This window comes from Panicum virgatum, chromosome 6K (genome assembly GCF_016808335.1).
Source record: "Panicum virgatum strain AP13 chromosome 6K, P.virgatum_v5, whole genome shotgun sequence".
NCBI lineage: Eukaryota > Viridiplantae > Streptophyta > Magnoliopsida > Poales > Poaceae > Panicum > Panicum virgatum.
In genome coordinates this window covers 45,874,601-45,941,448 of record NC_053141.1, presented here as the reverse complement: position 1 = coordinate 45,941,448, position 66,848 = coordinate 45,874,601, and the positions used below count along the sequence as shown (strand labels likewise).

At 47.9% G+C, this 66,848-nt stretch overlaps 9 protein-coding genes and 2 non-coding genes across 18 annotated transcripts in view; 4 read left to right on the top strand and 7 right to left on the bottom strand.

Moving 5' to 3' along the window:
• Window positions 1-1,877, top strand: part of LOC120639269 — a 3,457-nt gene extending 1,580 nt beyond the window's left edge. The window contains exon 1 of the mRNA XM_039915243.1: window positions 1-1,877. This exon is cut by the window's left edge and continues 1,580 nt beyond it. Within this exon, the coding sequence (XP_039771177.1) occupies window positions 1-1,538 (1,538 nt within the window). The 3' untranslated portion in view covers window positions 1,539-1,877.
• Window positions 1,878-11,928: 10,051 nt separating this feature from the next.
• On the top strand, window positions 11,929-18,365 carry LOC120713029 (DNA polymerase zeta processivity subunit-like). 3 transcript variants are annotated; one of them, XM_039998993.1, is made up of 6 exons: window positions 11,949-12,280; window positions 15,849-15,973; window positions 16,055-16,135; window positions 16,225-16,337; window positions 16,930-17,119; window positions 17,231-18,365. In XM_039998993.1, exons 2-6 carry the CDS (start codon window positions 15,946-15,948, stop codon window positions 17,434-17,436), a joined length of 618 nt encoding a protein of 205 aa, XP_039854927.1. In that variant the 5' UTR covers window positions 11,949-12,280; window positions 15,849-15,945; the 3' UTR covers window positions 17,437-18,365. The 3 variants fall into 3 exon arrangements, with proteins under 3 accessions (XP_039854925.1, XP_039854927.1, XP_039854926.1); XM_039998992.1 differs by having other exon boundaries at window positions 11,956-12,280; window positions 15,800-15,973; XM_039998991.1 differs by lacking the exons at window positions 15,849-15,973; window positions 16,055-16,135; window positions 16,225-16,337; window positions 16,930-17,119; window positions 17,231-18,365 and adding an exon at window positions 12,930-14,945 and having other exon boundaries at window positions 11,929-12,280.
• Window positions 18,366-18,841: 476 nt separating this feature from the next.
• LOC120713028 (retinoblastoma-related protein 3) lies at window positions 18,842-25,338 on the top strand. Of its 6 annotated transcripts, none has more exons than XM_039998986.1 (19): window positions 18,860-19,139; window positions 19,250-19,327; window positions 19,858-19,962; window positions 20,084-20,211; window positions 20,300-20,396; window positions 20,485-20,531; window positions 21,295-21,490; window positions 21,620-21,686; window positions 21,793-21,972; window positions 22,062-22,252; window positions 22,356-23,238; window positions 23,386-23,521; window positions 23,610-23,682; window positions 23,763-23,939; window positions 24,029-24,148; window positions 24,247-24,382; window positions 24,468-24,583; window positions 24,690-24,805; window positions 24,900-25,338. In XM_039998986.1, exons 1-19 carry the CDS (start codon window positions 19,020-19,022, stop codon window positions 25,048-25,050), a joined length of 3,117 nt encoding a protein of 1,038 aa, XP_039854920.1. In that variant the 5' UTR covers window positions 18,860-19,019; the 3' UTR covers window positions 25,051-25,338. The 6 variants fall into 6 exon arrangements, with proteins under 6 accessions (XP_039854923.1, XP_039854922.1, XP_039854920.1 ...); XM_039998987.1 differs by having other exon boundaries at window positions 22,059-22,252; window positions 24,471-24,583; XM_039998985.1 differs by having other exon boundaries at window positions 18,862-19,139; window positions 22,059-22,252.
• Window positions 25,339-26,372: 1,034 nt separating this feature from the next.
• Window positions 26,373-30,104, bottom strand: LOC120713030. Its single transcript, XM_039998994.1, has 5 exons — window positions 29,893-30,104; window positions 27,878-28,731; window positions 27,593-27,751; window positions 26,897-27,188; window positions 26,373-26,765 (listed from the first exon to the last, which is right to left on the bottom strand). Exons 2-5 carry the CDS (start codon window positions 28,706-28,708, stop codon window positions 26,731-26,733), a joined length of 1,317 nt encoding a protein of 438 aa, XP_039854928.1. The 5' UTR covers window positions 28,709-28,731; window positions 29,893-30,104; the 3' UTR covers window positions 26,373-26,730.
• Window positions 30,105-30,361: 257 nt separating this feature from the next.
• TRNAL-AAG lies at window positions 30,362-30,442 on the bottom strand. The gene has a single exon. It is a non-coding gene; the product is annotated as a tRNA-Leu (tRNA).
• A 6,837-nt stretch (window positions 30,443-37,279) lies between these two features.
• Window positions 37,280-37,359, bottom strand: TRNAL-AAG. The gene has a single exon. It is a non-coding gene; the product is annotated as a tRNA-Leu (tRNA).
• A 2,006-nt stretch (window positions 37,360-39,365) lies between these two features.
• LOC120713027 lies at window positions 39,366-41,526 on the bottom strand. The gene is made up of 4 exons (XM_039998984.1): window positions 40,362-41,526; window positions 40,105-40,263; window positions 39,705-40,014; window positions 39,366-39,623 (listed from the first exon to the last, which is right to left on the bottom strand). Exons 1-4 carry the CDS (start codon window positions 41,136-41,138, stop codon window positions 39,565-39,567), a joined length of 1,305 nt encoding a protein of 434 aa, XP_039854918.1. The 5' UTR covers window positions 41,139-41,526; the 3' UTR covers window positions 39,366-39,564.
• A 7,885-nt stretch (window positions 41,527-49,411) lies between these two features.
• On the top strand, window positions 49,412-51,573 carry LOC120639268. Its single transcript, XM_039915242.1, has 4 exons — window positions 49,412-50,444; window positions 50,546-50,704; window positions 50,882-51,170; window positions 51,298-51,573. Exons 1-4 carry the CDS (start codon window positions 49,488-49,490, stop codon window positions 51,333-51,335), a joined length of 1,443 nt encoding a protein of 480 aa, XP_039771176.1. The 5' UTR covers window positions 49,412-49,487; the 3' UTR covers window positions 51,336-51,573.
• A 972-nt stretch (window positions 51,574-52,545) lies between these two features.
• On the bottom strand, window positions 52,546-57,934 carry LOC120713026 (chitin elicitor receptor kinase 1-like). The gene is made up of 11 exons (XM_039998983.1): window positions 57,181-57,934; window positions 56,489-56,525; window positions 56,099-56,250; window positions 55,265-55,464; window positions 55,000-55,089; window positions 54,298-54,391; window positions 54,060-54,211; window positions 53,892-53,986; window positions 53,666-53,804; window positions 53,133-53,231; window positions 52,546-53,016 (listed from the first exon to the last, which is right to left on the bottom strand). The coding sequence occupies exons 1-11, from the start codon at window positions 57,806-57,808 to the stop codon at window positions 52,852-52,854; spliced, it is 1,851 nt and encodes a 616-aa protein (XP_039854917.1). The 5' UTR covers window positions 57,809-57,934; the 3' UTR covers window positions 52,546-52,851.
• A 1,437-nt stretch (window positions 57,935-59,371) lies between these two features.
• LOC120639267 (UPF0481 protein At3g47200-like) lies at window positions 59,372-61,550 on the bottom strand. The gene is made up of 2 exons (XM_039915241.1): window positions 61,020-61,550; window positions 59,372-60,832 (listed from the first exon to the last, which is right to left on the bottom strand). The coding sequence occupies exons 1-2, from the start codon at window positions 61,445-61,447 to the stop codon at window positions 59,662-59,664; spliced, it is 1,599 nt and encodes a 532-aa protein (XP_039771175.1). The 5' UTR covers window positions 61,448-61,550; the 3' UTR covers window positions 59,372-59,661.
• Window positions 61,551-62,103: 553 nt separating this feature from the next.
• LOC120713025 (glycine--tRNA ligase, mitochondrial 1-like) lies at window positions 62,104-66,296 on the bottom strand. The gene is made up of 9 exons (XM_039998982.1): window positions 65,899-66,296; window positions 64,982-65,364; window positions 64,783-64,900; window positions 64,214-64,408; window positions 63,871-64,095; window positions 63,612-63,671; window positions 63,324-63,404; window positions 62,817-63,222; window positions 62,104-62,704 (listed from the first exon to the last, which is right to left on the bottom strand). Exons 1-9 carry the CDS (start codon window positions 66,271-66,273, stop codon window positions 62,469-62,471), a joined length of 2,079 nt encoding a protein of 692 aa, XP_039854916.1. The 5' UTR covers window positions 66,274-66,296; the 3' UTR covers window positions 62,104-62,468.
• Between the last annotated feature and the right edge of the window lie 552 nt (window positions 66,297-66,848).

Below are 66,848 nucleotides of genomic sequence, written 5' to 3'. Positions count from 1 at the left end.
GTGGCGTCTGGCAGGACGACGGCAACGGCCACCTCGCCGGCGACCCCATACTCCTGACCACCAGGGCCCGGCGGTACAAGGCCTTCAACTACTGCAACTCCACCGCCTTCGTGGCCTCCCTGGCCGCCGTCGTGCTGGTCCAGCGGCAGTTCGCGCTCCGGCACCACACGCTGGAGGTCGCCATGATCCTCGACCTCTTCTGCCTCATCGGCGCGTACGCCGCCGGGAGCTGCCAGAACGTTAGCAACGCCATCTTCGTCGTGGCGCTGGGCGCCGGCATCGTGATCTACGTGGTCATCCACGTGGCCTTCTTCACGCTCGAACACAAGGACGACACGAAAGTTGACCGTGTTCGCCAGCTGGATAAGAGGCGCAAGCGGCTGCTCATGTTCGCCATCCTGGCCGCGACCATCAGCTACCAGGCCGGGCTGACCCCGCCGGGCGGCTTCTGGCCCGCCGACGACGCGCGGCTCGGCCACCGCGCCGGCAAGCCGGTGCTGCTCTCCAACTACCCGCGCCGCTACAGCGCCTTCTTCTACAGCAACTCGCTGAGCTTCATGTCGGCCGTCGCGCACATCGTCCTCCTCGTCAACCCCAACCTGTACCGGCCGGCGATACGGAGCGGCGCGCTGTCGGTAAGCACGGCGGCGGGTATGCTGGGCCTCATGGCCGCCTACGCCGCCGGGAGCACGCAGCACCTGAGGACGTCCATCTACGTGTTCGTGCTGGCGTGCATAGTCTTCGTGTGTCTAGCTGTGCTGCTCGTCCTAGGGAAGAACAAGGCCACGCCCAGTGTCAAAGAAGAGAAGAAGGAGGAGGAGGAGGAGGAGGAGGAAAAGAAGAAGGAGAAGGAGGAGGAGGAGGAGGAGAAGGAGAAGGAGAAGCACGGCAAGTCCAAGTACCTGATGCTGCTGGGCATCCTGATGGCGAGCGTCACCTACGCGGCGGGGCTGGACCCGCCGGGTGGCGTGTGGCAGGCCGACGGCGACGGGCACACCGCGGGCGACCCGGTGCTGCGCACCAACCGGAGGCTCCGGTACATCTTCTTCTTCCTCTGCAACTCCACCTCCTTCGTGGCGTCCGTCGTCGCCGTCGTGCTGCTGCTGTCGGAGCGGCTGGTAAACCCGAAAAGCCAACACCCCATCCAGGTGTGCCACATGCTGCCCGCCTGTCCCGCATGCACCGAGAAGGAGGAAGAGAGGAAGAGGAAACAGAAGGGAGAGAGAGGCTGGTTCCTCACGGCGACCAACATCGCCATCGTGGTGAACCTCCTAGGCCTCCTGGGAGCGCAAGCCGCCGGCTCCGGCAGGGGCGGCTGGAGGACGTCGGGGTACGTCGTCGTGCTCGCCGCGCTGGGCTTCGTCGCCGTCCACGCGCTCATGTCGTGCTACGACACCGCCAGTAAACTGCTGACGACGCACAGCAGCAATCACGAGGGGCCAGTTGCAGGCGCCAACAGCAATGAGCAGCGCCCAGCTGTACTCCCTCCATCCCAAAATAAACGCGCATCTCACTTCTCAAGGAGCCAAACATTTTGAAGCTTTTTCAATTGTTTACACAAGTTGATTGTATTTGTTTTGTTGATTGAACCTTGGTCTTGTTATTCATCTCTACTCAGTCTTTTTTTAACGGACGACAAAAGCTTTGCCGAAATTTTATTAGGCGGAATAAAAAAAGAAAAAAAGAACAAAGGACAATTACAAGGCGGTAAGTGCATCTAGGCCCATAATAGATTTTGGTGAATTGAATAATAACATAATTAAAGGACTAACGCTTTAATTGAGATATCATGAGCAAGAATTTATTTGCATATCAATTTGTGTATCGACTCATGTATCAAGGAATCAAATAAAAGAGAGCCTATTAGACAAAATCAAGCGTGCTGTGATAAGAAATAAAGAAGAGACAAGTATTCATGCAATAACAACAAATGATTTCTATTCATAGCTTGGCATATTCAAAGCATATTGAGAAATAAGTTGTTGAAAAGATTATTGCAAGGCTTCATGGAGTAATACAAATAAGATGACATACACTTATGTGCTAAATATTGGTCTTATCTTTGAAAGCTTGCAATGCTTGTGCAGGTTCTGCGTTTGACCGGTCTGACCGGTCACCCCAACCGGTCTGACCGATTGGTTGTATTATTCACTGTTCTAAGTCTTAGACCGGTCTGACCGGTCTGCCTGACCGATCAGACCGGTCAGTGTGCTAACAGTTTGGTTTAAATATTTTAATTCGCTGAATTTATTGAAACACCTATTCGCTCTCTCTAGACGACATCCGAGGTTCTTTTAAAGGCCCAACCAACTCGATCACCACACTAAGCTATACAACTAAGCTATACAATAACAAAAGGGTAAAAAAGTCAGGGTGGCCCCGGAGAACAACAAACACACTGAAAAAACAAGCAAATAAACCGACTAGCTATCCGTCGTCGTGAAGGCGGAACCAAGATGTGCTGTAGCGAACTGAAGGATGCCATCTTTGATTAGGTAGGCTGCATCAATCACTTGTTTAAAATCGTTGTTGAAAGTTGGTCGGTTGCATTCTTTCCAAATATTCCACCAGAAGTAAATAAGAACTCCGTCCAAGGTTCGACAAAACTCCTTTTGGACTCTAGCTCTGCATTTCGTCCACCATCCATAAATTGTTGTTGCAGAGTCGATCGGAGGTAAGTGACTCAGGTTGAGCCAACTGGACAACTGGGTCCACACCACAAGGTGCAATTTTTGCATAAGTGTGTGGGAGTTTCCGGCGAGATGTTGCACAGCTTCCATCATGTGGCCAGCCTCGCTTGGTCAGGTTGTTTGCAGTAAGTATTTTTCGGTGAAGGAGTATCCATGCGAGAGAAAAAAAAACAGCATTTTGGCTCTGCCTTCGCCTTCCAAATTGGGCTGATGTTTTGCCTATTGATACGTCCTGTGAACTGGATGCGGTACGCACTCGATCTTTGCGGAATATTCTCCATTCATTGTCCATCTCCAAGTTATTTCATCATCAGCATCGATGTATCAAGTGGATCGCTTCCCAAAGTTCAGCATACTCTCGAACCTCTTGGCTACTCCTTCCGTTCCAAAATAAAGAATAAATATGTGCAATCCAGGTGTTGTTTTGGAGGGCCTTTAGGACTGAGATATTCTTCCGTATTGCCTTTTGCAAACAAACTGGGGGCTATGTTCTTTGGAGAGTTTCCGTTAATCCAACTGGAGTGCCAAAAACTTGCTTTGTCACCTTTTCCTACCTTTACAATTTTTGACGCATTAAATAGGTCAAGATCATTTTTGTCGCACGGGATGTCTAGGCCTGTCCATGGTCTATCAGCTTGTTTCCATCTGAACCAATACCATCTAAGATGAAGAGCTCTTGCAAAGCATTCAATCTCAAGAATTCCCAAAACTCCGAGATCTTTAGACCTTGTTAAGTCCCTGTCACATCAAAAGCAATTTTACTATTTTTGGAGTATCAAATAAAATTTGTTTATAATTTTTTTACAGCTAAGTGTTAATTCGCGAGACGAATCTAATGAGTCTAATTAATCTATAATTTGCTACATTGGTGCTACATTAACCATCCGGTAATCATAGATTAATATACATCATTAGATTTGTCTCACAGTTTAGCTCTAAGATTTTGCAGTTAGTTTTATAATTAATCTTTATTTAATACTTTTAAATACTAAAATTATTTTTAATGTGATATGAACTAAAATTTAACCTCTAAAATCAAACAACTCCTTAGGCGAGCACACCGTCGCCCAGTTGACCAAGCAATGCCCCCCGCATACTTTTTTTTTTTGGAAGTCATAATTCCATTGCCACAGATGCCGCACGGGGCGGGAATGACACGGTGCAAACACCGGGAAGTTGCGCGGCCGCTGGGGCCAAGTTTTTACAGTAGGTGATAGAGAAAGGGATTACATTCTAAACTTTGATCCGAGGGATCGAAACTGGCGACTAGAGGGTGGTGAACAGGAGTCGATCAAAATTTCTTTCGAAATCGATCCGTCGGCCTATATCCCGAAAATCACCACAAACCCTCAAGTCCTAAATGAAGTGTGGAGTAGCTATAGAAGAGTTAAACCAACACAATTCAGCCCTAGAAATGAACGAGAGAAAACACGGAAGCGATCGAGAAAAACTGCAGACCTCACAGTCAGGGACCGGTCAGACCGCTCGCTCTGGGCGGTCAGACCGGTCGGGCTGGATTTGAAATTCCAGACCTGTCAGACCGGTTGCTCCGACCGGTCAGACCGGTTTCTGCGACCGGTCAAACCGCTTCTGCCCAAAACAGAATTCCAACCCGCGAACCCGAGGTGATTTCAAGATTACTCGTTCAAATCATCACCAAATGGTCTCAAAATTTACAGGGAGGTTCCTGGGATAGAGACGAACCTCTCCACAAAAAGAATTAACCCAAAACGCAAAGGATCACTAGAATTTCGAGGGGGAAAGAGGCAAAAGAGGGTTTTCCAAAAACTCCAAAAACCTCAATCAGAGAGACTCGTGATTCTCGGGGGTTTAGCTCTAAGCTAGATTGTCGAGATGCAAATCACGGAGTTCCTAAACCCACCAAGAGAAAGCTTTAATCTCAAAAACCACCAAAAGAGAGGAAATCAATTCATGAACAAAAGATGAACGGGAACACAAGAGAGATGCTCAAAAAAGTCCTCGATTTCATTCAAATTCATCGTGATTTACAGAGGAATTCACCTATACAAGAGCTAGACCTCCACCCATTCATCCACCCTCTCAATTTTGTGGACCTAGCTATAATCTAGACCACTTTGCCATGGAGACCTCAGCCTAACCCTAGAACAGAGAGAGGAGTAAGGAAAAACAGAAAAGACTCGTGGCTTGGAGGCTCACCTGTCCAAGGGGCAGGTGAGAGGTATTTATACCATCTCGGGGCCGACCTGTCAGACCGGTCTCACAGACCGGTCAGACCGGTCCCTTCCCAAAAATGTCCTCCACCCTGACTCGAACACTAAAATGCACGTAGGGGCAAAACCGGAAAGGGTACAAGATCTCATCCGACGGCGGAGTTTCTTTCTTCGACTCGAAGCCTTCTCCGCGATGCCGCCACATCGATGCAGATCTGATCCGCGGTTTTGAGGGGTCCGCGAAACCCGGTGAGGTGGCCGGTTTTTAGAAAACCGCCAAAACTCCACGCGCGGGAAGATTCCCGTCTCCACGCCGTGGCCCTGGACGCCGTTCCCGCCTCGGCCTTCTGACGGCCCTAAACGCCGCCCGACGACCGTCACCTCCTCGCCCGCAGCGAGGCCCTAGACGCGGTCGACGCCCGTCACCTCCGCCAGTCCCGAGACCGACACCCGTGCCTCCACGACTTGGCGTCTTCAACTGCCGTCCGCCAGCTTGGTTTTGTGGCGCAAACCAAGAAACCCGCCATCCATCGGTGCTTGCGCCCTCGATCCAGGAGTGGACACTACAGGTGCCGCCCGGCCCGAGCTCCGGTCCCGGCTGCCCTTCACTGCCGTCCACCGCACGTTCCATCGGCCACAGCACCTCCACGGCAGCTCACCGTCGACACTCGACGCCCGTGTACCTGCAACCAAAGATCAAGCACACGATCACACCGCACGGTTGATAATTCACTCATCACAGCCAGAAGTGAGTACTGTTCATTCCTCGTGATCTCCACTCGTCAATGATCCAGCGTTTGGCAGCAGGCTGGATGTGTCTCCATAGGGTGCAATCAGCTCTGCAGGAGGCGAGGAGGGACCGGAGGTCGGGGGGGAGCTTGCCTGAAGACGACTTCATGCCGATGTTTCCAAATCTGCCAGCAGCATAGAAGGACCATGGTGTTCACTTCGTCGGCGGGGGAAGGTGCTCAGCGCTAAGATGCGCCACAGCTCTCTGACCGGGGGGACAGCATCAGGACAGCGGAGTAAGATTAAGAAAAAATTTGAGGGGGAGGGGGCGATTCTTTTGTTAACATATCAAGTGCAGACCAACTACTCCGTGCAAACTTCAATCTGAACCATCGGATCAACATTCAAGGCGTATAGGGAAATTGAGTAATTTTACAATTAACCGCCCATCATTGGATTAGATAATCACACTTTTACCGATCTCCTCTCCACTCATCGTGCGGCGCTGCCTCGCCGGCCTCCGGTAAACTCCCGAGCATTGCGTGCACGAGCCGGTGTCTTTCGATCCGCCGGGAAATCGCTATTGCTTCCGGGAAAATTGGATGCGCCTTGTTCGATCTTCTGTTTGCAAACCCTCCTGAACACATGGCAGCTCGCTTCCGCTTTGCGTCCATGGCCGATCGGTCGGATTGGAGATGCATCGGAAAAGCCTTTGTTTCAGTCGACAGAGCAAATCGAGTAGAATTAAGAAAACAACTCCCAAGTTCCCCGTTGCAATTTGCAAACTTGGTCCGGACAAGCATGGCGTGGAAATCACTCCTGAAAAGCTACAGATATTGCGAGGCTACAAGCTGCAATTTCAACTGTGTATTTTTCCATCATCTGATACAGCTTCTCAAGGGCGTTGGCAAAAGAAGCTGAAACTTGCAATATGTGGCTGTTGTCGGACACGTGAAGTATGCAAGTGTGCGGAAGAATGTCAAACAAGGCTCTGCTTCATCTTGTATTCTGATGGCTCTTGCTCCTTGCCAGGGTTAGGTCAACTGTGGGATAGCGACCAGCCCGAAGCTTTGGCAGAATCTCCAAAAGTATTATCTGGGTAAGGTCAGAATTTTTTTGGATGCCTCATGCTGGGGCTATCCGAAAGCTATCTTACCAAAATCTTCTGTAGTTACTTTATTTCTAGATACTGTCTAACTGCTACCATTCATAAGCTTTTGTATCACCACCTATATATACGTAAAAAAATCTGAACTAGTTGTTTTTGGGTGTAAAATTTTTTCGCGTGTAAAAACATAACATACAAATAATCATCCTGCAGTCTCCGTACCACTTCATATATTTCTTATTGTTAACGTGCATTCATGTTTCACAGGCAGTTATGAAGGAGCATTGAGGAATTCAGCATCACATTTCAGATATCTAAAACTCGATATCCATGTTCAGTAATTATTCTCGACAAGATATGCCAGTGTTCCTTGGTGCTGTCCAAAGTCCAAGCTCCTAATAAAGTAAACGACTCCAGGTAGTGCAACTAGGGAAAAGATGTGGAAGAATCTGAACACATCTGCAATTTCACAAGATGACTCACGCGATGTGGAGAATCTATTTATGTCATTTATGGCCTATATAAACCCAGGAATTTCCATGGTTTCCTTCAGACAAGAACCGTGAAGAGGAAGAAGTGGTCTTCAAGGAGTTTTCTCTCCTTCTCCCTCAAAGGCCTCCAAGCGGAGGACTTTGAGGCAGAAGAAGAGCATACCTCTTTGTATCATTAACCATTTTATGAGACATTTGATCTCTGAAGAAAGACAAAGTGTGTGAGGTTTGGTTTGTTTTGTAAACTTCTGATTGCTACAAGCTCATTAGCAGGCCCCACCTTGTCGCTCGGGTGAGCTCTTGATGTCTTGCTAGGTGCTTGCTCGTCGACCGGTCTAGCAACCCCACTGAATCTTTTTGGAGAGAAATGGTGATTGTCTGTTCAATTGTTCTACCTGAATTTCGTTGATAAGAATCTTCTGTCAGGCTGCATACTGTGACATGTAGGGCTTCAATAACACAGTTGATACTGATTTTGCATTGGATATATGGTATTTGCATTTTGAAGAGTGGATACTCATTCTGCAACCTTTTCCCCCCTGAGGAAGAAGTGTTCACATGCCACTGAAAAATGTTAGATGGGGTGAACAGACACTAGGTATTTTGGGATCTCTTCCACCTCTGCTCGACTGCGCCGCGCCGCCGCCGCCGCCTGGCGGACCGCGCCTCCCGTTCCGGCCGTTCGCGTTCGATTCCCCATCCCATCTGGCCCTCTCGGACACTAGAATCCCAGTCCACGGACGAGGGCAGCCGGAGGCACCGCCGCGGGCCTGTCGCTTTCTGCCCCTCCCCGCCGAGCTGCACCGGGAGGCGCGGAGCCGCCAAACCGCCGCGGGCTGCTGCGCCTGCACGTCCACCGCCAAACCACCAGACTTACCCCAGACGTCAGCCACTGCCTCTAGCGCAAACAACTGTGAACGTGACGCGTACCAGGAGGCAGGAACTCTCGGGCTGCCGCCTCACGACCCACGGCGCACGGTGGCCACGGCCCACGACGCCGCCTCCCTGTCCGCACCGCACTGGCTGGAGCTAGCCAGCCGCGACAGCGAGATCGTCCTGGCCCCTGGGCTGGGCGCCCGCGTGTGTGTGGCGCGTGGCGGCGCTCCCGCTCCCACTCCCACCGGCGCCGGCTTGAGGCCTGGCTGACCCGCGCCCAACCGCGTCATTAGACGCCTCTGGAGGAAGGGAAGGGGAGCGAGCCGCGTCCGGAACGCGGCCAGCCACGGCGCGGCGGTTAGGATGGTCGTTGTTTGAAACCCCCGACGACCCCCTGTATCCATTGTGGCCGTTCGATCCGAACTCCACGGCTTTGATCGACCGTGACCTGCGCTCCGGGCACCTTCGTCCTCGTCTCGGAGGGCCGCGCATGGCGGAGGTCCGAAGAAGGAAAGCAAGGTCGGTAGGCGGAAGGGTGCAGGGGCGTGATGCGGCGTCGCCAAGGAGCTTGGGTTCCGCACCACACAACTATAAACGACATCAATTTTCCCTGCCCGGGCCGCCAGTGCCGCCGGGAAACATTCATCCGCTGCGGCCTCACGACCCATCACGCCGCCTCCCTGTCGGCACCGCACGGCAACGCGCGCGTGGCGCGTCCGTCCGTTCTGGAACTGGAGGCTCGGGAGCTACGGTACCGCGACGTTACCGTGGCGCTCGCTCGCCTACCGCGACGGCGAGATCGCCCTGCCCCCTGGGCGGCCGCCGCGCAAGTGGCAGCGATCCCACTCCCACCGGTCACCGGGGGAGCGGCGCCGGCGCCGGCGCGAATGGCCTGGCTGACCCGGCCGGAAGGAAGGGGAGGGGAGCTCAGGGAGCCGCTTCCGAAACGTGGTGGCGCTCCGGCCAGCCAGGGATGGTCTGTGTTTCCAGGATCAGAGGTGGACGGTATTTCAAATACCGTCCGCCCCCTGTGTCCTTTGTGACCGTTCGATCTGACCTTCACGGCTCAGATTGGGCGTGACTTCCTCTCCGAGCACTTTCGTCCTCGTCAGTCGTCACGGAGGGCAGCGCGGGAGCTGATCGACGAGCTGTGGATGCCGCCATGGCGGAGGCCCCAAGAACGAAAGCAAGGTCGGTGGACGGAAGGGTGCAGGGGCGTGATGCGGCGCCGTGAAGGAGCTTGGGCTCGGCATCCCGACCCGCCTTTGTCGCCGCAGAGGAAAGGGAACCTCGTGGCTGCTTCCTTCTAGAGCGGGTTGCTCTGCTCTGGTCTAGAACTAGAAGCTCTTGGGGTTAAGCAGTCGAGCGATCGCGGCTTCAGATTGAAGAGAATCTCCGGTTAATAATCGTATTCCGCATCCAATTCATCTCCTCCTCCGATTGCAAACATGGAGCCCTGATTGAACAGGACAGGAACACGACTCCGACTCCATGCCCAATCCATACGGATCCTGAACCCCTAGATCCTTATATTCAGTCAGTCCGGAGGCGATCTCGACCTGCAACAATCTCAAATCCCAACAATACAATGGCCAAGAAAAAGACCCGATCGCGGCGGCAACAGCGGCTGACGGGGGTGGAAGCCAACGCCATGCCGATCAGCGGCGACCACGCTGGGTGGGAGCAAACACAAAAGGGCAGCGAGGTCCCAGCTGAAGGCACCGTCTCCCTCCCTCTCCACCTCATCGACGACATCCTCTGGCACCTGAGCGCGCTCGAGTGCGCGCGCCTCGCCGCCGTCTGCAAGTCGTGGGCCTGCATCGCCTCCCGCCGCCTCGCGGACCCGGCGCCGCACCTGTTCGCGTTCCGGTCGACGGCCACGCACCGCCGCGGCGAGGTCATCGCCGTGCCGCTGGGCGGGGGGTCGGACCCCTCCCTCCACGCCGGCGCGCGCGCGACGCCAGCCCACAGGGCGCTGCGGAAGGTGACCCACAACACGGAGTGCGCGGGCGCCACGGCGAGCGGCCGCCTCGTCCTCTTCAGCTCGAGGCGCACCTTCCTCTTCAACCCGGTGACGGGCACCTCCCGGTGGATCAGCAAGGTCCCGGGGGTGTCGTACGCCTCCTACGCCGTCCACCCCATGCCGGTGGTTCCCCTCGGCGGCGACTCCTTCTTCCACGCCGGCCGTAACCATGTCGGGATCTGGCGGCCGGAGGACGACGGGTGGACGGTGCAGCACGTAGGCCCTCATGCCGGGTCCCGGGCCCTGCGCATGGCGGTGCTCTGCGCCGGCAGCTTGTACGCCATGGACGCCGACGGCTATGTGCTCAAGGTCGAATTGCCTAGCCTCCACACGGCGGGGGTCGCCGTGCGGAGCCTGCGGTACAAGTACCGCGAGGCCCTGGCCGGCGCCGCCATCGACAAGGGCTACCTGGTCGAGGCCGGCGGCGAGGTTCTCTTCGTCTGGCCTCTATACACGTACACCACCACCAGAGTCAGAGGCAAGCGGCGTGACTTGGACTCCGAACTGTCCTCCTCCTCCGACGACGAAGACGGTGACAGGGAAGACGACGACAACTACTTCTTCGACGACGTGACGGCGACGCTGAACGGCTTTGACGTGTACAGGCTGGACATGGAGGAGATGCAGTGGGTGGAGGAAGATGGGCTGGCCGGAGACGTGGCCCTGTTCGTGAGCCGGCAGTCGTCGTTCTCGGTGCCGGCGTCGGAGAAGGGGTGCGTGAGCAACTGCGTCTACTTCGTGTGCGACGAGGGGGCCGGCAGCACCTGGGGCGCCTTCTCGTTGGGGGAGAGGAGGATGCTGTTCGAGAACGCCATTGGCGCTGCAGGCTACAGGGAGAGGCTGTGGTTCTACCCCGGTTCGAAAGAACCAGGCCTGGAGGATATGGCTGTACTCGTCGACGGTGAGGTCGACTTGGAAGACGCCGTGGATTGTGCGCCAGACATCACCGGCGGTGTGGTCCGGGTCCATGATCATCTTGAAGAGAGGCGTGGAGATGGCGGCCCAGTCAGGTTCAGTGCACTGGTCGCGCAGGCCGAACTTGCCGAAGACGACGGTGGCGAAGAGCCAGCGCCACTGGAAAAAGTTGGAGTCGCCGAGATCCAGAACCAGAGGTACATGCGCCCTGATGTTTACCATCAGGGCGGGGAGGACGGACGGAGCAGAGGTGTGATCGCCGGCGGAGCCATCACGATGATTGCGGGAACCATAGGCGTTTGGATCATCCTGATTCGCGCGGCGCTGGACTTCGCGGAGCTGATCCGGCGAGCTTGGAGGAGAGGAATGCGGAGAGAGGTTGGCATCCATGACAGCGGAAGCGACCGGAGAGGATCGAGAAGCGAATGGGATTGGTGAAGATTTCCTCGAAGCCGTATGATACCATGAATGAGACTGAATGCCAACTCAACAACAACTGCATGTATTGATTCTCAAGTATATACAGTGCATGTTCAGCGCTTGCACTAATAACAGAACGCTAACAATGCATGTTCAGGTATTTTGGGATCTCTTAGTACATGAGATATTTCTGGTGTAAAAAAATCATATTCATACATAACTGGTAATTGTTGTTAAGTCAAGAAAACCCAGTACTAACTGCAGAAAACAGGACAAGTTCTTGACAAAAACATATATATATTTTTTTTGGCTAAACTGACAAAAGTTTGTTGATTTCCCTCTCAAGAGTCAATAGATTCTGTGTTTTGTGTTCCTTCCCAAATTTATCCCTGTAATGCCTAGATGGGCCGCCTTGTGAATCAGGAGCAACTTAATAAGTACAAGGAGAGGGCCCGATAGCCCAAAGCCCTCAACGTTCCAGGCTTCCAGCCAAGCCCCTCTCACATCCATTCTCTCTTCCACCTCTGCTCGACTGCGCCGCCGCCGCCTGGCTGACCGCGCTTCCCGTTCCGGCCGTTCGCGTTCGATTCTCCATCTGGCCCTCTCGGACACTAGAATCCCAGTCCACGGACGAGGGCAGCCGGCGGCACCGCCGCGGGCCTGTCGCTTTCTGCACCTCGCCTCCGAGCTGCACTGCTGCAGCCGCCGTGTGCCGGCGCACCGGGAGGCGCGGAGCCGCCAAAACGCCGCGGGCTGCTGCGCCTGCACGCCTACGACGACGTGTCCGCGGGCGAGGAGGAGCCGACAGCCCCGCAGCCGAGCCAACAGCGGAGAAGGTAGTATAATCCTTTGCCTATTTTGGCCCCGTTGGTTGCTGCAAATTCGCAACCGATAGTTCGTGCGGCGTCAGCTGGATTTAAAATTGGTCTTGGCGTATGTAACGGACATCCGGAGTCAGCTGGATTTAAAATTAGGGCACGTTTGGTAGGGCTTCGGCTCTTCCAAAAACAGCTCCGGCTCCGGCTCTTTGGAGCGGCCTTTCTGGTGGAGTTGGAGCCGTTTAAGAAAATGTTTGGCAAAACAGCTTCACTTGTTAGATTGATGTGTAAGCCGCGTGAAGCCACGATTTCATGGCTTCACCTTGCTTGTGTAAGCCGCCGACGGCTTCAGAACCAGCTTCACACGTGAAGCCGGTCCTGAAACAAACGTTTGAGAGGGCTTCACCTGAAGCTGCTCGTGAAGCCGCCGGTGAAGCCCTCCCAAACGGGGCCTTAGTCTTGGCGACCATGCCAGCTCACTGAACGCCACACCATCACACTTGCAAACTACTGTTCTTGATTATTGATAAGATCTAAAAATTGCAGAATCTTGCTTGTGCATTGAACTTGAGAGCTCAGTCCTCATACATAGATACATAGCCAACAGTCTGATACTCAGCAAGATATGATCTATTGATCTCTCACGTCAGGTTACTTTGGAATGTAGGTTTCAGTGTTGGACAACAGTTTTCCGAATCCTCCAGTCGCTTGCCTGCAGTGAGAGATCCACTTTGCCCCATTTCGTACTTGTCGACTCCGTTGTCTTTAATGAGCACAGCTTCCCGAATATTTGTTGGGAAATCAAAACCCTTCTACATTGCAGAAAGCTCTTTCCCTGAGAACAAATGTATCCTACGCCTCTCCCATTGCCATATTCCCCTCCTACTCTGTCGTGCAATTGTTTCGGGTCTTTTCCTCAAGCCACCCCTTGTCCATTCCATCCTCCGATCTCTCTCCTTGGGGCCTGTCCCATCTCTATCCCTCTCCTTCCTCTCCCTGCTCCGCCACTCTGGATATATGACCCTCGATAACTATTCCCTCAACATTGCGCTCTCTGCTACTGCCCGCCTCCCATCTGTTTCTGTTGGTGGCCAGCTTCATTCCCTTTCTGTCAAACTTGGCTTGGTTTCTGATACATTCGTCCTTAATTCCCTTATCAACATGTACTCATCATGTGGTTATCCAGCTACTGCAAGGCTGGTTCTTGATTCTGCTCCCCAAGGAGCTTGTGATGTGGTTTCTTGGAACACAATAATTGCTGGATACCTACGAGGCGGGATGCCTAATAAAGCATTGCAGGCTTTTGGTGAAATGGCCAAGGAGCATGTTAGGCTTGATGATGTCACATTACTGAATGCGCTCGTTGCATCTGCCAGGACAGGCACAGTAAAGGTCGGGAGGCTGTGCCATGCTTTAGTTGTGGTGAATGGGATTGGAATTAACTGTCATATGGGATCCTCTCTGATTAGTATGTATGCTAAGTGTGGACTGGTTGAAACTGCCCGCAAGGTGTTTGATGGAATGCAGGAGAGAAATGTCGTTTGCTGGACATCAGTGATTTCTGGCTACACACAGTTGGGTAAGTTTAAAGAGGCCATTCAGCTTTTCAGGGACATGCAAATTTCTGGAATGAAGCCTGATGATGCGACAGTTGCTACTGTTGTGTCGTCATGTGCCCAAATGGGAGCACTTGACTTGGGATGTTATGTTCATGCTTATTGTGACATTCATGGTTTAGGAAAGGGACTTTCTGTGAAGAATGCACTTATTGATATGTACTCAAAGTGTGGGGATATCAAAAAGGCTTATGAGATATTCAATGGATTGACCAAGCGCGATGTGTTTTCTTGGACAGCAATGATAATGGGCTTTGCTGTTAATGGCCTCTGTGGCGAAGCACTAGATTTGTTTGCTCAGATGGAAGGAGAGGGTAAGGTTATACCAAATGAGGTCACTTTCTTGGGTGTCCTTACTTCTTGTAGCCATGGAGGGTTACTGGAACAAGGGTACCATCACTTTCAGCGTATGTCCACGGTCTACAATCTTGCACCAAGGATCGAACACTATGGATGCATGGTTGATCTATTGGGCCGTGCAAAACTATTGGCAGAGGCATCACAGTTTATTAAAGAGATGCCTATTGCTCCAGATGTGGTAGTATGGCGATCGTTGTTGTTTGCCTGCAGAGCTTGTGGAGAGGTTGGACTTGCAGAATATGTAGCGGAAAAGATCCTAGAATTGGAGCCAAAAAAGTGTGCAGGACATGTTTTACTTTCTAATGTCTATGCTACCACATCAAGGTGGGTTGATGTGAATAAGTTGCGGACACCTATGGACTGTAGCAGGATGAGTAAGCAGCCGGGTTGCTCTTTCATTGAAGTGGACGGATGTGTGCATGAGTTCTTTGCAGGAGATGAATCACACTTTGAAACTGAAGCTATATACAATATTCTTTTAGGGATCAACGAGCTATTAGTAGCAGAGTCCTTGCTCGTATGAAAGTTGAGATACTTTTGTGGCAACTAGATAGACAGATTTCAAATGTACCATGCTATTATTTTATATGATGTATTGGAAAAAGGCTTATACTTTTTTTTATTTCTCTGGGAGTTAGGAAATTCATTTTTCATGTTTTAACTTCACAACTAGAATTCTTGATGGTTAGCGTTCGGGTCCCTGGCAATATCTGAGAATTTGGGGTGTGTTCCTAGCATTAGGATTAATTCCCCAAGCATCCGAAAAAGGAAAAAAATACTGTTAGCCTAGGTCCAAAAAAAAAAACTAGCATGTAATTGAATGTGTAGTATGCACTATGACTCTATTTCTTTTCTCTGCAACATCTGAAAGTATCAACTATTTTGTATGCAGAGCTCCCATTCACACTTTTTGTTTCTGTTTAAAGTTTATTGTGACAAACTTAAATTGCCTTATTGTGTTTCATTGAGTGAGTACTAGAGCTTAATACTTCTATAAAGGTGCCATGGGATTTATTTAGTAAGCTATTCTTGGTAGTTATTCCTCGCTTGTAGTCTTATATCTGATTTATGAATCCTTGGAACATGGTGAATGGTTTCATTCACCCATCATTATATGAGCTGGCTTGATTAGAAAATTATATACAGGTCATGTCGCTCATGAAACTAGATATTGCAGGAATTACTCCAGGATCACAATCACTAAAATTAAACTTCAAATCTGAACTTTCTGCTAACCGATAATTAGAAGTTTTGGGGACATATTTTGTTAGCATTAATGAGAGAAACACCAGTATGATTTTTCCTGTCCTCCAGTTTCCGAATATTTCCTTTCAGAACCATTTTCTGTGTATGCTTTTCCAGTTTGCTATAACATTTTGTGTCGGCCAAAAAATTCCTGTAGTGGTATTGATAAGAATTGTGGCTCTTATAGCATGATGGCCTCAAGTGTTCACTGTTATGCTGCTGTCATCTAGCTGTACATTGCGTTGGTTTCCTGTTCCTTTTCTCATGCTCGTTTAATTGGCCATATTTGATTTAGAACTAAATTTTTGTTTCTCAGCACAACCATCTGGGGCTTGGAACTTTATCATGTGTCCGCTGGCTTGTAGGGCTGTGCCAATCACTGGAATATAAACAAGCAGGAGTCTCTGATTAACAGAAGTTTTTGACTTGTTCTGAAATTGAAGAATTCGCCTGAACGGAGTTATGGATCGGAAGAATCGAACTCCTCAAGGTTGCTTATGATTAGTTTTCTAGTCTGTTTCTCTGGAAGCAGGGGTTGCGGTTTAATAGTTACTTGAATTCACTTAAATAGGCCAAATAGCACAAGTGGTCGTGGAATTTCTTGAGGTAGCTGTCAGCTGCATTGTCTTCCTCAAAGGCTTCTATCCTCCTCGTAAGAAGTCCTCTTGCTTTTGCATTTAAGTTGGTCCAGTAATTCTGCGCTTGCAATGGTTTTGTTAGATTAAACAAATGTATCTTTAGGTGCCTTTGAGAGGAGAAGGTACATGAATGTAGTGGTCCAGAAAGCAGTGCATCCGGAACTTGCTAGCTATATTCACTCCACGACTACTGGCCTTCTCCCTTTCATACAGAAGGTTTGTTTTCTAGCCCCTTCTTTTAACTGACTGTTCCTCCTGCTGCAGTTAAGTGCACCAATAGACCTTGCAGCGGGAGTTTATTTGGTAGGTGTTCTCAAAGTAGATAGCTGATAGCTCACACTTTGTTTTGAAGTAAAATGAATTCTCTTTAGGATGACTTGTTTTGTCACCTTTTTTGACTGATTGTTCGACGCTAAGCTTGATTGAAGCTTTCAGTGTTGATAATCCTTGATGTTCTGATAAGTACTCCCTCCTTCCCCGTTTATAAGGCATACACGTATATCAAGATTCAAACCTTCTCATTTTTGACCAATAATTTGACTATTAAATTTTTGTTTTTATAATGCAAATTTCATATGATTGGATTCATAATCAAATATAGTTTACAATGATTATAAGCTTATAATCAAAAGTGATATAATATATGATAAATAAATGGTCAAAGTGTTGTTTAGAAGACCGTGTCATGTTCCACCATGCCTTATAAACGGGGAAGGAGGGAGTACCAAACTGTAGAAATGTTCCAGGTGGGCTCTACTTCTACATTTATAGCTAGAAATAACCTTAATTTCTTTATTTAACAATCCAGGGATTGGTTGAGAGGGTTGTAGTCATCTTCTATGACAAGGAGCATGTACCAATCGAGAAGTTTGTCTTCAAGCTTGCAGTAAACCAATCGTATGGTTCCAAGATAGAGGAGGCAGACCTGGAATTTGCGCTGCGATCTTTCTTGATCAAACTGACCGTTGCTGAACCCGTCACCAAGTCTCTTCCATCAGGTTCCCTATTTCATCTCGTTATTTTAGGCTTCCTTTTTATAGAAGAGATAGGAAGGGCTTGCTGTGAGAGCCGTTAAAGGAGTAACAAGCTTGCATTGTGAATCCTGATAGATGGCAGCTGGGAGGTCACTGCCTACTTCCGATCCCTCCCAGGCGATGGCGACGGAGAAGCTCAGCTGTGGATCCCCACGGACACCAAGCTGTGGATGCAGCCTGCCCAGATCACCCCCATCAAGTCGGTGAGCTGTGACCCTCTGAAGATGCAGCTTTACCTGGAACACCCGAGCCCCACAGAACCAAAGAACCTTGCCGGCTAGCAGGAACCTGTGCCTGCTCTGTGTGCATTCTCTGTTGAGATCACCACCAGGCTAGAGAAAAATGGACAAAATTCCTGGCTGTTGCTGCAGTCATGAGATGGGGTGGGTGGTTATAGCCTTATAGGGGTTCAATTCCTGGTCGTCCTGGGCTGATCCAAGGGCATATGACTATATGAGAGACTTCCCCATGTCACGGACTGCCCATAACAGTAGATGCAACCCCATCTGTACATCTCCCAGTAGATTCAGACATCGTTGGAGAGAAAATTGGAGCTGCGAAGGGTGATCAAAATGCCGTGGAAGATGCTTGATGGTGCTCTGCTGCGAAGGTGCTGACGTGCATTCTTCCCCTGTCCTGAATCCGAGGCAGGCAGCAGCGAGCGAAGATGAAAGGACGAGCTCACGGCACGGGCGTGTGTCGTTTCAGACCTCGTCAGAGAAAGCCAGAGCGGAATCCGAGGCTGGTGAGTGTCACTGTCACTCGTCACACAGAAGACGAGAAGAATTTGTGTACACTCTGTTCGCTGTGTTGGTGCTGGAGTGGTGTGAGAGAAAAATATTATTGGCTGGTTGGTGGTTGGAGGCTAGTGCTGGAACTGTGTGAGAGGAAAATACTGTTGGCTGGCTGGAGGAACCAAACAATGAACACAGTGGTAGCCAGGAGCAGTCTGCTGATGTGGCCGTTGCTACTGGAAGATGTGGCCGTTGCTACTGGAAATAGCAGGTCCTACCCTACCGTTAGCCTCTGATGACGAGGTAAAAAAAAGTCTGTTGCCGTCCAGATATGCAGATGCAGTTACGCATATTTTATTTTATTTGTTCTCTTTTCTGCCAATTCCACGCAACTTTTTTTTTGTTATAATCGTGTCATACTCATACTAAACCTTAAAAAATTATATCGTAAACGCTACAAATCTTTTTTTTTTGCACGAGTCGTGTCGCTGTCATTACGAGGCTAGGCTAGCAGCCAAGAGCAAGGACTCGTGCGCTGCAAGCCTCTGCTGCAGTGCTGCCTCTCCGCTGGCCTTCGGCGCCATATCCTCCGTTGTTTTTTCTCGGACGCTTCTGCCCCTACCCGCCGCAGCCGCAGCCGCGCGGCGCACGTGGTCGCCGTCCCGCATCCCGACACGCCCGCCCACCTCCACAGCCACAGTCCCCAGACCTGTCATGTGGGCCACCCGGGCGGCCGGGCCTATGACTGACCCACAGGCTCCGTCCCCGTCCCCACCCTTTCCCACCAAAATCTCCCGCCACCCCCACCCCTCTCCCGCCAAAACCAACCGACCCCGCCACGCGGCGGCGCGCGCGCGGGGCCTGACCCACCGCGCAGCGAGACGGGCGCTCCGTTTTGCCGCGCAAGACCCCCTCGCCGATATAAAAAAGTCCGCGCGCGCAGACCGCACAGAGCCGAAATTTTTTTGGCGCGCATCCCAACAGACGACGCCGCCGCCGCCGCCGCCGTTCCCCGCCCCGCGTCCTTGTCCACCGCAGCCGTCGCCCGCCGCGTCCCTCCCCTCCCGCTTTCGGGAGAGTCTCGTCGCGGCAAGGGTTTCCGTGTGGTGCTTCGGGTGGAGGTGGGGGTCATGGAGGGAGCAGCGAAGCCGTCGACGAGCTCGGGGTCGGGGGTCACGGACGGGGCCTCGGGCGGCGCCGGCGCCGCCGCGGGCGCCTCCATGGAGGAGGGGTTCACCGATCTGTGCAAGGTACGGATGCTCACTCACCTGCTGCGGCGTTTGCTCCTCTCCGTTGGGCTCGGGCTTTTTACCGCTACTTGGGTGTCGAAATTCATTTGTATTTTTTTTTTCTGCCCAAGGCGTGCTCCCCCCACCCTGCTGATCTGTTCTACCCGCTTGGTGTGGGCTCCCTCAGTGAAGAAACTATGCAATGCAAGGTCGAAGATTTGAGCGGATTTTGTAGTTTGGAGTGGATTTGTGCTGGATCTGGTGCTCTCCCTTTGGTTTGCATCTACCACTTTTTTGGGGGAAAATGTGTGAACTTTGCTGGCTGTGCTCCCGTCTTTGAGGTTCTGTGCTCTAGTCCCATTGATTTAGGCTATCTCAAGCATTTTTGCAACCCTTGAATACTTCCAATTTTGATTTTTAAGACAAAGGAGCCCTTCCAACCCTTTGATTCGGTTTTCATGTCATGCGTACAAATAAATATATGCTACTTTTTCCTACAGTATTTGATAGCTAGCCTTCTGTGATTGGACAGGGGCAACTTTTTATAGGGCTGGTACTTTCAAAAACGGATAAATGAACGTTCTTTTCGTTTCTCCACGCTTCCGAGATTGGGCCTTACTGTCCTTTGTATTCTTATTGTTACTGTCAGCTAATTGTTCAATTTTACCACTACTATATCTCTTGTGAACTATTCTCTTATAATTAATTTTGAACTTCTATTTTGTTTGCTGGCGAGCAGAGCAAACTGGGACTGGATGAGAGCACGACGAGGCAGGCAATGCAACTCTTCAAGGAGACCAAGAACATCCTCAAGTCCAGCATGTCTTCCTTGGGCGGTGGATCGGTAAGATTGCAATTTTTCATCTCTGGTTTAGTTAGTGTTTCTCCCATCCAATTTCAGGACCATGTTGTATAGCTAAAAGTCTAAAACCTGTGTTTATGTTACCTATTGGGTTCATATATAGCCCGAGGAGATCGAGAGGTTCTGGTATGCCTGTGTCCTTTACTGTGTATCAAGGCTCAGCAAAGCAGGGAGGTCGAAGGAAGATGGTGGTGTCTCACTCTGCCAGATCTTGAGGGCATCTAAGCTGAAGTATGAATCCTGCTGATTTTATTTGGCTGAAGAGAAATCACATCTCGCTTGGGCTAATCTCTATATTCCTTCTGTTGGTTCATTGTAGCATTGTGGATTTTTTCAAGGAGATGCCACAGTTCTGCATAAAGGTTGCGCACATTCTGACTGGCCTGTATGGTTCAGATTGGGAGAAGAAGCTTGAGGTACATATAAGTGTTCTCCCCTGTTTTAGAACACACTTCAGAAGGCTTCTATCTTATTACTGACATGCATTTCCTCGCTTGTGCTCAGTTGAAGGAACTGCAAGCGAACATTGTCCATTTAAGCTTGCTAAGCAGGTAAAATTATACTTTCTATTGCTTTTTGTTTCACCTGTGGCTACTCATAGGGTAAAGTGTCTAGCTTTTGCTCTAGAATGTTGATTCACCAGTAGTGTTTTTTTATTTGAAAACTCGATTTGCTAGTAGTGTTTCTCTCCCCTTGGGTGAGTTTTTTTTTTCACCAGTGTTATCGAACTGAATCCAAACCACATTGGAGCGTTTGGTAAATGTAATATCATGTTTTAGTTGATTATAGCTATATTTTATATAATAATCTGAGTAGGCATATACATAAAGGACTATACTCCTAACAGCCTGTACTGTTTGGATATATTCTAGAATTCTTATGTTCCTGCAAAGGATGATACCACAAATGTTGGGATAGCCAAGCTTGTAGTACTTTTTTTCGTGGTGCCAAAACCTCCTGTTTTATCCAACTATTCTAGAATTGCATCCTAGAAAGCTTGAAGCTGCAGGCTAAAATTTCCATTATTCTGCTTAAATAGTTTAAAACCATCGATTTGCTTTGCATATATGTATGATTATGGACTGTCATACCATTCAACTAGGCCAATAGTAGTATGAGCAAATTATGCAACAAAGTTTAATAGGTTTCCGAGCTTCATCTATAATCTGATTTGAAGACTGTTGGTAATACTATCAGTTGTACCTTAACTTTATATGCTGGAGTTTACTTTTCTATTTCCTTCCATAGTTTCCTCTCTACACAGAGCAATTATGAACTTTTTTTTGGCAAATGACTGATGTTTGTTTGGTTCAGGTACTACAAGCGTGCATACCAGGAGCTATTCTTGTCAAATGATGCCAAGTATTCAGAAAATTCTTCAGAATCAAGCAACCAAGAGGCTTCAGATTATTATCGCTTTGGATGGTTGCTTTTTTTAGTCTTAAGAATCCAATCATTCAGCAGATTCAAGGATCTTGTGACATCAACGAACGAACTGGTTTCTGTGTTGGTAAGGACATGTGCTATGATCAAATTTACAAGTATTTTCTCTTCTCATGCAGCACGGCAATCGATGTATGGTGTATTATTGTTAGTCAACTTGAATGTAACAAATACTTCTTATTTTGCATGCCTGCAGGCTGTACTTATCATTCACGTTCCTGTGCGGCTAAGGAGCTTCAATGTAAAAGATTCACCCTACTTTGGTAATGGCAACCAACTCTTTATTTGACAGATACTGTTTGCTAATCATGGTCTGCTAGTTATAGCAGTTATGGCTTAAAACTGAAACGTTCTGTTGGTTTGAATCAGGTAAGAAGTCAGATCAGGGAGTCAATCTTATTGCTTCTCTGTGTGAAAAATATCATACTTCAGAAGATGAATTGAGCAAAGCACTTGAGAAGACAAACACTCTCATAATGGATATTCTGAAAAATAAGCCATGCTCTGCTTCAGAATGTCAACAGGACAGTTTGTCTTTTATTGATCCAGGTATAGATCTAATTGTTTGGTATTCACTGTCTTTTCACGAGTTTATCTGCTGCCCATTCTCATTAAAAATTTCTTCTTTGATGCAGAAGGTTTGAAAGTTTTTAAGGATTTGCTTCAGGGAAACTCATTGAAATCAAGTCTGCTAATCCTAGAAAAGGAATATGACAATGCAATTAACTCAAAAGGAGAGCTAGATGAGCGCATGTTTGCTAATGATGAGGACAGTTTGCTTGGCAGTGGAAGTCTGTCAGGTGGAGCCGTTAATTTACCAGGCACGAAGGTACTGCTAGCTAGTAAGATAAAAATTCATCCATTGCTTCATTACTTGAAAGCTCAAAGCTTTGAAATTTGTTTAAACATATTTGTATTTCGTGCTATTTCAGAGGAAGTATGATGTTATGGCCTCGCCTGCAAAATCAATAACAAGCCCAAGTCCAATGTCTCCTCCACGTTTTTGTTTATCACCTAAAGGCAACAGCTTTGGCAGCTCAAAGATGGCTCCTATCACTCCAGTGAGCACAGCCATGACAACTGCTAAGTGGCTTCGGACTACAATAACCCCCCTTCCTTCAAAACCTTCTGGGGAACTATTGCGCTTCTTCTCAGCATGTGATAAGGATTTAACAGAAGACATTACACACAGAGCTGGCATTATACTTGGAGCCATATTCACAAGTAGTTCTTTTGGTGAACGCATATGTACCAATGTGCGAAGCGCAAATAGGATGGATGCTATCTGGACGGAGCAAAGAAAAATGGAAGCCCTTAAGCTATATTACAGGGTTCTGGAATCGATGTGTAGAGCAGAGTCACAAATTTTGAGTGGGAGCGGGAACAATCTTACATCTCTCTTGTCTAATGAGCGATTTCATCGGTGTATGATTGCCTGTTCTGCTGAATTAGTTCTTGCAACCCATAAGACTGTCACTATGATGTTCCCAGCTGTTCTGGAGAAAACTGGCATTACAGCTTTTGACTTGAGTAAAGTCATAGAGGGTTTTGTTAGGCATGAAGATACACTTCCCAGAGAGTTGAAGCGTCATCTGAATTCTCTTGAGGAACGGCTTCTGGAGAGCATGGCATGGCAGAAAGGCTCATCAATGTACAATTCCTTGATTGTTGCAAGGCCAGCACTGTCTGCAGAAATAAACCGGTTAGGTTTACTGGCTGAACCAATGCCTTCACTTGATGCCATTGCAGCGCATCATAATATCTCATTAGGGGGCTTGCCACCTCTTCCCTTCCAAAAGCAGGAGCATTCGCCAGGTACCATTTTATCAGTCATCATCAGCAGAATGCCTATTTTGATATTCCTGAAGTGTTAATAAATGTGCAGTACTTCTTTGGCTTTACAATTTTCACTGTATGCAATTAGTGATTGAACTTCCTCCTTGTTAATGGTGTTTCCTGCAGATAAAGATGAAGTCAGATCTCCCAAAAGAGCATGCACTGAGAGAAGAAATGTGCTGGTGGACAACAATTCATTTAGATCACCAGTCAAGGATATCATCAAATCGAAGTTACCACCTCTTCAATCAGCTTTTGCAAGGTTAATATTCCTCCCTGACTTCAGAACTCTTGTGTGACTGTCAGCTGGATGCTTAAGTGGAATTTTCCTTTTCGTATTCTTATTGCAGTCCAACAAGACCGAATCCTGCAGCAGGAGGTGAAACATGCGCAGAGACAGGAATAGGTGTGTTCTTCAGCAAGGTGAGTAGTCCTTTTTGATGCATCATAATGTGATGAGATAAAATGCATGCTGTTCACTTCATGTCCATTTATCCCCGCAGATAACAAAACTTGCCGCCATTAGAATCAGAAGTCTCTGTGAAAGATTGCAACTTTCTCAGCAAGTTCTGGAGCGAGTGTATTTCCTCATTCAGCAAATCCTTAGCCAACAAACTGCTCTTTTCTTCAACAGGCATATTGACCAGATCATACTGTGCAGCATATATGGAGTTGCTAAGGTACATGTAGCAATTATCTTAGTTCCAAATTCATAGGTAAAATATATCCTACTATAACCATTAAAATTTGTGTTGGTAATAATTTACAGATATCTCAATTGGAGCTTTCATTCAAGGAGATTATTTTCGGCTACAGAAAACAACCTCAATGCAAGCCACAAGTTTTCCGAAGTGTTTATGTTCATTGGCCCCCAAGATGCAGGAACGGGGTTAGTTCCATCTTGTTTTCAGCTTTTAAGGATTTCTCTAAGTTGTTCAAATTGCAATGAGTTCGAAAGTTTGCCTAACTGAATTCTTATCCTGCCAGAAAACAGGAGAAGATCATGTCGATATTATCACTTTCTACAATGAAGTATTTATTCCTGCTGCCAAGCCTTTGCTGGTGGAGGTAGGGCCTGGTGCTAGTCCAAACAAGAAAGAAGAGGAAAAAGGTTCTGTAGATGGTAGGCACCTACATATAGATATTAGGCAACATTATCCTAGTGCTGACTCCATAAAGGCTTTGCTGAAGTGCTTTTGTTGTATCAGTAGGTCCATTTCCAGAATCTCCACGGCTAGCTCGGTTTCCAAACCTTCCTGACATGTCTCCGAAGAAGGTTTCTGCTACTCACAATGTATACGTCTCTCCGCTACGATCGTCAAAGGTATATGCCTGTCAATTTTTGTGTGTTATCATTACATTTTCATCTGACTGAACTATTGTGTAATCATCTATCAATGTTGTGACAACTTCATAACTGAACTCTCCAGATGGATATTTTGCTCTCCCCAAGCTCAAAGAGCTACTATGCATGTGTTGGCGAGAGTACCTATGCGTTTCAAAGCCCTTCCAAGGATCTGAAGGCTATCAATAACCGGCTAAACAGGTAAAATCTACAGTGAAGTTTGCAGAAGGTTTGCTCTATTCCATTTCCAACAAAAACAGAGTACTGACATCCAGATCACCTGCAATGTGTGCAGTGGGAAGAAAGTTAGCGGACGACTGAACTTCGACATTGTCAGCGACCTCGATGTCGCCAGCAGCCTCAGCAGTGATCAAAATGCCAAGCCTGCAGCAATGGAAGTGGTTCCGGTCAAGACACCGGTGAAATGTGAGCCATCTGACTCGTGATCGAGTCTGCGATGATGCATCACCGATCCAACACAAACTATGCTGAACTGTTAGGTGCCAGATGATCAGAGTTAGATATTAGATGCCCTTTGTTTTAGTTTGTCTTTTTTTTTGACATGGGAAACTCGTTTGTGAGCAGCTCTACCTGCTGTAAAATATAAGAAAGGCTGCCCTGAGAGCTCCCCTAACCTGCCTCACTTTTGTAGGAGCTAGTACCATAGTCATGTAACTTAACAAGTTAACAAGTTTTGTAAATGCAAAATGGTTATTGTCTTGTCTATTCCCGCACAGATGTGAATCGCTTGTCCATGCCCTCTTCACTGCAATCAGTAGCATCGTCTATGCTTCTGTTTTGATGTACGATCGTGCAGAATACAGATTGAAGTCTTGATTGAATAAGCTTGACAGATCGCTGGACCAAAGTACATGACTTAATTGTGTGATACTGTAATGGAACTGAAAATGATGTGGTACCTTGTGCTTACACATGTCTTCATCGTCTTCCTTGCGGATTGATGATGCTGTGTGTGGATGCTTGTCCCGCAAACTGTTCTTTTGTACAAACTCTGCGTATGTCTGCAGAATTTGAATAAGTTAACGTGTACTACATCTGCACTTTTACAATCAAAGCAAGTTGCCCGAATCTGTTTCTGAGTTGAAGCACCTTCGGTATTTTCTGGAAGTCAAAGTCTGAACATGGTATACTGATGTTGTTCTTGTTACACGTCATTGCCTTGTGTTGCAAGAATTCATCAGCGCCGTTTCCTTGTGTAAGTTAGTAATGCCAGTGGATTCAGGAAATCAAAGTGTCAAACATTGAAGAAAAGAATATATCCACTGACGGGGAGAAAGGAGTACGTAGTGCCTGCTGACCTGTGCTGGAGTTTTTTTTTTCAAAGCTGAAAACTGTCATCTGGTACTGAATTACATGCATCTATAACTTTTGTTACCTGATGACTGAGGCCATCGTTGCTAAGATCATCGCTGACGTTCATTCACACACTGCAGAACTACTCAGCTTTTGCGTCGAGCAATGCATACGCTGCTCGTGGCCTGATGACAAAGTCTCGTTCGCTGCCTTGCAGACGAAGACATCGAAAGAGCCTTGACGACAGCAACGACAACGACGGTCGACGATGAACATACAGTACATTTTGCTAATCACCCTGATGAGTCTGACAACCACTACAAGGCAATTTCGTCGCACTACAAGGACAAGGTAACAACAGTAGAAAACTCGACTGTTGTATATAAACTTGGTCATTTTTCTCCGGTTCTGAGGACGTCATTTGTTGAATTTCGTAGCAACCAACGAACGAGTATTAATCCGTGGAAGGGTTATTATACCCTATACGTGTATTAATCTCACACTTTTTTGTACAAGAGATTGTCCATCTAGTTCTCACACAGTAACTCTCGACTAATCCGTGGAAGGGTAATTATTTGGAGAACGTACAGTACAGTTCTTCTGCTACTAATACTGCTAAACCCAGCTTAATACATGTATGCAGGCCATCAGATTGAAGATAACTGATGGATCATCAAGACAGCACAAACTACAACTCAGTAACACCGTACCTGTATGCATTTATCTACCTATAAATCTGATAGCTATCTTCTTCCCCTTCAGGCGTAACTCTTCCACGCTTATCACAGTTAAGATACCATGCTAGACTTTTTTTACATGTTGCTCGACAGCCATGACGGGAGGCACCCTGCAAAATTTGGAGGAAAAAACGTGAAAAGTCAGATTCAAAATAAATGCCATCAAAATTTCAAAGTTTCAGACTGCAAGATAAGACAAAGCATGTTCAGAACGTGAGAGATTCAGAAACAGATAGCTCACATGAGACCGGGAAGCTGAAGCACAGGCCAGGCTTGCCGGCGGCAGCCGGCAGCAGCTGCTGCTGTTGCTGTTTCTTGTGCTCGGCCACGAGGATGTAGAAGAGGCCCATCACGCCCGTGTGCTGCCTCTCGCTGCTGTAGTTGGACACCACGGTCAGCACCTCGCCGTCGCGCACCGTCACGCTTCCCGGCTTCGGGTAGCAGGTCGACATGCCGACGATGTAGCCTGCCTCGTTCCCGGCCTCCTGCCCTTCGCCGTAGGTTGCCACCGATTCACACAGCAGCCGGCCGTCCTGTGTTACAAGTTCAGTGCAAGCAGTTCATCAGCATTCAGGCTACCAATTACTATTTCAATTTTCAAGTCCATGGGTCATTACTTGCTAGTACTTGGATTGTGTAAAGTTATTTTTAGAATTTATTGTGTAAAGTTTTTCAGGCGACTGCAGGAGCAGTAGCGCTGGGTTGTCTTGGGGGAGCTATTACTAGTCTCTCATCTTTTGTTGTTCTTGTTACGTGTAATTCAAAACTAAATAGCAAGGGGTGCGCTCTAGCGCGTTGTAAAAACTCTTTCTTCTATCTTAATATAAAGATGCGCAATTCTCTTGCGTATTCGATAAAAAAAGTTTTTCAGGCGACGATACTGAACTCTGGGCCAGCAAAATGCAAAGAGATTGAATCAGTGGTGCCAGCCAGCTACCTCGCCGTGCAGAGAGGCGGCGATGCCACCTGAATGCTGGTGCGCAACGCCGAACACGATGTCGCCTCCCCGCGGCAAGATTTGTTTGGTTGCCTGAACATGGACGCAGTCGTTGTTGGCCCGGTTCTCTGAGCTGCATGCCTCGACCTGGTACTCCACCTGCACATGCAAACGGCCAAGATCATAAAACATCTCGACTCTTAACCTATTCAAATGCTTCTGATTGCGAATTTCTTGGCATCCAAATAAAGCATATAGAAGCCTCTCATTGTTGCATATGCATACCTTGCAAGCAGGCTCTGATTTCCCCTCAAGCAGAGCTCTGTCAGTGACATCGAAGATGTAGATCTTCACCGGCAAAACCGCATCACTCCAGTCGAGCCACGTCACGGTGTACCGCAGGAACACCTTCCTCACCTCACCATCGGAGAACCCTTCCTTCACCTTGCACCGGGTCTCATCATAGCAGCAGTACAGCCCGCCGGTGTAGTCCTCGGGGATGCGCCGGCCGTGCTCATCGATCGTCACATTGTACAGGTCGCACCTGCACTCGGTGCACCCCAGCTTGTCGGCGGCGCCCCTGGTGTCGATGGCGTGCACGTTGAGCAGCCATTTCTCCTCGTACCCCTCCGGCGGCGCCTCCGGGTTGCCAACCTCGATGCCGTAGGGATCAGGCACCCACGTCGCCGTGTGCCGGGTCTCGGAGCCAAGGCCGTAGTACTGTCCCAGTGTGTTCTTGCACACGCCGGAGTTCCTGTTCAGGATTCCCTTGGAGCGCTTCTGGGCCTCGCCGGCGGCGGCGGCGGCGGCGGCTTCCTTCACGGCGAAGTAGGGCTCCGCGACCCAGTGGTGGAGGTAGGTCTCGTGGAGCGGGACAGGGACGCCGCGCTCGTCGACGACCTCGGCGTTGAAGCTCTTGAGCGCGAGGTGGCCTCTGGGGAAGGCGATGTCGAAGTACCACTTGTTGGAGACGGAGCCCGGGCGCAGGAAGATCGGCGGGGACAGGAAGGTCTTGGACTTGAGCAGGTGGCCTCTCACGTTGAGCGCCTCTGACGGAAGAGAGGCGGTTGCAGATAGCAGCGTGACGAGCAGCACGAGGAACGGCCACAATTTCATCTTGTCACCACTGTACGTACCACCTGCAAAAAATTGAATTAACCAATCAGAGGAAATGGATATGAACAAGCAAATGGACTTGATCAAGAACTATTTGAGTTGTTTTATTGGATTAGAAGAGTGTTGTTTCTAATTACCTGCGAGCAACTATTGATCACTTAACATTCTGCTACCACTAGGATTTAATAGAGTGTAGTCAGATTTCTAATGATCTAATACTTACCCTCTGTCTACAGTTTTACTGTTAAGCTGTAAACTCTCTCTTGGCATCGATTGGCATAGTAGAAAGAATGGGTGGAGGTGTGATTGGGGGAGAATGCAATCATGGGTGTAAGTACAGCCATGAACCTGAAGTCCTCCATCCGAATAATATAATATTTACTGAAACAAGGAATCAACTACCTAACACTTGAACTGAACAAGTTCAGAAAACCAGTACATATAGCAGGACAACATGCTGCCGTGCATGACCAACCAGTGCCTGACGATTCCCACTATCCTAACGATTCCCACTATGTCATTTGCCCTCGAAAAAAAAAAGAAAATAGAGACCGTTATTCTCCATAGCAAGCAACAGCATGACTTTTCATTCAGTTAACGCGTAGAAGTTTGGGCGTCGGTATATATAAAAATAGAGCGGTAACAAGGAGATATAAATTAACAAGCAAACACGAGGACAAGTTGTGTGTTCACCTAATCAGCAGGAAAAATCACCGGCACAGAGAGCTGCAGAAACGAAACTAAAGGGGCTCCGTTGGTGATTTAAACAGGTGCTGGGAGGATTTCCGACTAGCAAGCAGCAGCAGTTGCAAGCTGCAGCTCGTTGGTCCGTTGGTGGCTCTGCTTCTCCGAAGAGGAAAATCGAATCTTTCAACGACTACCCGACAGCCGCCGTCTCGTGCGGATCGCATAACAACAGAGAAAAAGAAAAAGAAAACAACAGCAACACAGGAGGAAAGGCGATCCATATCCGCAAGAAGCGAACAACTGCTTGGGCGAGAACATGTCCCTAATTCTCTGCATCGCCGGCGGAAAACGCAGTCTCTACATCGAAACGATCGACCAATTAATCTACCGGGCATCAGAATGATTATTCGAGGCAGCGGCGACCCTAACGAGACGAGGGCATGGGAAGGGCGAAGCAGAGGTGAAACCGAGGAGCGGGGAGGACGGACGGGGCGTACCAGGCTGAAGCGAAACTCAACTGCGTGCGGCGCGGATAGAGTGGAGTGGTGGGTGGAGAAGCGCCGGCCGCGGCAGCCTCTTATATGGGTGTTGCGTGTTGGCGCCACGCGGCGGCGCTTGCTTGCTTACGACAGCGCTTGCGTTTCTTGTCTCGTGGGGTGGTGGTGGTGGGGGGTAGTAGGACTAGGAGAAAGTAGATCCCTCTACCTCCACCTCTATGGGCTATGGTGGGCGCCGGCGTTCTAGAAGAAGGCGGTGACACAGGCCGAAAAGACGATAGAGGAGATGGATTGCGATGTGGACCTTGAGAATTGAGATCTCGAACGACGGTGCAGGATTTGGCTCCAAATATACGTAGTATGATATGAGTTGAAGCCAAGGAGAAGGAGATGGCAGCGTCAAAACCAAGTCAGATTGATTTGTTTGGGGACTGGATAATAACGAAACAAAAAAGAAAGAAGATAAATATGTTGACAGTGGGATTTGAACCCACGCCCTTTCGGACCAGAACCTTAATCTGGCGCCTTAGACCAACTCGGCCATCTCAACTGTTGGGATATAGGATCGAAACAATACTTTTCAACGTTAAACATATATTATTTAGCGGCAAACAAATTAAGCTCCGCCGGTGCACGTCCGGCTCCCCACTACGAGACGCGATGTCTGTCTGCGCGCCACATATGCCGCCGTTATATTTGACATCCCTGCAGCTTTAGCAGCGTTCGCATACATGCACGGCGCCACATCATGTCACCGTTGGTTGCCTTCCAAGTCCCAATCAATCTTTGGACGTAGCATATGCCATCCCACGGACGGTACAGTACTACCCTAATCCACACACAAAACACGACACAAAAATCCTAGAATGAGTGTATGTGGATCATATTTTGTGATTCTGTACTGTCCACCAGATCGATCACTTACTATATCTAAAAAAAAAGATCGATTATTTCCTCTGGTAACACCAGATCTTCGCTTCTGTTGGATAAGTAGGGTTCTATGTGGACAATAACGGTACGTGTTTAGTGTTTACTCGATCACTAGTTGGCTACTACTCCATAGTACTTTTTTTTTGAACGGACGGCAAGAGTTTTGCCGAATTTTTATTAGGAGATGAGAAAAAAGAGAGAGCAAAGAGCCCTCTCAAACAAAACAAAAACCCCCAGGAAAGCAACTCACTGCAACAAAGAAAAAAATAAAGAAAACGTGGGGGTTAACAACCAAACAAACAAATCAACTAATCAGGGGCGCCGGGGGCAACAACTAAGAAAAAGCTAAACTGAACTGCTGGAAATCTTCTTTTGTTAGGAGGGCCACTTCCTCTTCTGACTTTGATACTTGATTGAAGGTTCTTCTGTTGCGTTCTTTCCAAATATTCCACCAAAAATAAATGATAATGCCATCGAAGAAAGGTTTGTTATGCTTGTCAAAACCAGCTCTGCATTTTTTCCACCACCCCCTTCAGAGTGGTCGTAAGAGTGGCCGTAACCGTGGTTGGTGGTAGACTCCCAACTTGTAGCCAACTTATGAGTCTATCCCAGCTCGCTCTCGTGAAAATGCAATCTTTGCATAAGTGTGTCGGCGTTTCTGGTTCACTATTACATAGCTTGCATAGCGTGTCTTGTGGCCAGCCCCTTTTCGCCAAATTGTCTGCTGTCAAGATCTTTTTTTGGAGTAGGAGCCAAGCGAAAAAAACGGCATTTTGGTTCGGTTTTGGCCTTCCAAATTGGGTGGAACAATGACGTTCTGGTGCGGCCAATGAACTGAATACGATATGCACTTTTTGTTGTGTATTCTCCATTAGGTGTCCATCGCCAAGTGATCTCATCATCTGCATTGGTGTCTCTTGCTTGCAGCTGAATCACCTCCCACAACTCTGCGTATTCTCTGATTTCCACTCCCGTCGTCAATGGGCGGACTAGGTCTATCCAGTGATTTCCATGCAGCGCCTTTTGTACCGAAATATTTTTTCTTCTTGATTTTTGAAATAGATGTGGTGCTAAATTCTTTGGTGATGAACCATTCAACCAACTCGAATGCCAGAAAAGTGCTTTGTTACCCTTGCCCACTTTGACAATCGTGGAGGTATGGAACAAATCTTTGTCTGTTTTGTCACAAGGGATCGCTAGTCCTGTCCATGGCCGTTCTTCGTTTTTCCATTGGAACCAAAGCCATCTAAGCCTGAGTGCCCTTGCTAGCCGATCAAGGTCGAGTATCCCAAGTCCCCCCAAGTCTTTTGGTGTGCACACCGAAGGCCATCTCACTAGGCAATGACCTCCGTTCACTTTCTCTGGCTCATCTCCTCTCCAAAGGAAACTTCTTCTCATCCGATCGATTTGTTTGATCAACCATTTTTGGGTTGGGAACACTGTTAGATGATAGATTGGCTGCGATGTAAGCACGCTTTTGACTAGCGTTTCTCTTCCTGCAGTTGATAACATTTTCCCTTTTCCACCCTGGTAATCTCTTCCCAATCTTGTCAAGGAGCGGCTGCACATCTACCCTCCGGAGCTTGCGAGTGTGTAGTGGTAAGCCCAGATATTTGCCGGGGAATGAGGAAACTTTCCCTGGGAAATCTATCAAAGTGTTGGATATCATGTCCTCGGTGCATCGAATCGGAAATATTTCTGTTTTGTTCATGTTGACCTTTAGTCCCGAACATCTCACAAAGACTTGTAACAGTTGGCCAATGGGACTCAATTCTTCATGGTCCGGGTTTGCAAAGAGGGCTACATCATCTGCATATAGGGAACATCTTAATTTTGCCGCCTTTGGGAGGACCTGGTGAATTATGTTTCTTTGGGCTGCTAGCTCTATTATTTTTTGAAGGGGATCAATGGCTAGGATAAAGAGTAGTGGTGACAGTGGATCGCCTTGGCGTACTCCACGAGCGTGTTTGATTTTTTTTCCCGGGTATCCCATTGAGCAATACTTTTGAAGATGAAGTTGCAAGTAGTGTGGTGATCCAGTCCCTCCATTTTTGGCCAAAACCCAACGCCCTCATCACTTCGAGAAGGAAAACCCAGCTCAAAGAATCAAATGCTTTGGAGATGTCCAATTTTATAAAGAGGGCCGGTCGCCCTGATTTATGTAAAGCCTTGATCACACTTTGTACGTAAACAAAGTTGTCATGTATACAACGTTTTTTGATAAAAGCATTTTGGCTTCCAGAAACCAGCTCATTCATCCGTGGAGCTAATCGATCGGCCAATAGTACTAACTATGGGCCTGTTTGGAAGGGCTCCGGCTCCTAAACTGGCTTCTGCTGGAGCCCTCCCAAATGATGTTTTCAGCGATGGCTCCAACCATGGAGCTTCGTGGAGCTCCTGAAATCGCGCTGACTAGAGCGGATTGGACGAGGCGGAGCTAAGAAATCGTGGCTCCGGCCGGCTCCTCCTCGGCCTTTCCCAGCCCTGCCCCCAAGTGGGGCCTGCCAGGACACGGCCCGCGGGGTGGAGGTGGCCGGCTGCGGTCGTCGCAGGGGCGCGCACCTGGGGGGGACCAGTGGCCGACAGCGGCCGCTGGGGCGCGGCCTGCGGGGAGGTGGTGGCCGGCTGACGACAGTTGCAGGGACGCGGCTTGTGGGGCCAGGATGGAGAACGTCAGTGGCGGCCGCGGTAGCAGGAGGCTGGCGGTGGCCGCGGGGAGGAGGGGCCCGGCGGCGGCCGTGGGAGGAGGATGCCGGCGGCAGCCGCGGGGAGGGGCCGGGGGGAGCCGGCGGCGTGTGCGAAGACCGGGAGGCGGCGACGCAGCGGAGATCGGGAGGCGGAGCGGACGAGAGGTCGGAAGGTGGACGATTGGATAATGAGGAGAGGATGGAGAAAAAAGAGGGAGGGAAAAAGAAAAGGAGAGGAAAAAGGAAAAGAAAAAAATATAAGGAAGGATAATTTAGATATTTCACAACCTCAATCCAATAGGTGAAGCCATTTTGTCAAATGTTTTTTAAAATAGCTCCAGCTCCACCAGAAAAGTCGCTCCACCAGAAGAGCCGGAGCTCTGTCAAATAGGCCCTATATATAATAGTGCATGCTGGTTTGACCTGGCATGGTCGTAGGTTCGATCCCCGATGGGACGAATTCTGGTGGATTAATTCCACCGGATTTTCCAAAATTCATTCCTATGTTGCTATGGATGCATATCATGCATGCGTGTGAGCGTCCGGTGGTACCACACAATTTGAAAACGACAGTAGTCTCTCCAATCTCTTCTCTACCGTGTGTACGCGCACACACCGTGCGTGTGCACGCGCCTTATATGAGTGTGCTGTGCGCGGTTGTGTATGTACCCACTTCTACGTGTGCGTCCTACATATGTACCCCTACGAAATCGATTCCGATTTTGAGTTTCTCTCAAGAACAAGCTCTTTATATGGCGTTCGGTTTTCCCATCGATTCGTGATGGTTAATAGATATTTTCGTAATTTTTTTGGTGCTAGGTCTTATAGCTGTGCATCTATTATTTAAGTTTTGCTCGAATCCGTCTAGAGTTAAGGGAGTAATTTGGATTTGAAGTGTGGGACGTTTTCATATGCTTGTACTTGTTTCGCTTCTGTGCAGATCGATCGAGCACATGCGGCCAGCAGCAGGCCCGCGTTCCCTTGTCAGGTCGGGTGGCCAGCCCAGGAGGGGCTGTTTTTTTATTTTTTACAAAAATATATTTTTGTAATCCAAATTTACAGAAATATACCCGGCTGCCCCGCTGCCGGCGGCAGGAGCTTATTTGTAAAAAATTTTGCGAAAAAATTACGTTCTGATCCTTACAGGACCGGCCGCCCGGCAGCGGGGCGACCGCCTCCCATTGCAGCAGCAGGCGGCGCGGCGCGTCGTCGGTCGTCACCGGTGACGCCATGGCTCAGCAAACGGAGAGCCTGCACCTACTCATTCATACACTTGTGAGTCGCGACACAGCCTGCTAGCAGCTGTAACTGTCATGCAACTACGCACGCTCACGGGCACGGGCCGCACGTGCACGCACGAGATGGTTCGACCTCGACGCCCCGCCGCGCCTACCCGTCACTCTGCTGCACTCAGTGCTCACCTCAGCACCAGTAGCACACAAGTCGGAGTCACTATTTGCCTACGTTTCCTCGCTTTCTCTGAACAAGGACTAGTCACGTTTCTCATGTAGTTAACCAGTAAACATTGTACCAACTGATGGTGTTTCTCATTTTCTCTACACCTAACATTTTTCTGATACACTTTCACCTGAAAGTTTCACGGATACAAAAAGCACTGAAACAACAAAGACTGGATGAGCACTTTGTGATCCCGGTCTGTCTCGCTGAACCTAACTATCTTCAGACTCGAGAACAAAAATCAAAACAAGCACATACATGTTCTTGGTTTCATTGTACAAACAAACTGTCCATCAGTCCATGATGTCGGCGGCCTGCGCGAGGGACGCCGCCAGCTGCCGGTCGCGCCACCCCGGCGTCCACGCCGCGCCCTTCAGCTTGTACGACGCCATCGCGAACGTCGGGAGCCACATCGCCGTCACGGGCGCCGCGCACGCGGTGGCCGGGGCCGTCGGTTTGGGGCCCTGCTGCTGGCCGGCGCCTGAATTAACTACATGAGAAACGTGACTAGTCCTTGTTCAGAGAAAGCGAGGAAACGTAGGCAATTAGCGACTCCGACTTGTGTGCTACTGGTGCTGAGGTGAGCACTGAGTGCAGCAGAGTGACGGGTAGGCGCGGCGGGGCGTCGAGGTCGAACCGTCTCGTGCATGCACGTGCGGCCTGTTCCCGGGAGCGTGCGTAGTTGCATGACAGTTACAGGCTGCTAGCAGGCTGTGTCGCGACTCACAAGTGGATGAATGAGTAGGTGCAGGCTCTCCGTTTGCTGAGCCATGGCGTCACCGGCGACGACCGACGACGCGCCGCCTGCCGCCGCACCGGGCGGCCTGGGGGCCGGCCGCCCCGCTGCCGGGCACCAATCCTCCAGGGACCAGAACGTAATTTTTTCACGAAATTTTTTATAGATAAGCCCCTGCAGCGGGGCGGTCGGGTATATTCCTGTAAATTTATATTATGAAATATATTTTTGTAAAAAATAAAAATATAAAACCCGCCCAGGAGGGCGTGCGCAGGCCCAGGTGGCTGAGCTCGTGCGGCCCAGGAGGGTTTTGAAGCAGGCCAGCGCCAAGGCTCTCTGCTGACCCACATGCAAGCAGGCTTGCTCGGCTGGTGCAGCCTCTGTTGGCCCAACACGCGCGCAAGCCAGAGGTTTATTTATTCCTCTTTCTCCCTCTTCCTTCCATAGTTAAATTGATTAAAGCTCGTCACTAGTTGGCTTGTGTCATCTTGACGGTTATAAGAGAGACGTGTCGAGTGATAATCGGGACATAGATCTTATTTTTATCGAGGAAATTTTTTTAAAGGCTCTCATTCACTCTCCTCCCTCTCAAGTCGCCCTTTTTCGGTCCTTCAATTGCTACTCCGATCCTAAAAATATATTCAGGCTCGCTAACGCTTCCAGCTAGTGCTAGCATCTCATAGTTGACAATCTAATTATAGTATTGGAGCTAATTGAATGAGTTCACATTCTAGTTTCCTTTAGTAAGACCTTGCAATTATTCTAACGACTGTGCACGTAAAGTCTGCTCTTGATTCTCATTAATGCAAGCATATCTCTTCTACTAGCTAGTATATGATGAGAGAGGCGCATCCAACTCTCATAAGGTCCGGAAGTGGTTATCGTTTTGTATAGGGTGCCAATGGATGACCCATAATGGCAACTCCAACTCTCTTTAGCTTAAAATATTATATTGGCTTTTCAAAATAAAATATCATTTTGAAAAATAGTATAAAATTTTGAACTAAAGTGAGTTGAAGATAACCCTAAAGGTCACCTATTGATACCTAGCAGCAATGACAATTCTGTTACAGATAAGAAAAATCTGCCTTGTTTTACGAGGCCATAGCTAGCAGACAATCAAAGTCAGCCATAGTTTTTCTACTTTCACAGTCCAAATTTTTTTAAGATCTATGACTCCGTCGCGCACAGCTTGGAAAAAGCTTTAAAATAAACTAGAATTGAAACTGAAAATATTTCAGAAATGATGGCTAACACTGCTGTGGGTGAGTGGTTATTTTCCTTTTTTTTTCAAAAATATATGGGAAAATTATATTATTCTGTCGGTTTTGGAAAACATACAAGAAATTCACCTACAGGAAAAGTAGTAATTAACCTATCGGGCAGGCAAAGAACACAGAAAAATGATCACACGCATAAGAAAATTATGGTTTCCGATAGTGCAAGGAGCACCCCCATAGTCCCATGCATACATGTACCACCATTCCCAGTGGGACTGCCCTGCCGACATGAGGTTATCTCACTATCTTTTTTTTTAATTGGGCTTGCAGAAGCATGAATAGCACACAGAAAAAGAAGTTGAGAGTGGGATTTGAACCCACGCCCTTCGGACCAGAACCTTAATCTGACGCCTTAGACCAACTCGGCCATCTCAACTCTCTTATTTAGAATTAAAATCATAATCAATTTCAACGAAAGATAAATTAATCAACAGCACGATATGAAATTATTACATATGTAATTACTTATCTAAATGAATAAACTATTATAAATTAATGCTCGTGGATTGCATAACAGGTTGACATGGATAACAAATATTGGTGTAGTGGATTTTAATTGCACGTGATAGTGCATTGCTGAGGTGGACAGTTTGCATGCTGAGAGAAATTTGAAATTTCTATTGAGGACTAACTATATAGGTTTTCTAGTGGGGACTAACTATATAGATTTTATAGATTAAAATCAAATAGATCTGGGCCTTTTTGTTTGTTGGGCCTGCACGCCACGCATGATTTCTCGTGGGCTTGGTTTCTATATATCTTCTGAAAGTGTTTTTTTTCCTTCGCCTTCCTACGATTGAGATATGTACATGTCACGAATATGTATTTTTTAGACATTTCTAATAATAGCAAGCCTTATTCCTACTTTGATATTTTGGATTTCATGACTTTTAGCCCCTGTTAATGAAGGACCAGAGAAGCTTTCTAGTTATGAATCGGGAGTGTAGAGGAGGATGAATGGGTGAGATTAAAGCTGGAGAGAGAACGCTGGTTCACCGTGTGGTAGGTTGTCGAGCCAAGATAGACACATGTCACCACAAGGTTGGCTTCTGTGTATGATTGATTGGACGATCTTCCTTTGGATTTAAAACTTGGGTGTTTCAATTTTAATTTCTCTCAAACCATAAATGCATTTTGGATTCCGTGTGAACCATGATGCTATTTAGAATCTATACAACACATCCAAATCCAATATGGATGCTTCTAATATTTTTTTAAAAAAGCAGAATTTGAAATGAATTGCTTCATCATTTTGAAATATATATATTCAACAAACTGGATATATGTTTCAACATTTTCGTATAAGATGCTGAATTAGTTTATTAGAATTATTGAACTAAATTTGAATGCTGAACCTGCTAGCTTAAAAATGTTGATATATTAGTTTGGTATTCTGAAGCGACCACAAATATTTAGCATAATTTGAATCATTGACAAATAAATAAAAAATCTAGTACTCGCCCACACAGTATTAGGATGTCCACAATGGTTAGCTATTTAGCTAGTTAGATCTGATGTGACAATAGAAAAATAAGAGAGAGAGTAGTCATTAGCGGCGAGCAAATAACTGATCTATTTTATATAGTCTAAGAACATGTGAGAGAAATGTGTGGGTCAAATAGTATAAAATAGTTTTTTTTCTTTTATCTCTCACCTCCACATCAGTAAACTACGTAGCTAGTACTGACTATTACTCGTATATACTGCTGTGCGTTGCTTGATAGCTGTATCCTGCCTCCTGTGCATTGCAACCTGCAACTCTGTATGTGATCGGTGATAGGCCGATGGCGAGTTTGCAACTCTGCAAGTGATTGGTGAGGAGCCGATGGCTAGTTTGGTGGGCTTCGACGGAGGCTGTGCAATTACACAGATGTATTATTAATCAAGCAAATCTGTATTATTATATCATTATTAAACAGGGTATTGATTGTTGGGGGCTGTGCATTTTTTCTGCATATGCATGTGATGTGCCTACCTACAGATGCTTGGCACACAGGCCGACCAGATAGAGCTAGTAGCAGCACAAGCTATTTTATCAGCTTTTAATTCATTTAAGTCGTTTGTGTACTCCTTATTTTATCAGCTTGTTTGCTGAGAATTTTGTAAAAATATGGCTATGTGCGGCTGCAGAGGCCAAATCCATTTTCTAAAAAAAAGCAGCACAAGCTGATGCATTTCTAAGATATTCTCTAATACTAGCTGCATATTGTTGCAATCAAAGTGAGAAGAGTAAGGCAAAATGCATGCGTGCATTTTTACAATTTTTAATTTAAAATAATTTTATTTTTTTCTTGAATATGCAGGAGAGATACGTATCATTATCATTGTATTATTAAGACAAAAGGAGTTTTACAACAATAATGTTATTTGAAAGAAAACCTCTAGAGAAAAATAATGTTATTTGAAAAATCATGCATGGTAGCCATCTTGAATTGGTTCTTGCAAAAATTAAGGTCCATACATATTTTATTTTTATTTCGCGCTACACTCATGCAGCACAAGTGACTTGGCAGCTTGACACATGCGGCTAGCTAGTTGAGGTCGTCCTGCTTGCCGACTCATGCGTGCTTGTGCTTTCTAGCTAGGCATCGTCGTCTTCCATGGCAGGTGGCCCGATCGACAGCCATCCCGGGACGCACCCTGCAAAATTTCAGAGACCAAATTGAAGCATGTTCGTTCGTTTCAGAATGTGTAAGATTCAGAAACTGGCACATCGCTCACATGGGACCGGGAAGCTGAAGCACAGCGACGGCCGCCACTGCTGCTTGGTGGCGGGAGCCGGCTGCTGCCGCTGCCGCCGCGGCGGCTCCTCCCGCTCGTCGGCCACGAGGAGGTAGAAGTGGCCCATCACCCCCGTGCGCCGCCGCTCGCCGGTGTAGTTGGACACCATGGTCAGCGCCTCGCCGTCGCGCACCCTGACGGCGCCCGGCTCCGGGTAGCACGCCGACATGCCCACGACGTAGCCCGCCTCGTTGCCGGCCTCGTGCCCGGTGCCGTACGTCGGGGTCGACCAACACAGCAGCCGCCCGTCCTGCGGCAAACACGCCCAAATTAATCGATCCATCAGTGCAGTTCATACGATCCCTTTTATTTGCAGAGCAGAGCTTGAAGAGATGTATACCTGGCCGTGCAGAGAAGTCCCGATGCCGCCTGCGTGCTGGTGCCCGACGGCGTAGACGACGTCGCCGCCCCGCGGCATCACCTCTGTGGCGACCTTCACGTCGACGCACTCGTTTCTCGCTCGGCTTTCTGAGCTGCATTCCTCCACCATGTACTCCACCTGCAAAATCAAACATGATTCAGTCAGATAGATACATACAGGGCATACAGCGATCGAGCTAGATAAAAACTAATTCCTACTCACTGAAGTACTACTACCTTGCAATCAGGCTTGGATTTCCCCTGGAGCAGCGCATCATCGGCGACGTCGAGGATGTAGATCCTCACCGGCACGACGGCGGCGTCGCTCCAGTCGACCCACATCACGGTGTAGCGCAGGAACAACACCCGGGGCTCGCCGTCGACGAAGCCTTCCTCCACCCGGCACCGCGCCTGGTCGCTGCAGCAGAGCGTGCCGCCGGCGTAGCCCTCCTCGTCGACGGTGACGTTGTAGAGGTCGCACCGGCACTCGGTGCACCCGGCCCTGTCGGCGGCGCCGCGCGTGTCGATGGCGTGCACGTTGAGCGCCCACCGCTCCTCCCCGTACCCCTCCGGCGGCGGGCCGGCGCCGGCCTCGACGCCGTAGGGGTCGGGCACCCACGTCGCGGTGCGCCGGGTCTCGGCGCCCACCCCGAAGTACTGCCCCAGCGTGGCCCCGCACACGCCAGAGTTGGTCACCATCCGGAAGCCCGCGCCGCCCCTCGCCGCGGGGTAGTAGGGCCCCACGAGCCAGTGGTGGAGGTAGGTCTCGTGGAGCGGCACGGGGGCGCCGCGCGCGTCGACGAGCTCGCCGTTGAAGCTCTTGAGCGCGACGTGGCCGCGCGGGAAGTCCGCGTCCATGTACCACTTGTTGGAGACGGAGCCCGGGCGCAGGAAGATGGGCGGGGAGAGGAACGTCTGCGACTTGACCCGCTGGCCGTGGCCTCTCGCGCCGCCGTCGAGGGCGCCCGCCGCCGCCGTGAACGCGACGAGCAGCGCAAGGAACAGCGGAGACATCTTCACCTAGCTCCTCACCACCACACGGCCACGGCGAGGTGAAGTCACCGCCGCGCGTCTATCTTATATAGGGCAGCAAGCTAGCGACACGTGGCCGTGATGGCGACAGTTCTTCCTCGGCGAGGTAGCTTGTAGCTACCCCGGCCGGCCAGCCGCGCGGTGCCGGCGCCGCCGCGTCGTCCCCTAGGCAATCTGCGGCTGCGAGCTGCGGGGCCCCTTCCGGTTTCTGCTCCCTCGTATGCAAGCAGGGTAGTTCCGCGCAACTACCCAACTGCATTGCTATTACTCCGATCCCCAATGGCAAGCGCATGCGATCGCGCCTTTCGCCATGGATGATTCTTGAGAGACTGCCATGGAAACAAGGACGACGAACGGCAATGGCAGGGGATTGAATCGCCTGCCGTCCTTCGGCGTTTGTGTCAGGTCACGTTTAGAACGCTGCTGCACTGCCTTGACTTGAATTCGAGGAGTTGGTGGACGCTGTGGAGGAGATAGCTTCGGTGTTTGAAGCCACCATTTTGGTTGAAAAAAGTATTCATTTGGAGGAACCTGGAAGAATATAGCATTCCAACGTTGATTGCAGTCGTGCCATTTAAAAATAAACTAGATCATTTTTACTTATTTTTTATCAACTTCATACTTTCACAGTAGGTTTTAATTTTACACTTAATTACATAATTAAGGGAGATTTAGATTTTTTTCAATTTGTAAAAAAAGCTGCAAAAGCGTTTGGAAGAAGTTGTTCATGATGTCGTTATAGTCACGAGGAGGAAGCGGAGCTACCCTGGGGTAGGTGCACTACAGAGAGAGAAGAAAAATCCTTCCATGGCTGTAACGAAAGGAAGAGCAGTATTAACAACACTTTGTTCGCTGCAATCAGCTAATAGTGTTTTTCTCTCACTAAACCAGTACCAGCCACCAGCTACCAGCCAGCCAGCAGTACTTTTATCTCACAACAAATCAGCACCACCCACCAACCACAGTCAGCCGAATAGACGTAAACATACTAATAATTGGCTGCTTTAAACAAGAAAGCATGCAACTATTAACAAATATTGGTAACCACAAGTACTAATAATTGACTAAAGCCAAGGAAACATGGAAGCAAGCAACCAACAGGAGACAGAGCAATCACTGACAAACTACTCTAAACAGTAGATCAATAATTAATTGACGAGTGCAAGGAGAGAAAAATGCAAACCGAGTGCCAGCTCCTCATTTGGCCTGCTCACAGCTGGGCTCCTCATTTGGCGGAACAACCAGGCCAAGCTGGGCTGGCCCGGCTGCACTGCCTCCGCTGGCCAGGCTTGCTTCCATCGTTTTTTTCTATTTTTAAATTTTTTAAAAATATTTTTTTACAGAAATATATTTTTGGTTCCACAATTTACAGTTTTATACCCCTACCGCCCGGTAGGAGGGCGGTAGGCCCCCTGCCGCCCCCTGCCGGGCGGTAGGGACTTATATGTAATTAAAATTTGAGTGCTATCGCATAGAGGCCCCTACCGCCCGGTGGAGGGGCGGCAGGCAGGGCGACCGCCTGGTAGGGGGGCGGCAGGCTCCCCCAAATATAAAAGCAGAGGTCCCCCCACCTGCATTTGCAGCAAACAACATCCATAGAGGGAAAAATGAGAGACGTGAGGTGAGGGAGAGAGTTGCAATAGCGAAGCTCTGCCGGATTTTGGATCCGAACCGCAGGTAACCGATATTTCTCAACTTTGTCATTCTAAATTTTTTATATTTTTAATTCTATGATTAGTGTTTTTTATAATTGTAACCGCTTAGGGTTCGGATTAGTGGTTATAATTGAAGCCGTACCATGGTTTTAGAAACTGGTTTAATTAAAATTAAGTCTTTGGATGGTTCGCTAGTTCACATACCCTCATGTATATCTTCCGACGTTCTAGCAGGTGTTCATTTACATCTTGCGTTGTAATACCTCAAAACAATGTGAAATCTTTAAACTCAACTAATTTTGACAACACCATCTCTATCGTACCATCCGCTAATAGATCCAATTTCTTACTGATTACAAGATGTGTCATGATCTCAAGTATTATACTAGATTTTTCTTCGGTCCATGAAAATCCTTCAAAATTGGAGGCAGTCATTGCCTTATGCTGCAATATTTAGAAACAAGTTTAATACTATATTTCACTATCCAAAACTTAATTCTATTTTAATTTATAATTAATTTAGAAACAAGTCTGTAATAAACTGAAATTTTAATACTGAACTGAAATTTTAATACTATAGCATTAATTAAATTAAATTGCTTTACAATATTAATGGATTCATACGTAACTTACCTGCAGATCACAAGTGCGGAATCCGGCAAGGATTCGCTGTTGCAACTCCCTCCTTCACCCCACGTCTCTCATTTTTTCATCTATGGATGTTGTTTGCTGCAAATGTAGGTGTGGGGGGGACCTCAGCTTTTATATTGGGGGGGAGCCTGCCGCCCCCCTGCCGGGCGGTCGGCCTACCTGCTGCCCCTCCACCGGGCGGTAGGGGCCTCTATGCGATAACACTCAAATTTTAATTACATATAGGTCCCTACCGCCCGGCAGGGGGCGGCATGGGGCCGGCCGTCCCGCAGACGGGCAGTAGAGGTATAAAACTGTAAATTGTGAAATCAAAAATATATTTCTGTAAAAAATGTTTTTAAAAAATATAAAAATAAAAAAGGCTTGCTTCCCCGAGCCGGCCTGGCTGTTCCGCTAACTGGGCTGCTGGCAGCCTGGTGGGCCGTGTCGCCCCACTGGCTGGCTGTGCCTGTGCGCTCGCTCACGCAGCGCCTCTGGGGCTGGTGCAGATTTGTTGTGAGAGAAAAATACTACTGGCTTGTTGTGGCTGGTGGCTGGTGCTAGTGCTGATTTAGTGTGAAAGAAAATCATTATTAGTTGTTGCAGCCGAACAGAGTGAGTATAGAAGGTTCGTTAACGGCTCACTGCCGCGGCTCGCTACGCCGCCGAGGTAAGGGAGGAGGGAGGAGTGGAGGAGCCGCTAGCAAGGTCGCTGGTAAATGGGGTAGTGGTCGAGGTGGCAGCGTTAGAATTTTGAGTTGCCGAGCATCCAATGGCCGGCGGCTATAGAAGGGAGGTCGGCAGCGGTGGCGGTTCGGTGGCCGGGTGGGACAGAATATCCGGTGGACGGCAGCCAGCGGCAGAGGCAAGAAGAAGGCTGGCGCCAGCCGGGCCTATGGACGGTGGCTGGCGGCTAGGGGTACGAAGAAGAGGAAATGCGGAGGAGGCGGAGGCTCTTCTATGATGCCTTAGCTCCCAGTCACGACCGAGAACAACACCCCACACTGCAGGCCACCACCGCTGGCAGCTGAGCCGGGTGGAGCCGCCCGCCTCGCCCCCGCACCTTGCGCTAGTGGGAAAGCACAACAATGCCCCGCGCGCTGCCGTTTCTCAGAAATTCGTGCGCACAAACAAAAGAAGAAAGAAGGCGAAGGCAAGAACAAAATCGAGATTTCAAATACAAGTTAGTCAATTATAACTTCATGAATCAAAACGAAACTTGAAGTAGATCCTATTATCCCAACTACTAGACCGAACAGATAAAGAAAATATTGTTAAAAGATTAAGTAAATCTAACGAATTAAAATCACTCGAAAATCATCCAAAAAAATATTAAAGACCCCTCGGGGTTGACAATAAAATGATCATGATATTATATTGATCCTTGGGTTATTTAAAGATATTCGATTACAATTCACTCCTATCCTAATCAAAAGTATTAGATGACAAAAGGCTCCAACAAAGAGCCACTCCGCTCTCCTCTTGAATCATAATAAATCTCTCACAAACAAATGAGAGAACCTTCTCAAAAGAGACGGTTTCCAAACCAGCCCATTCCTCTCTATACAAGTGCCTGATAAATGAACAAAACACCCTTACATGAGGCACACAATCCAAACGTACTTAGGAGTAAAACCGTCCAACTTCTTTTACAAGCATCGGACGAACAAGCCGCCTTCAGAACTTTTCTTTGTCTCGCCACAAGCTTCATGATGGCACCATGTGCCCTCCATCACCACTATCCAGCCGCACTTAACGCACCCCAATTTTGAGGTCCAAACCAGTAAATCTGTCCGCATGGTGGTTTTGAGGTCCAAACCAGCCAAAACACATCCTTCTCCACTTGGACGTCACACGACCACAATGTCGGTATGTGTTCGGCCTCTGCCAAGTGCCACGATGCCTTCACGAAAGACGATGCCTTCACGTCTTTCGTACTCCCGCGCACGGGCAACCTCAAACTTATCATTTCCTTCCTCCTTGACTTGATCGATGCCATTTTTATCATATTCATGTACGCTCGCTCTTCTATGCACCATGTGAATCGCCCATGACTCTGTCCGAGCTGCGTGGGTCCCTCAGCTCCAAGCCTAGTAGCAAATCCCTTGGTCCCTCACCAACCTGGATTATCGACATATGAACTTTTCACTTCACCTTCACCGCATTGTCGTCGGCCATCAGCCCATCATATTGCATCCTACACCTGCATAGCATGAGCTAAGAGATACAACAATCCAACCAACATTGTTATTAATCACTCATTATCTGACGGTAACTACCATTTATTCTCAAAAAGAAAAAGAAAACACGGCCGATCTGAACACAAACAGAGAAACTAAAAAAAAAGTGGCATGAACTCAAAACTCACAGCCATTCAGAGTTCCTTACCACAACTTGTAAAAGGCGTTAAACATTTTAGAAATGGGAGAAAAAAGAACTCTTGCCGGGTAAATCGTCCTTATTACTAGAACGTGTAGTATGTATGATTCAGCACTCTTGAGCCATGTATCATTCATCATCTTCAGCAAGCTTGAACACTGCATCCTGGCAGGCGCCGTGTGTTTCAGTGGATAAACTTTGGTACGTCCTCGATGTCCTTTTACCATTATTCAGTAGATAAAGATGCAGAAAGAACTACCATGGCTTATCATGTGAAAATATTCTCAGAACGAATACCCTTATCATGTGAAAATATTCTCAGAACGAATACCGCTTCAAGCCTGGGATGAGGATACAATGGATATATGGATCTTAAGTGGTGATGACTGATAACTGTGTGCTTCAGTTTATTGAAAACTAAACGAGCTTTAAACCATCATCAAGAACGAATTCACCTTCAAAGAAATAGTTTGCTAATTGTAAGGCTCGTTAATCCATGGTGCCGCCGCCTAATGTGATGACTGATGAGGTGTCGTGGCTAATTGAGGCGTGACTTTGCATGTATAGCTTGATGGAGAAGTTGCCACTTGGTCATATCACAATAAGGGTATTTTGGTCATTTTGGTGTTGATAGTATTTGTGTGGTTCTTTTGAATATGGGCATATGGGGTCAGTAACGCATGCTTCAACAAATGAATTATATTACATCAGGTTTTTCGCCATTAAAAAAATCATCAGCATACGATCTTTTTGTTTCGTGCATGATGGCATCACACAATGCAAATTCAAGATCGGCTAGCTTGCATGTGACCTCTCGCTCTGAGTAGATGAGCTCTGGTCGTCCTCGATCCTCCAGGGTGCCACTGCCCCTGGATTATGGCTTCACCCAGCAACCCAACTATAGGCGACGGTGGCCCGACGGTGATCGAGCGGTGGCTGTTGGGGATTGAATTTGTATCGAAGGTGGTGGGGCTCCCTGTTGATTACGCGTCCAACTCGGAAAGAGTAGTAGCACGAGCGTGATTAATTAATTTTGCTTTGGACTTTGGCTGCAATCTCCTTGTCTTTGCAATCCTCGCAGCAAAGATGAGCCAATACCATACGCCAATCGCTTCCCGAAAACATTGTACTATACGGAGAAAAATAATAGCAAAATAACCGTTTTTCATCCCCGCGTCCTGAAAACATTAGACGAACAGGAACGGTAAAATAATTAAATATCACTATGTGAAAAGTAAAAAACGTGTTTTTAGGTAACATGCTATTGGTAACGGACGTTTATTGTCCGTTACAAGAAGAGTTAAAAAGGTAGTGCCGGCCATAAAAAAGACGGACTTAAGGTGTGACCCATAGAAATTCAAAAAAGATTCAAAAATATTAATATAAAAGGACTGCATCCCTCTTTCAACCAAAAGTGATTGTGTGGTTTAGAGGAGGCTTGTGCAAACCAAGAAGTCATAGTTTGAATTCTACAGGGGGCAAATATGTATGTATATAGCTTGATGCATTGTCTTGTACGCTAATAACTAAAAGTCAAGCAATGATCACATTCACCTATCAATTAAGCATCACTTCATCCTATCCTATCGTGTTCCAAATAATCGTCTCCCTATCCTAGCAATGCGACAAGTTTTTGAAACGACCTCTAGCGCGCACCAATTGGCAATTGGCAAAGATGCCAGTATTATCCCAGTAATGAAGCAAACTAACCATCGTCCTCTTATAGGGTGGATGACAAATCCGTGCAAATTGTGGAGCTGAAAGTGTGGGAACTTCATCATGCTACAATTGGAACCTGTAAAAATTTGAGCAAAAATTTTCCATTTTGCCCAAAACACTTAGTTTTAGCATTTGGTTTACAGGTTCACGAAACTCGGAGATCCTTTTCTATTTCCACGAGTATGGCTTTGAAAAATAAAGTCTCTTTCGATGAGTACTAATCATGATAAACTTACTGCCCAATTTTACATTTTTTCCTGTAAAATAAAATTTCCTCCACTACATGTCACACCAAAAGTACAAAATAACTTCAGGTTGCTGATGCCTTCACTCACTGTCTCTCCTTCCCAACATATGGCAAGCAATTAAAAGTTACACTTCATTGAAGTAGACGTGGTTTCTACAAAACGTCGGGTAAGCAAGGGATCTGTTTCACCGAAGTCGAATAGTTCTGCTCTCTTGACAGATAGAGATGGTTCACGAAAGGCTATGCACGATTAGTTCATCAGTCTGCAGTTGCTCACTTTCTCTAGAAAAATCATGTCGCATTTTGTTTGTTGTTCAGGGCATAGCCGCTATGAAGTGCTAAGGACGGAGGAGTGCAGAGATCATGTACAGGTGAGGCTCTAAGCCCATCACCATTCAGGACAGTGCGGTGAGGTGCCCAAGACTTGTTCATAGCTCAGGTTCAGACACTACACAATGTCCTTATCAACCTTTAACTTGGTAGGATTGCATCTCAACGCTCTGCAGATCACCCCAAACTTATGGCAACGACAAGAGATAGGTTAGGATGCCCTATGTCTTACCGATCTCCTACCCTCTCCCAGAATATTTTGGTTCATCCTTATTTGCAATGTCAGCTGCTAAAATAACTAGACGGGGCTTGTTTAAATCATTCATTTTCTCTACTAATTCAACCCTAGGAGTTTGTTTGGCAGTTTACATTGAGGAGATTGCACAAGAGTTCACAACAAATATATGACTTCTACGATATCAAGAGACGCAAAGTACGACTAAAATAAAAAAGTTAGCTGTTCTAAATATATAGTTTGGTATGGTAGTGCTTGTGTGTAAAACAAATTATCATTTTTAATATTTGGCTTTGTGTAAATGATATTGTGATTTTCTATATTACCGAGAGAAGTGCAGGTGCAAGTGGCGAATATGGTGAAATACATATTCAATTCATAAATTTGTTGACAATCTAATTATAACTATATGCCGATCATGTTTAACGGCCTCCCAACCAAAATTCCTATGGCCACGCAATCATGCCACACATCACGCTGTACTGAAAAATTTTGGATGGACTTTTTGTTGGGATTCTAGGATTATAGTACTTTAAAATTTTATAGGTCGTTTGATTTTTTTGACTTCAAGTTTTACCACTCGTCTTATTCAAAAATTTGTGCAAAATACCACTTTTTTTGTTGTGAGTGCTTTATCAATACAAGATCTTTAATAGCCCCATGATGCATCAATACAAAAATTTTGAATAAGACGAGCGATCAAACTTAGGGTTAAAAAAATCAAACAAACTATAATTTGTAACAGAGGTAGTAGTTTACATACGAAATTCAAACCTCCACCGATAGTTGAGGTACAAAAACAACTATTCAATCAAGAAACATCGTTCCGAATGGCATGACATGCACTCCTCAGAAACACAAACCCCCGCCTTGGCCGCCATGTGCGTTGTGCGCCACGTCCTTGTAGCAAGCATTTATTGCGAGAGCTCGCCCAGGCCGCTTTCATGGACCCCCTCGATGAAGCGATGGCCGGGCTGAGATGGTGGCAGCGACGCGGCGCTGGCGGCCCTATATAAAGGTGCGGCGCGGGGGCTTCACACACTCGGCGCCACAGCTTCTTCCTGTTCTCGTCGTCCTCCTCGCTTCGCTTCAGCTGCAGACCTGCAGTGGAGAGGATCGGAGCTTGGTATATATACATGCTTCTCTTCCTCCTCTCCGCTCCTCCGATCCATTCGTGTCGCCGCGCCTCCCTGAACGGTCAGCTATTTCTGGTAGGTGGTGATCAGTCTCTGGTGACTGGTGACGAGGTGAAGACGATGCCGCCCCCGTCGTTGTTCCTTGCGCCGCTCCTCGCGTTCGCGTTCGCGTCCGCGACGACGACGGCACCGCTTCCGACGGCACGAACCCTCGTCGACGGCGCGAGAGGCCACGGCCACCGGCTGAAGTCGAAGACGTTCCTGTCCCCGCCCTTGTCCCTGCGCCCGGGCTCCGTCTCCAACAAGTGGTACACGGACGTGGACTTCCCTCGCGGCCACCTCGCGCTCAAGAGCTTCAACGGCGAGCTCGTCGACGCGCGCGGCGCCCCCGTGCCGCTCCACGAGACCTACCTCCACCACTGGCTCGTGGAGCCCTACTACGTCCACGCCGCGCGGGGCGGCGGCGGCAGCGACGGCGAGAGGCTCCCGCGGGCCAACTCCGGCGTGTGCAAGGGCTCGCTGGGGCAGTACTTCGGGCTGGGCTCCGAGACCCGGCGCACCGCGACGTGGGTGCCCGACCCCTACGGCGTCGAGATCGGCGGCGGCGGCGACGCGCCGGCGGGGTACGAGGAGCGGTGGTCGCTGAACGTGCACGCCATCGACACGCGCGGCGCGGCGGACAAGCCCGGGTGCACCGAGTGCCGGTGCGACCTCTACAACGTCACCGTCGACGACGACGAGGGCTACGCCGGCGGCCTGCGCTGCTGCTACGACCAGGCGCGGTGCCGGGTGGGGGCGGACTTCGTCGACGGCGAGGCACGGGAGCTGTTCCTGCGGTACACCGTGATGTGGGTCGACTGGAGCGACGCCGCCGCCGCCGTCGTGCCGGTGAGGATCTACATACTCGACGTCACTGATACGGCGCTGCTCGACGGGAAACCCGACCCCGATTGCAAGGTACATACATGATACATGTCCTCAAGCATTTTCTGATCATCTAGTTTGCCAGGTTTGTGACCGATCAGCATGAATTTAAGCCCGTTGGTTTGGATGTGCAGGTGGAGTATACCGTCGAGGAATGCAGCTCTGAAAACAGAGCGAAAAACGATTGCGTCGACGTGAAGGTGACCAAAGAAGTGTTGCCCCATGGAGGCAACATCGTCTTCGCCGTCGGGCACCAGCACGCAGGTGGCATCGGCACTTCTCTGCACGGCCAGGTGGCATCTACCTATATCCCCATATATACCAGTTCTTTGCAAACTGAAAAAAAATTCTTGATAAAATATGAAGCTCTTCTGCGATAAAACAAAAAAAAAATGAAAGAGACAGAGTATAGCAGCGTCAGCATAACTGATGAACTGCACTGGATCGATCGATTTTATTGACCACATCAGGACGGCCGGCTGCTGTGTTCATCGACCCCGATCTACGGCGACGGGGAGGAGGCCGGCAACGAGGCGGGCTACGTCGTGGGCATGTCGACGTGCTACCCGGAGCCGGGCGCCGCCAAGGTGCGCGGCGGCGAGGCGCTGACCGTGCTGTCCAACTACACCGGCGAGCGGCGGCGCACGGGGGTGATGGGCCACTTCTACCTCCTCGTGGCCGACGACGACGAGCAGCAGCAGGCGGCTCCCAACAACAAGCAGCCGTCGGCACCGTGCTTCAGCTTATTCCCGGCCTCATGTGAGCAACCATAGCTTATCTGTCTCTCTGAAACTCTCACATTCTGAGGATCTCGATGCGATCCCCGATCCATGTTGAGCTTGAGAACGAATTCTAACATCTAGTTCATTGTGTTCAAACATTGCAGGGTGCGTTCCGGCATGGCTGTTGGGCAACCTTCAGTAGTGAAAAATAAGATTCAGAAAGCCCAGCCTTTGGTACTGCTAGTACTTGTGTGTTTGTCGCTCCCTGTCTGCCAGTCTGCACGCTTGTGCGGCCGGCGAGGGCATGGCGTATAGGCATGTCGCCGGCGACTGCTGGCACCTCGTAGCAGGGCATAAATAAGATCTGTGTGGGCCCTTGGGCAAGAAAGAGCGATCGAGCAAGGTGGCTACTATGGTTTATGGTACGGATGATTATTGCTTGCTTTGGTGTCCTTGTTGCATTTTCCTCCGATCGATCGTCTCGTCTCCATTGCTCTGTTACGAAAAAAATTTGAGGGACGTGGGGTCGCTGAACTGGAATTAATGCGGTGGATACTGAAACTGTGAGCGACAGAAGCAGCGGCACACTGAAACACACACGCCACTTTTGTTCTTTCTGATGAATCTCAAGGGTAGAGAACGAACTAAAAACCAAAAGGAAAGGAAAAAAAAACTTTGCACATTGCAGGGGAATATCACTAAAAGACGAAAGAGGAAGAACAGGAGAAAGAGATCAACGGAATTTTACAAAGGCAAGATGGCTAATAGATCAATTCCCCTTGATGCCGGTAGAAACATGCGTGCCGGCCACCTTCGTCACCTCCTATATCAGCAGCTTGCTGCACTTCTCCAGGCTCCAGTGCATCGTCCTCAACGCGACTGAAGAAACCCGAGGGAGGAGACCGGGGGGCCATGGCCGGCAAAGCCAGCGGCACGATCCCGCCGCGTTGAGGACGACGCACTGGACCTGCGGAAGTGCAGCGAGAGGAACCGGCATCAAGGGGAATCGATCGTCGAGCCATCATACCCTTGAAAAATTCCGGTGATCTCTTCCTTTGTTCTTGCTCAATTCTTAGAGCTGCTGATAACTTGTTGGGAGTAGAAATTGTAGACAAGAGAATAGTGAATTGGCGCAATTTCTCATTGATCTCATGATGTCCTTTTATAGGGAGATTACAAATTCAGTTACAAGAGCATTAGAATGACACTTGATATCACCCTCTAATGGCAGCAATTGAGAGCTGCTATTAGGTGGTTTTAAGGCTATGTTTCATGGCCATAACCAAGGCCTTAAACCAGTCTTAATCCTTTGGTGTGCTGCATTGAGGAGGTCAATTAAGACCTTTTATCACAAATACCACGTACGTCACCTGGCAATAATACAACAGACAACACCAGAAGATGGGTTGGTAGACAATACTGTAACAGCAATTATCTATCTACATAGTACAGAGGATCATTTATTTGCATTCCCGTGTAAATCTTACAGGTAACTCTGGCGTTCTACACTCGAGTAACTCACACGGCTCTCCGAAAGAGCAAGGAATCAACACGAGACAAAACCCTAGACCGACAGAAGAAATCACATTTGGCTTACCTACAGTGGTGCTCTGTTGCACTGTCCTCCTTTCTGGCCGGCATCAGACGGCACAAACGAGCCCTAATGTACAATTACCAGGGGCAGACAGGCAGGCTACAGTATATTACAAGAGGGGCAGTCATCTCCCGGACATGAGGTTCACCAGGCCTTGGTTCTCCTGGACCGCATTAATGTCCCACAACTCGCTCGTGGACGACAGCGTCATCAGCGCGACGACGATGGATCTCATCGTGGGCCTTGCCTTGGGGTCTTCCTGCGTGCACGCCCTTGCCAGCATTGTCAACTGCAAAATGCGAACCATGCGTTAGCCTCACATGTTTCGCAAAACATAAAAAAGATGGTAGACATAATTCTGCAGCAGTATGTATTATACTGCTCAGTCTGTGGGTTGGCTCTAACCTTGAGAATGGAGTCCATGGGGTAATCCTCGCCTAGAGCTGGATCAATCATTCTCTGGAGGCCTTCCTTTGGATCGGGTGTGTTGAGTGCTTCTTCAAACTGCAGTTTTTTCAGTATGGTTTGTGATTCATGAGTCATCATTCATCAAGCAGGAAATCCATGAACAACAGCAAAGCATCCAAAGCCAGTTTGTGTTGCCAAAATATCTATGAACACATCAAAAATTGACAACAAAGGAGAAAAGGCATGATTTAAAAAAATTCCTCATTCATAAACATGAAACTCAGATATAGCAGATGCCAGATGATGAGGTAAAAACAGTTGTTCAGAACTGAATGTGTTAAAACTACTGGACGCATGTTTTACACTAGGAGGTAACAACTACCCTCATGGTAATGAAGCACAAGAGCATAAAGCATTTTTCTTTCCTAGATAAACTGGCCAGGACCTCTGGCATTTATAAAATGAGAATGGCAGCCAAAAAAAATATGAGAAGCAGAATGTAAGAAGAGTTGATTCAGCAGGACAATTACCAGATAAACCAGCCCCTTTGAATCGCTAGCAGACTCAGTTGATCTAACAATAGCTTCTTTGGCCGAAATAAGTTCATAAAGAACAACGCCAAAGGCATACACATCGACCTTAGGAGATACATCACCATATCGAGCATATCTGCAAACATCATAATCCATAGAAGTCAACATTTATTACATATGGTGCAAAAATACGCAGTGGCGTATAAACATTCAGGACACGTACTCTGGAGGCATGTAACCAAATGTACCAACAATTCCACGTGTGGGCAGTGATGTATTACCAACTTCTGTAAGTTTTGTTAAACCAAAATCTGCAACCTGGATCAAAGATATAATTATTACGGGAATGGTGAGAAAAACAGCTAAAAGAAAATCCATGAACTATTCAAACCTTTGCACGGTAGTTTTTGTCTATCAAGATGTTTGCTGACTTGATATCCCGATGTATATATACTGGTACAGTATGTTCATGAATGTACTCAAGACCTCTTGCTGAATCTAAGGCAATTTGAATCCTGGCAGCCCAAGACAGAGGCTCATAACCTACATGAACATTTATGGTGGTTAATTTACAGGAAGCATCAGAATAGGCACAGATAACCAATCTAAGAGGCGACATAACACATTACCAGTTCCACGCAAATGCTGGCTCAAGTTCCCATTCTCGATAAACTCATAGACAAGGAACAAAGAACTCTCGGTGCAATAACCAATCAAACGCACCTGTGCGAAGAAAAAAAAATTATGGCACCAAAGGAAAAAAATATGAGTCAATCGGAATGGAGATAACAGTGAAATAACATGACTGTTCCGCCTACAGAAATTTGATACTGCTTTGGTAAGATAGGAATACAGGAATTATATTAAAAAAAAAGTCAGGCCCATATATTTCCTCAACTTTGATTCAAGTGATGTGCAATATATTGATGTGCACAACCTTCCTGTACAAGGGTGATGCCATCCATTGCCAATAAGCAAATAACACAGAATCTCGTCATAATGTGAAATTAAGACTCGTGGCACTCATCATAACCAGAGGAATTGGAATTTGAAGGAGAGTATTGCAATCCAGACAATATAAGCAAGTATACAAGTAATAAAAATTACACTCAAACTATGTTACCATGTTGCTGTGTACTATTTGAAGTTGAAACTTCCTAAAAAGTTTCTTCAAACAGCAACTTCTCCAAACAAAAATGAATGATGATTCATTATTTCATTGTTATAAGTAAATGAAAACATATAGAACACCTAAGAGAAAAAATATATAATATATAAAATGCCACCTCAGCAAACAATAATAATAATTAAAAAACAGAGGAATCACTAACCAGATTCAGATGATGAACATGTGTCAAAACCTTCAACTCAGCAAGGAACTCATTACTAGCCTGCATATCCATTTTCTTTATGGCAGCTTTCTGGAGACACCCAAAGTAAAACAATTACAAATGATGAACAGATTGTAATGTTTGCATGATAAGAACGCATTTCTATTTGCAACTGCAAACCCCATAGGAAGGTGATGTTTGCGAGTTTGTGAAGTGCACTTTAATATGTTTACTATCGACGCAACTGTGAAAAGTTTAAACTAACCTCGCCTCTGAGCTCAGCATAATAGACAGCGCCAAAACCACCCTGCCCAATTTTATAACTCATGCTAAATCCCTCTGTGGCATTGAAAAGTTCTTCATACGAGAACTCTACTGATTTGTCAACAGTAACTCCTGGCACTCCTAAGGCATTATCAGCTTGAGTACTTGACAGTGCAACTTTATCCATGAATGCTGTAGCAGCTGGAGAAAAAATAAATAGTAGTAGTTCAGAAATTTGTGGAAGCTCCATATTTGTAGAGAGATAGCGAGAGGGGGAAACATCACACACCCATTGTGGGGGGGGGGGGTGACCTTTCATATATATAGCCGAGACGGCTTGATGTACAAGTAAGAGTCAAGTAGACTTAGAGTACAAGACAAGTCAGACTTAGAGTACAAGACAAGTCAGCTATACATATTTCTAATAATATTATCAATATGAAGTACTGTAAAATGAAAAAGGAAATAAGTGGAAAGAGGAAACAGTATTTATTTAAGGATGACTGACTGTCTGTGTGCTCAAAAGTACACTTATGGGTACCTCAAACATACCAAAGACCTTTTGGCACATAGGTCATAAACTTTATTTACCCAACAAGATTTTCAGGTTTCCAGACACACAATAAAGTAGCTTCACAGGGTAATCATCGGAGCATCAAAAGGATTGGAACCTTAACCTACCATAACCAACATTTATGGTTGTAGGTTTCCAATATGATAAAAGGATAAATATTATCTTGCAACTGTGAAAAATGGTTTTCCAGGCAAGATGTTTAAAGTAAAACTTTCTGTTGCAGGGTAAATACGTAGAAAGAGAGGCTGACAATATCATTACCAAGTTGGGTAGAATCTTCAGATGATGGAAGAAGAGCAGCCTTTTTCGCCTTTCTTCGCCTATAGAACATAATGTATAAAAAGATACCCAGTAACAGTGCAGCAACACCACCAACGACTCCTCCAACTACAGGTCCTACAGAACTTCCTTTTCCTGTCCCGAGTTGATGAGAGTGACAATGTGTAAAAAGATCACAGTTTCTCAAAACAATAACTGACATCCATTTTTTTCTTGCAAAAATCTTAAGGCAGAAGCATAATTAGCTTGCAAAAGGAGGATGAGGCCGCCTGTACTGCACAAGATGAGGATGCTTATCAGCATGAGTGCAGAAGAATTAATAACATTCAAGTAAATATCATACAGGATAACATGGCAGGCAGCACCACTTACCCTGGTGTTGCTAAAGCATGGTAACTTCCATTGGAATCTGGAGAACCAAAAGACAAGATTAAACCATTTTAGAAGACAAGATCAATCCTAAAGTTTGCAGAGATGCTAACAGCATTTTCAGGGAAAAAAATTTTGGAAACTACTTTCAGGAAAATAAATGCAGCCAAATAGCTGCAATTAATTGAATGAAGCCAGAAAAATGCCACTGATGCAACTGCATACTACCAGGCATGAGAAGATGCAATGAGGATTTCACGGGACTATGTCTATCGAATAGTGCAAAGCTAATTTGAGATGCAGAAATAGACCAGGAAAAAATGTTTCTAGTTAAGTAACTGTGCATACATCGAAGCCATGAACTAACACATGGAATCAGTAATGTCCATCAAACATCAACCAATTCAGAAATGTCACCAGTGTCATAAGGAATTCAGCGAGTTCTTCGCCTAATTGCATACACAATCAAAGCAACTAGAAGTAGCCATGCATGAACCCTATCAAGCAGCAGAGAACAAATTATTCAGAAAACACCTCCAATCCTAGCTACTAGCCTAGATTAGCATACAATTGGGCATTTCCTACAGTAATAATCCCGAGAAGTCCTCCATTTCAGGTAAATTCAAGCTAAAAGCCTAAAATTGAACTGAATTGTCCACAATTCGGATCACACAACAGCAGATAGAAATGCTGACCTTTGACGGGGACGAAAACGAGCCCGCTTGTGTTGGTGTCCATGCCGGGGTTATACTTCCTAAGCAGGTCCGCCGAGAAGCTGTAGTTGGCGGCGACGGCGGCGAGCGTCTGGCCGTCCCGGAGCGGGTAGGTGAGGAAGAGCCCGTAGTCCTTGGAGACCCCCGGGTCCCCGCAGGAGCAGTTGACGGTGACGTTGACCGTGACGCCGGTGTCGGGGATGTTGGTGGCGGGGTAGGTGTTGGTCGCGGCGAGCCAGGCGGCGGTGGTGAGGTTGCTGAAGTGGGCGGCGATGCTGTCGTAGGTCTCGCCGCTGCGGACGAGGTAGGGGAAGGAGCCGGCGAGGTAGGTGGCGGCGGGCTCGCGGGGGAGGGAGCGGCAGCCGCAGGGGAAGGAGACGTTGACGGTGGCGTCGGCGGGGATGAAGTCGAGGTTGGGGTACTGCGGGTTGTAGGGCCCCAGCGAGCGGTAGTCGCGGATGGCGAAGAGCTCCGCGATGTAGGTGAGGTTCTGGTTCCGGGCGATGAGGAAGGAGGCGAGCGCGAGGTCGCAGCCGGAGCGGCAGCCGTCCCCCGCCGCCGACGCGGCCGCGGCGAGGAGGAGGGGGAGGAGGAGGGCGGGCAGCGCCATGGGGACGGGACGGCGAGGCGGCGCCGGAGGAGGAGGAGGAGGATACCCTAGCGTAGCCGCGGAGGCGGGGAGCTTCCCATGAGAGGAGGTGGGGAGTTGGGCTGGGGTAAGCAGCCAGCAGAGCAGGCGGCGACGAGGAGCGCGACAACGCGGCGGGAGTTTGACCCGCGGGCGGGCGGGTGGGGCCCACGCGCCCACCGCCAGGCGGGGCCCGCCACTTGGGAGGTCGTTCCGTTCCCTTCCCGGGGAGGCACAGGCAGGGTTAACTTTCCGGCGGAAAACGGAAAATTTTCCATTTCCGCTAGTAGCCGGGAAATGGAATTCCGGTATTTTTCGCTATTTTTTGTTTTCAAATTTAAAAATTCAAAAATATTTGTAAAAAATTGGGAAAAAATATGATAAAAAATTAGGTGTTCTTCTGAGCAAATAGGACTAGAACACACTCAAATCTAAAATCATTTGCTAAGCTAAAATTGCATTTTAGTTGAAAAACAAGGTTATTTGTAGTCTAATGAGGTAGGATTTATAGCTTTTTAATATCCGTACTATCAATGGGTTAAAAGAATATACCTTTTGAATGGAATGAGAGGTCTCCTTTATTTATCCTTACACTTTCATCATATCTTCATTAATTATTAAGTACTACGTGATATACATAAACATTGTTTATTGGATTGAACTTGGGTTTTTATATAGACTATGCAATTTATGTATTATAAACTTATATTATGGTCTATGCAATTTAAGTTATTGTGATAAATTTAGTTTTCATGCATTTTATTTGTGATTTCATGTGACAATATACTTTTGTTATGAATAATTTGTGTGTAATATATTTAATATGCATTGTACATTGCAATATACAATAGATACAAAAAAATATTCTATTAAATTATTTAATTCTTCATATGTTTGGAGCATTTGTAGTCAAAAAATGACATTTTCCACCAAAAAGTCCGGAATTCCGCCGGAAAGTAGCGGAATTTCGCCCGGAATTTCCGAAATTCCGTTTTTTAAATTTGAATTCACATTCCGTTCGAAAAATGCGGTTTTCGGCGGAATTTCGTCCGGAATTCCGTTTCCGGTGATCGGCGGCATTCGAAAAAAACGAAAAGGTGAACCCTGGGGCACAGGCACCTGGCGAACGGAGACGACGGGGCCAGCCAACGGCGGCGGTCAAAGTGACAATTCGGCAGCAGAGCTGCTTCCATCCCGGTCGGCCGCTAATGTCCGGGATCACGGCGTGATTGATTCGGAAGGGCAAGTGAAGTGATGGCATTTGTTTACTCAGGGCTTTGCTTGCTTCTGTCGCCATGTTCTGCGCTTCGCCTGTTTTACGGGGCTCTTCTCTTGCAGTCTTTGACCTTGGTCTCTTCTCATCAAGTATGGCAAGGGATGAGCTCATGAGCATTTTTTTTTAAACTTCTTGTTGCACTGTGATCTTAAAAGCCTGGTCCCTTTTTTACACGTAGAGCCATGGCCTCCGTTACCCCCAACGACCTTTCAAAAAAGAAGAAGAAGAAGAAGTCATGGCCTCTATTTTTGGCATGTAGAGCCCTGGCCTCCAAAAAGAAACAACGGCCGTTAAAACCTAGGTTTCCAAAAGGCCAAAAGGTCACAATCTTTCGGACATCAGCAATGTCACGGAGGGACAGGAAGCAGCAAGGCATAGAGACACTTGAGGCCCGCTCCACGTGTCGCTAACTCAACTGCCGAGAGCAGTATTGCAGAGACCTAGTGCTCATATTGTTTTCAAATTACAGTGCTTACTTCATTTTGTGGCGCAAGCCTTTGGCCAATTATTACTGTATCAAAACAATTTTTTTATGGCACAAATGCTAAATTGGTATTATCTAACTGGGGTTGTAGTAAGGCAGCACGGTGTAGACGGTCTGCACGACGGTGAGCACGAGCAGGAAGACGGCGGCGGCGGCGGACATGCTGGTCCAGGGGTTGCTGAAGTAGTCGTGCACCAGCACGGCGCGGTGCCGGTTCCAGCTCCGGCCGCAGTGCTCCCGGACGTCGCGGAACAGGTCGGCGTAGCAGTTCTCCACGAACTCCGGCGGCGGGCACAGCTCCCCCAGGTGCGCGTAGAACGCCGCCGTCTCCTCGTCCCCCTTCACGAACACCCCCGCCCGCTGCAGGATCTCCACGTCGCGCCGCGCGTCCACCACCGACGCCATCAGCAGCACGTAGCTCACCAGCCGCTGCAGCTCCATCCGGCCCCGGCTCTGCTCGTACGCGAGGAGGTTGGCGAAGATGGCGTGGTTCGTGTAGCTCTCCACCGCCGGGATCTCCAGCACGCCGCCGCGCCGGTCGAAGGTCACGTCGACGAGGCTCCGGGGCGACTTCTTGGCGCGGAACGTCACGCCGGCGTCCTTGAGCTCCGACGCCGACGGGAGCTGCCAAGGGACGCGCTCGTCCACCGGCTTGGACATCCACTCCTCCAACGCCTCGTCCTCGGACTTGCCGCTCCCGGGCCGCCGGTCCTCCGGCGGCAGGAACCAGTGGTAGTACAGGTGCAGCAGGTGGTGGATCTCGCCGTCGGGGGGCCGAGCGGCCTCCTCCGCGTCCTGGGCAGCGCCCATGTCGACGGTGAGGTACTTGACGAGGACGTTGGCGACGAAGTGGTCCCGGCCGAGCCCGCCGGTGGCCATGTCGTAGAAGCGCTCGAGGACGAAGAAGGGGAGCTGGTTCTCGAGGAGGAAGAGGTCGTTGTACACGTTCTGCATTGCCCACGACGCGTCGACCAGCGCGTCGTCGGCCTTGTCCTCGCCCTTGAGGAAGAACTCCACCACGAAGCAGCCGTCGAGGAGGAGCATCTCGGCGAACTCGGCCGGCGGCAGCGCCACGGGCTCCGCGTACCGCCGCCGCGCGCGGGGCTCCATGGCGCGCGCCGCGCGGGCGTACGTGGCCAGCGTCGAGCCTCCGCCGCCGCCGCCGCGGGCCAGGAGGTCGCGGAGGTACCGCCACTTGTGCGCCTCCATGGCGTCGAGGTGGCGGCCGGCGCCGCGGTGGAAGGGGGCCAGCAGGGGCAGAGTCATGATTGAAACATAGAGGGGTCAATTTACTAATGCCGACAATTAGGAGGGGTCATATCTTATTAATAAACAATATTAGCAATGAGATTAGGAAATTTCATGTGTAATTACACCAACATTAACATTAGGGGGGCCATGGCCCCTGCCCGCCCCCGTCTCCGCCCCTGGGGCCCAGGGACACCATCTGCGGCTCGTAGAGGTGGCGGTTGCGGTCGCGCATGGGGCCCGCCACGCGGAAGATGGTGAAGGGCTCGCTCTCGTGGGGCTTCCCGGGGAGCGCGGCCAGGCGGCGCTCCATGCGCGCTGCCATCTCGGCGGCCTCCGCGTCGTCGCCCGCCTCCTCATCGCCCTCGACGGCGCTGCTCTCGTCCAGCCGGTGCTGCATGGCCGCGGACATCTCATCCCCTTCCACATCATCGCCGTCGTTCTCCTCGGCGCGTGCGCTGGCCACGCCAGTGCGGCGGCTCCCGTCGGCGTCCATGCCATTCCCCACGACGGTGCTGCTCTCATCGCCGGCGGCAGCGCCGTGCTCGTCCAGCATGCCGGCGTGGCCATTGGGATCCAGTAGGGGCTCCATTAGAGGAGAGTCCATGACCATGACCCAGGATGGCCGTCAGAGTCTCAATCTCAGAGATGGCGCGAGACGGAGTTAAAGACAAGCAGGGCAAGAAGCGTGGGAAACACCGGAGCCACCTTTGTTAGACTCCCTGGCTGTGTTTAGTTCCACCAAAAGTTCCCAAAATTTTTCACTAACGTACATCACATCGAATCTTACGATACATACATAGAATATTAAATATAGTTAAAAAATATAACTAATTGTATAATTTGATTGTAAATGACGAGACAAATCTTTTGAGACTAATTACTCCATGGTTGGACAATAATTGCCAAATAAAACCGAAACGTGCTACAGCAACTTTTTCGCAAACTTTTCGCGAAAACACACCCCCTATTGGAAACACCGTGGAAAACTCCAGAGGCTTTGACAGGCTAGCCTCCGACGCCATGGAAAAATCTCTGGCCAATGGTGGTCTTGCAACGATTGCATCTATGACCAAAAAAAACAAACCTGGGCAAGGGCATTGAAAGGTCCAGCAGCTTTTTGAGAACATCTCTTTGCCTTGGTCGCTAAGGAAATCAGAATAGTCCGGCACCTGATAAACCTGCATACATGAGCTAACATGGAGTGTTCCAAACAGAAGCATCTTGCTTGATGCTTGGCAACACTCCAACTGAGCACAAATACCAATCGACAGGGCAAGTGGGACAAGTAACTGAAATTCCAATTACAACTGTAGGTAGCTGAGCAATTCTCAGTATGACCTTACAAGGACTTAGGTTCAGAAGCTTCTCAAATGGTCAAGTTTTGTATGGGTGAGGCCACATATTGCTGTTACGGCCATTAAAAGGAGCAAAAACAATGGGGAAATATGCAAATTTCGGTCCATCCAACCGCTATAGCACGTATCATGTATGTATGAGGGGAAAACTGCCTTGCTGGATTGCGTCAATACCAAAACTGGCTGTGTTTAGCTAGTCAGATTCTGGACAACTGGAGAATGATGAAGACGACTTCTTGAGAGATGGCTGGACATGGTGGTGGTTGGCCAGAATTTTTACTCCTGGTCACCTTGGGGGCCAACATGGGCAGGATACTTTGCAGAAACATCGGCCCAGGTGCTTTGGCCTTCTGTCAGTTGCTTCACCACGGATGCCACTTCGGTGATGTCCACCCGGATCTGTTCCTTACTGTCCCTCTCCCGGATAGTCACGTTTGTTGTGGAATCAACTGTTACAGCAAATGGAACACCAATCTCATCTGTCCTTGCATACCTCCTCCCAATGGATATAGCTGCCAGAAATCAGATAAAAAAAAGCTTACATGTCTGCATCCTACCATACCATGTAATATGTTCCAAATGAAGGCCATCATCCATCAGTATTTAAGATCATATCATACGTACCAGTAGTGTCAATAATGTGGGATATACCAGCAGTTGTTAATGCTTTAGCAATCACTTTGGCAGCAGCATCAAACTCTTGGTTCTTCACCAGGGGGAACACAGTGCACTTAATAGGAGCCACTAGAGGAGGGAACCGGAAGACATTAAGCTGTTCCTCTTCTGATTTGCTAGGCCTTGTGTAAAACGAATGCTCGAACAAACAGTAGATGATCCTGCCTATGCCAAATGATGGTTCAATGACCGAAGGGGTGAAGACTCGCTGATGTTCCAGCTTCTTCTCCATGCCGATTGACACCATTTTCTTGGTAATCACCACATCTTTTCCAAGTGTGCAGACTTTAAAGCTTGTCTCCCCCTTGGTTTCTAGAGCAGATTTCATCTCTAAAGCTTCCTTCTCACTCATAGCCTGTCACCAACAAAATAAAGTAGCAACTGCCAACTCAGGGAGGGGGAGACATTACAAAACTAGAAGTCACATGTAACAAAGACAAGGACAAGATGTGTTGCCTCCAATGCTTCAACGACCATCTTTTGGTTCCCCTTAAAAGCAAGCCCCAGGTCTTTCTTTGAGGGAACTATCACAAGTTTCTGCAATAATGAACATCAGCAATAAGCACGGTAAATGCCAGAAATAACAAGTATAAAGAGATTAAGAGACAAAATCTATATATATAATATGCCATTCAAAATGGTAGTTTCCGTGTGCTTCGATGGGCAAGAAAATATGTCATATGTAAACCATGAAAAACAAGGTGTAGCCAGAGGAAAACTGGAGAGCTGGATATGATATTTCACCTCAACCTCCCTAGGCTTGGAAAACTTTTCATGTGCAACAAGTGGGACACCACTTTTCTCCTGTGAGATAGAAAGCAGCCAAGCATGTCAGCATTAGTAGCACACTTGAACACTAAACAGTGGACACTGATACAAAATTCATTTAGCAAGGGTAGTTAAAACAGGAAATGAGCATATTCAATTCCAACAGCAACATATAAGGATTAAAATTAGTATCCAAAGATGTATCTTGGGTGTGAAAAAGATGCAGTAAGCTTACAGAGTGTGCTCGCAAATCATATGCCGATCTATCAGCAATACCGACGCACTCTATCCACCCATAAGAGCACTCTATTTCAGCATCCCAACAATCAGCAGCATAATGGGCCATCTCATTAGGTAGATGCTGCCTGAAGCGCAGCTGACCCTTATCAATTCCCAAGCGTGTCAGGAAAAGATAGACCCTTCCAATGAAGTAACCAAGTGTCTCGTTATTAACAGTTCCCTGTTAAGAATAGGGTGAAAGTTTAGAAGCAGTATCAAGCATAGAACAACATATATAAACGAAAGAACGAAAGAAAAGAGACTAAATTGGCAAGAAAAAATTGCCAGAAAATACAAACCTTTGAAACTGCGTCACCAAGCTTCATTAACTTGGCTGACTCCCCTGAGAGTTGCAGCTCTCTTGGAAACATCAAGAACTCCAAATCAGCAACATCAACAAACTTTGGATGTGATTTATCCTCTGGATCCACAAAATGCTCAATCTCTGCCAATGTGAATTCACGCACTCGGAGAAGACCTTGTCGTGGCGAGATCTGATTTTCAGGTTTTAAACATAGTGAGCTGACGAAAAAAGGAACATCTAGCCAACTATTACATAGCCAACAACTGCTCTTCAGAAGTGTCAGTAACTCTACAGTAAGTAACAAATGTACTTTGAAACTATCAGAAGGCATTAATTCCACCCAGCATATCAATAAAAAAGGAAAATTAGTTCAGAATCTAGATTGATCATGTAACTAAAAACAAAGTTAAGAACAAAGTTTATGCACTGAACCATCGTATCTAAATTATGAAAAGTACCAAAGCACACTACAATTGCTGGCAGATCGGAGACAATACAGAAATGACTAATACTAAGCATTTATTAAAAAGGAATATCAAAGAAAATGGGACAAAGAACACAAACCTCATTTCTAAAAGCCTGCCCAATTTGGGCTGCTGCAAAGGGAAGCTTTTGTCCATTGTAGTAGTACAGGTCCTTGAAGTTTACAAAAATGCCCTGTGCAGTCTCAGGTCGCATATACCTATGTTCCCACACAAAATTGATCATTTTTAGCCAATGAACACAAAAGGAAGACAATTACAGGGAATGGCGATCTCCTTACCCCACGCTAAGACCAGTGGGCCCAATAGATGTCTGGAACATAAGATTGAATGGGTAGGGATCAGAAAGCGGGTTCTTTGTATCAGGGGCAATGATGCCATATTCCTTAATCTTTGCACCAAGCTCCTCTGCTGAGAGGTCATCCAAGATGGCAAGAACACGCTTAAATTCATCAGCCTTCTCTTGGGGCAAGGTAAGGTCTTTCTCAAGCTTTTCCTTGCAAAAATCTTTCAACAAGTGATCAGCACGGTAGCATGTGCCTGTCTTCTCATCTTTAACCATGAGGTCAGTAAACTTCTCAACATGGCCAGATGCCTTCAGGACGATTTCAGGTGTGACACAGGGGCAGTCAACCTCCAACATGTTCTCTTCCAGAACAAAGTGCTGCAAAGAAATTACGAATTGTGAATTGTGATGATTAAAATCTTAGCAAAACAATAGTAGAAGATAAGAATATCATCGATTAAATCACTCTGTGGATAATTCCAATATCAAACACATAAAATTGCTAAATATAGGCAGCTTCCACTAAAAACTAGGAAAGCACATCCAAAGGTAAACCTTTAGTCAAAATATGAGGCTACAAAATTATAGCTTTCCATATTACATTTTCCGATTAGTACTTACTAACTGATATGAGAAAAGTTTTGGTATGATTAGGTCACCAATGGATACACAATTCAAAAGGGACTAATGAAACACTTCTGTTCTAATAGAAATCGTTATCATCCAGATTTTTTTATACAAATTACAGGGGGAGTAGAACATTCTACACATTAATCAATATAAAAAGTAACTATTTTTTCCACACCTGAAGGCCACACATATCATAATCCTTGATGTACAGCAACTACACTAAAGAGGTAAGACGAAACTACAGAAAAATCAAAGCATTTGGAGATAGATCGCGGGCGTTACCTGGCGCCAGAAGGAAAGAACATTTGCCTTGACGCGGCACCCAGGCGGCCCGTAGTCGTAAAGCCCCGCCACCCCGCGGTAGATCTTGAACGAGGGTATGTAGAACAGCTTCCGCTCCAGGGTGTTCACCACGGCCTGCCGCAGCTCCTCCCTCGCGGCGCCGCCCGCGCCCGCCCCGACGGCCTGCTGCAGCCGGCGCGCGGCGGCGCCGGCCTCGACCTTGAGCGCCTTCAGCGCCTCGACCGCCGCGTCCACGTCGGCCTTGGACGCGCCGCCGCCGGCCTTGAGCGCGCGCACGGCCTCGGCCTGCGCGTCCACGGCGGCCTGGTGCTCGGCGAGCGCGCGCCGCAGCGCGTCCTCCGACGTCGCGGCCATGGAGGTGGCGGCGGCGGCGGCGGCTAGGGTTGTGGCGGGCGAGGTTCTGGGTTTAGGGATGGAGCGGGGGAGTGAGGAGAAGATGAGCTGGGGGCGGAATCGCATAAAGACCATTGATGGATGCGGCCGGGGCGACGAAAGCGATGAAGCACAAAGAAAGGGGGGAATGTGCATTTGAACCCTTGTGTTTTCTTTTATTGCGAAACAAGTTTGTAAGTCATCCAAACTCAACCAAAAATTTTGTTTTGTAGGTTCGAGTGAGAGGTGATTTTTACCGGGCCACCTTTAAACTTAACAAAGGCTCTTATTTAAGATAAAAAAACTCTCAAACTATATAGTAGACTTGTTCCAAATTCTTTTTTATCAAATCGGCCTAAGTGTCTATTCAGCGTAATATCACCACATTGCAAATGATGTTTAAACTTGTCCTAAGTCCTTAATTAGAGCCACTAACTCTCAAATTATATACATACAGGACTTATGACTTATCTCGGGTTTTTTATAGGGAAAACATGTTCACATCAACCTCTCTAGCATGATGTTGTGGAATCCTCATGGGTTAAAAGGGAGTTATA

Excerpts from the sequence above, each read along its gene's own strand:
- LOC120713030 (XM_039998994.1), bottom strand. The coding sequence starts at position 28,708 with ATGAAATTGTGGCCGTTCCTCGTGCTGCTCGTCACGCTGCTATCTGCA. Across the intron at positions 27,752-27,877 it reads AATCAGAGCCTGCTTGCAAG|GTGGAGTACCAGGTCGAGGC; the intron begins GTATGCATATGC and ends TTGCATGTGCAG. Across the intron at positions 27,189-27,592 it reads CCGCCTCTCTGCACGGCGAG|GACGGCCGGCTGCTGTGTGA; the intron begins GTAGCTGGCTGG and ends CTTGTAACACAG.
- LOC120713029 (XM_039998991.1), top strand. The coding sequence starts at position 13,031 with ATGAGCACAGCTTCCCGAATATTTGTTGGGAAATCAAAACCCTTCTAC.
- LOC120639267 (XM_039915241.1), bottom strand. The coding sequence starts at position 61,447 with ATGGTCATGGACTCTCCTCTAATGGAGCCCCTACTGGATCCCAATGGC. Across the intron at positions 60,833-61,019 it reads CCGCAGATGGTGTCCCTGGG|CCCCTTCCACCGCGGCGCCG; the intron begins CCCCAGGGGCGG and ends GCCCCTGCTGGC.
- LOC120639268 (XM_039915242.1), top strand. The coding sequence starts at position 49,488 with ATGCTTCTCTTCCTCCTCTCCGCTCCTCCGATCCATTCGTGTCGCCGC. Across the intron at positions 50,445-50,545 it reads AACCCGACCCCGATTGCAAG|GTGGAGTATACCGTCGAGGA; the intron begins GTACATACATGA and ends TTGGATGTGCAG. Across the intron at positions 51,171-51,297 it reads CAGCTTATTCCCGGCCTCAT|GGTGCGTTCCGGCATGGCTG; the intron begins GTGAGCAACCAT and ends CAAACATTGCAG.
- LOC120713027 (XM_039998984.1), bottom strand. The coding sequence starts at position 41,138 with ATGTCTCCGCTGTTCCTTGCGCTGCTCGTCGCGTTCACGGCGGCGGCG. Across the intron at positions 40,015-40,104 it reads GGACTTCTCTGCACGGCCAG|GACGGGCGGCTGCTGTGTTG; the intron begins GTATACATCTCT and ends TGTTTGCCGCAG. Across the intron at positions 39,624-39,704 it reads CTTCAGCTTCCCGGTCCCAT|GGTGCGTCCCGGGATGGCTG; the intron begins GTGAGCGATGTG and ends GAAATTTTGCAG.
- LOC120713028 (XM_039998985.1), top strand. The coding sequence starts at position 19,020 with ATGGAGGGAGCAGCGAAGCCGTCGACGAGCTCGGGGTCGGGGGTCACG. Across the intron at positions 19,328-19,857 it reads AAGAAACTATGCAATGCAAG|AGCAAACTGGGACTGGATGA; the intron begins GTCGAAGATTTG and ends GCTGGCGAGCAG. Across the intron at positions 23,522-23,609 it reads CTTCAATCAGCTTTTGCAAG|TCCAACAAGACCGAATCCTG; the intron begins GTTAATATTCCT and ends TTCTTATTGCAG.
- LOC120713025 (XM_039998982.1), bottom strand. The coding sequence starts at position 66,273 with ATGGCCGCGACGTCGGAGGACGCGCTGCGGCGCGCGCTCGCCGAGCAC. Across the intron at positions 63,672-63,870 it reads ATGATTTGCGAGCACACTCT|GAGAAAAGTGGTGTCCCACT; the intron begins GTAAGCTTACTG and ends TCTATCTCACAG. Across the intron at positions 62,705-62,816 it reads CCACATTATTGACACTACTG|CTATATCCATTGGGAGGAGG; the intron begins GTACGTATGATA and ends GATTTCTGGCAG.
- LOC120713026 (XM_039998983.1), bottom strand. The coding sequence starts at position 57,808 with ATGGCGCTGCCCGCCCTCCTCCTCCCCCTCCTCCTCGCCGCGGCCGCG. Across the intron at positions 56,526-57,180 it reads CGTTTTCGTCCCCGTCAAAG|ATTCCAATGGAAGTTACCAT; the intron begins GTCAGCATTTCT and ends TTGGTTCTCCAG. Across the intron at positions 53,232-53,665 it reads CAAAGGGGCTGGTTTATCTG|TTTGAAGAAGCACTCAACAC; the intron begins GTAATTGTCCTG and ends AAAAAACTGCAG.